The 60,948-nt window shown below is 41.6% G+C and overlaps 5 protein-coding genes and 1 long non-coding RNA gene across 7 annotated transcripts; 2 read left to right on the top strand and 4 right to left on the bottom strand.

Moving 5' to 3' along the window:
• Positions 1-2,673: 2,673 nt before the first annotated feature.
• Positions 2,674-4,038, bottom strand: LOC109408009 (proline-rich protein PRCC). The gene has a single exon (XM_019681222.3). It carries the CDS (start codon positions 3,939-3,941, stop codon positions 2,706-2,708), a length of 1,236 nt encoding a protein of 411 aa, XP_019536767.2. The 5' UTR covers positions 3,942-4,038; the 3' UTR covers positions 2,674-2,705.
• A 13,910-nt stretch (positions 4,039-17,948) lies between these two features.
• Positions 17,949-21,456, bottom strand: LOC134288429 (uncharacterized). Its single transcript, XR_009997950.1, has 3 exons — positions 20,686-21,456; positions 20,531-20,628; positions 17,949-20,260 (listed from the first exon to the last, which is right to left on the bottom strand). It is a non-coding gene; the product is annotated as an uncharacterized LOC134288429 (long non-coding RNA).
• On the top strand, positions 21,454-27,637 carry LOC109405153 (uncharacterized). The gene is made up of 4 exons (XM_029879357.2): positions 21,454-21,582; positions 26,444-26,553; positions 26,614-26,708; positions 26,784-27,637. The coding sequence occupies exons 2-4, from the start codon at positions 26,507-26,509 to the stop codon at positions 27,614-27,616; spliced, it is 975 nt and encodes a 324-aa protein (XP_029735217.1). The 5' UTR covers positions 21,454-21,582; positions 26,444-26,506; the 3' UTR covers positions 27,617-27,637.
• On the bottom strand, positions 21,508-25,574 carry LOC134286835 (uncharacterized protein K02A2.6-like). The gene is made up of 3 exons (XM_062848521.1): positions 25,236-25,574; positions 21,575-25,162; positions 21,508-21,516 (listed from the first exon to the last, which is right to left on the bottom strand). Exons 1-3 carry the CDS (start codon positions 25,572-25,574, stop codon positions 21,508-21,510), a joined length of 3,936 nt encoding a protein of 1,311 aa, XP_062704505.1.
• On the bottom strand, positions 27,626-28,665 carry LOC109408011 (copper chaperone for superoxide dismutase). The gene is made up of 3 exons (XM_019681225.3): positions 28,491-28,665; positions 28,245-28,434; positions 27,626-28,182 (listed from the first exon to the last, which is right to left on the bottom strand). Exons 1-3 carry the CDS (start codon positions 28,557-28,559, stop codon positions 27,707-27,709), a joined length of 735 nt encoding a protein of 244 aa, XP_019536770.3. The 5' UTR covers positions 28,560-28,665; the 3' UTR covers positions 27,626-27,706.
• A 12,648-nt stretch (positions 28,666-41,313) lies between these two features.
• Positions 41,314-59,335, top strand: LOC109408012 (DDB1- and CUL4-associated factor 8). Of its 2 annotated transcripts, none has more exons than XM_029879355.2 (8): positions 41,314-41,954; positions 48,383-48,923; positions 49,028-49,278; positions 49,420-49,807; positions 49,873-50,199; positions 57,960-58,105; positions 58,165-58,408; positions 58,473-59,335. In XM_029879355.2, the coding sequence occupies exons 1-8, from the start codon at positions 41,752-41,754 to the stop codon at positions 58,788-58,790; spliced, it is 2,418 nt and encodes an 805-aa protein (XP_029735215.2). In that variant the 5' UTR covers positions 41,314-41,751; the 3' UTR covers positions 58,791-59,335. The 2 variants fall into 2 exon arrangements, with proteins under 2 accessions (XP_029735215.2, XP_062709269.1); XM_062853285.1 differs by having other exon boundaries at positions 41,315-41,954; positions 48,383-48,929.
• Positions 59,336-60,948: the final 1,613 nt, after the last annotated feature.

Genomic DNA, 60,948 nt, shown 5'->3' with positions numbered 1-60,948 from the left:
AAACCAAGTTTCTGGGCTTGATCATTGATTCCAATATTAAATGGACGTCTCATATAATCAATGTAGAAAACAAACTCAAAACTATGACTTTTGCATTGAAAAAACTGCGACCTTTAGTAACAGAAGATACTGCCTGGAAAGTATATTTCGCATTTGTACATCCACACATAATGTACATGAATTGCATTTGGGGCAGTACTAGTAACGTGCATTTGCTCAAGCTATCTCGTCTTCAAAATGGCATAATAAAAATAATTAAAAAATTACCCAGGTTGACTAGATCCTCTGATTTGTATAATGAAAAAGTTTTGGCTTTAAATAATTTAAATAAGTTTGAGATCATGATTTATTTGTATAAAGTACAACACAGTTTGATAAAATGTAATATTCCACTCATTAGGGTATCCACAGTACATACACAACGTACAAGGCAGCAAAACAATATTTACCAAGTGTTATCACGAACTTCTATGGCACAAAACAGTGTTTTTCAAAGAGGAATTACGCTTTTTAACAATCTTCCAATTGAGATAAAACTGGCAAGATCACTTTCAAGCTTTAAAAATCGTCTACGTTCACACCTATCACAATTAGCACATAATCAGCAATAATTCACTAATTACGATTGTGAAACCACACTGTACGTAGCTGGTGTGACTAGCGTCGGATTACTTGAATTATTGCTTTTGGACTAAAACAAACCTTAAGCTCACAGTGCTGGCTCCCTACGATAATCAAAAGTAACGCGACTGTAGGCGCGGGATCCGCTTCCAGGATCATTAACCTACTTGTATGGGCTCGTAGGGTTGGGAAGTTCCTGGTGTACAGTCAGTACAGTTGGGGAAATGGCTTCCTTTCCGGCACTATAAAGATGTCCATCAAAATTAGTTTCCATACTTTGAATCAACTTCAGCAGGTACACTAGTATTTACACAAGATTCACAAACACACACACACACACACATACACTGAATGAATTACACTTTTGAAGTAGCTGTGCACAGTTTTCATTAACTTTTACAGTGGCAAATAAAATTAAATAAATAAATAAATAAATAAATTAGCCTATAGGGCACTGCACTCCAGTTAGTCTAGTGGTTAAGGCTATGGATCGCCAATCCGGAGACGGCGGGTTCGATTCCCGTTCCGGTCGGGAGAATTTTCTCGATTCCCTGGGCATAGTGTATCATTGTGCTTGCCTCACAAGGTACAAAATTCATGCAATGGCAGGCAAAGAAAGCCCTCCAATTAATAACTGTGGAAGTGCTCAAAGAACACTAAGTTTGGAGAGAGGCAGGCCAAGTTCCAGTAAGAACGTAGAGCCATACAGAAGAAGAAGAAGAAGAATGCACTGCACTGTTTTGAATTCGTATGGGGGTTTGACGTTTCTTGGCCTTGTTGTTTACAAAATGTCTGTAAGAGTAAAAGAGATTAAGTGAATTTCATGCAGTGCCCTGTGTATATTTGGTATGCTGCCGTAATTCTGCAAAGTGACGTAAGCGCCATTCAAAATGTCGATATTTTTTGGTAGGGTATCGCGCCACTTGGGCGGTGGCTTCTATATTCGTCTGTTTTCCACTATAACTCAGTCAATTTTGAATCAATTGACTTGAAATGTTGTACACGGGTAGATACTATACCTATCTCACCACATTCCAAAAGTTGTGCCAATTGGTTCAAATTTGACTGAGTTATACTGGAAAACAGACGAATATAGAAGCCACCGCCCAAGTGGCGCGATTCCCTATATTATATATATTTAATATCTGGTGTAAAAATAACACAGTGGTCTGTCTGCTGTATAACAATGCAAGATCAAGTCGTAATCTATCATCTATGGAAAGAAACTTAGAGGATGAGCAAGTGTTTTATGCATAATAACCAAAGAATGGGCCGAAACTATCAATGTCGCTTACGTCACTTTGCAGAATTACGGCAGTATGGGGAAGATGTCTGGAGTTCAAAAATGGCGACCAAAATATCCAGAATGGCGACATAAAATCCAAGATGATGACTGCAAATTCAAGATGGTGCATATTTAATGGAGTTTTAGGCTAAAAAATCATTCAAAATGGGTATATTTGGTATACGGAGAACTTTTGGAGTCCAAAAATAGCAACCAGAATAACCAAGATGGCGGTCCAATATCCAATATGGCGGCTGCCTAATGGAGTTTTAGGCTCTAAACCCTTTCAGATACATATTTTATTATTCTTCGTTTCTAGCGATAATCCCAAGACTACTTAGATGTATAATAGTATCACAAATATGGTTATACCTGGTAGGTATGGAGATGAAGTCTGAAGTCTAAAAATCGAAAATCTATTAAAAAGCATGTTAGTTCACTACACAGAAATCTTGGGAACTAAAATCCACAATAGCGGCTCAAAATTCAAGATTGTGGCTTTTTTTAGAATTTACAGCTCAAACATCAAAAGCCAGATAAACGATATGATGTCTAGTGCCATGAAATGGAATTTTGTTAAACGTATGAAAGTGCGATATTTATCAACATGTCACTTGAGTTTCCGAAGGCACGAGAAAGGTGCCATCACTGCTAGGTGGATCAATAAGGTTTTTTTTTTTGGATTTTTCTTTACGACAGGCTAAGACAAAATTGTTGGTCCATCAGCTCGCCCAGGCCATTTCTTTCCACGAAAGACATCACAGAGCTTACATCATTCATTTTATTATCCAACATACCTTCAGAAACCGTACTTGCTTTGCGTTTGCCTCCGTGACTGCCGATTTGCAGACCACATGGCTTCCAACTCCTGGGCGTTGTCCTGCGCCTTTGACGCCAAATAAGTGATGTGCGACTTCCGTTTGCTCGTGCACGTCCAATCCCCGGTGAGGTGTCCCGTCGGAACGTATCCCGTCTCGTCCTGCAACTTCCGGCGCATAAAGTCCTCCTTCGAGGGCACGACGTCCGCCGAGCTGATGTCGATTATGTTCACTTCTTCCACCCGGGCCCGCTTGGCCTTGTTGCCACCGATGAGGGAGGAGAGCGCGCGCTCATTGGCGAGATCGTTCGGATCGACGAACGAATGTTGAGGTATTTGATGCATTGCGCTGGTTCCGGGTTCCGGCTCGGGAACGACTTCCGGTTCGTCGAACTTCTTCACGGCATCGGCCATTTTGGCAGCCCGTTTGGCCACCATGGCGTTGATCTCGTTGGCGCTAATTTCCGGCAGTTTTTCGTCCATGTTGAGCGAGAAGAAGTCCAGCTTTTCGTCTTCGTCGCTGGATTCGCCGTCTTTTTCTGTTGATTTGGCGGGGATGTTTTGCTTCTTGGCCAGTGGTTTTTTGGACGCCTTCGGATCAGGCTGAACGTTTCTCGGTCGGTTTGCAACCGAATCCGGTATGAGACGGTTCACGATCGGTTTGGCGGCAGCTGCCGCAGGACCATTCTGAGCGAATGTCGGCGCACTGAAAGCTGCTTCCGATTTGGGTTTAGGTAGCATGCTCAGTAGACTGGTGGCCCTTTGAGGAAGCTCTGCACCTACTATGGGCTTGGACTTCGGTTTCAAATCATCGTCGTCCTTGAATTCTTTCAAAGACGGAATTGTGATTTGTACTTTGCCATTTTTCATGTTCGACCTAGCTCTGGCCAGAGATGGCGGAGGTGGTGGGAGAAGAGATTTCACTTCCGGTATTGCCTTTTTCCTTAGAAATTCATCATCCTCTTCTTCAACATTCAAGTCGTTGGTGGTGACCTTCTTGGGCGCTGGCAGCGGTAAGTGAATGGCAGGTTCCTCTTCGTCCTCTATGGGATCGTCCGTCGGTATGCTAGCTGCGGAAATTTCTGGGATCGTGGCGACATTCGCCTGTGAAACTTTACTGGGTCCATTCAACGCTGCTGCAACAGGTGCTGGCGATTCCTCGACTTCGTCCTGATCTGAACCTTCGTCACTACTGTAATCATACGCAACTAACGACATTTTCACCAAAAATTCAATGAATTTCACACAAAATTAATCAAGGATTGAACTAGCAGAATCGCGAAAACAGAACAACCATCAAAACACAAACACCATCTTGACAGTTACAAGAGTAAACAGGTATCTGACAAGCATTACACCGTTAACGAATTCATCAAAGTGCGATGAATGTGATTAATGTCATTAATACTAGCTCAGTTCAACAAGTTTTACCCACCAAAAGTGAGATGTTGAAGTGGTTGAAGTTGAAGTCGTTTGTAGTTTTATTTAGATTTTACGGTAAACGGCTATCAAATGATGTCGTACCAAAAACTAAGAAACATATTAGAGGTAAGAATAACTTACTAGAGTTGGAGAATTTGCCTAATAATCCCTGATCAGATACCTTTTCCATCATTCGAAATCGGCGCTAACGAGCACTGTTTTGGTCGTTCCTTGTTAGTGTCATTTGGACGAGCTACTTACAGTTGAGCTCCGCATAGCGCGGAACAAAATTTGGCGCCGAATAATCTCATATTTTTTCTTTTATAGGACACTAACCGGAGGATTGAGAAATTGCACGTGCCTTACGAAAATGAATTCCGAATGCAAATTCAGTGTCTTCACGCCAGAGAAAAGGTAAGTTTTCTGTACAAGTTTTGCATGTAGATAACCCCACCATGGACACCGTCCTCGAATTCAGGGTGCCTACAATATGAGGGAAGGTTTCTAACACTAGTTGGCAGTAAAGAGAATAATTCAGTAACAAATTTTGAAAACGACGTATAATCAATGCTACACCATTGATTATACGTCGTTTTCAAAATTTGTTACTGAATTCAAGCATAACTTTTCAACCCGAAGTAACTCGAGAATGGAATCAAATCTGGGCTAACTGCTGCATCATAAAGCAAATTGAAGAATCCACATCACTGTTTGATGATTTATTGCTTAATTTGTTTAACTAAGCATATTTTTCGAAACGACGTATCTGACTATTTTGATGTTTACAACTTTACTGATAGATACACCGTTTTGATATATGAAAAAACCAAACGACGTATCTAGCCAAAATCAAAAGTAACAGATACACCAAACTGGCACCATGCAAAAGCGACGTATCTAGCTTGACGTATCTCTAACCAACCCGGTGTATGTGTATTTTTGTCAAAATTCATTGTGAAAATGATATGGAATGAGTAGGTTTTGTTTCTTACCTAGTGCGTGCTATACCCTGGTGATGTTAAGCACGAAAAAAAAATATAAAAGGGGGATTCACTTAACAGCGTAAACTGCTTATTGAAGTTTATTCTGATTAAACGTCGCGATCCCCAAGGCAATCTTTGATTATTTCATTCGCAATTTCATGAAACATTTCAAATAACAGGAAATCATGGCTTACGCAGCCATTTAAACTGTTTAGTGAATCCCCTTAAAGTCTTTTTATAAAAAACTATTTTAGTGAAAATGGTCGTCAACATTGACCATCAATTTACTCCCCGCATAATCACTAACTGTAAACGCAACGTTTCTTATACTGTAAAAAATCATTAGCAATTGGCTTCTTTAGCGGTGTTGAGATAATTCCATATTCTGAATCTGCATGCAAAACTGAGTCGAAATCCAAATTTTCATGAATTTTGGGGCCCGGGAACCTATTTAAAAATCAGTTTGAAGTTTGTATGGGAACGATTTGTCGAATCACCCCTCGTCGCATTTTGTACTGGGTGGAGCTGTCAAGCAGTTGGCCAGCTGTCAAAAGGTGATTTCTAAAAATCTCTTCGAAATCGATTTTAGGTACCAAAACGAAGTTCTAAAAATCTGAAAAAAATCATAGTAGTTCAGAAAAATGTGCTCTTTCGTATAAAACCAAAAAATCAATACATTTTTCTTAATTTAAAAACCCAATTGTCATTGAACCATTTCTCAGACTGTGCGAGATAACAGTAAGATAACCATACCATGTACAGATTTGCTAGTTCAGTCGACAGCTAACGTTTGTTGGAATCGGTTGTGCTTTTCTACGCTCTTCAACGGTCACTAGATTTCATTTGTTAACGGGCGCGCGGTTGAGAAATCAACGTCGAAATGGAAAAAGAAATTGTGATAAAAAACACACTAGCCTTTCAATTTCCTGGAAATGCTGCCCAGCCAACTATCGTGGACATGGCACGTTTTGTGAAGACCCTCGAAAGTGATCGGTCAAAGATGGATACTGCCTATAAAATATCCGATGAAAAAGCAGTCTTCATTCGCTTTAATTGCAAAGACGCAATGAGGTTTGTTCTGGAGAACAATAGCTGCGAGCTGCCGTTCTACTACACGAATGGTGAAAGAGTGATGGTGCAAATGTCGGTGGCGGCAGGTAATACTCGCTACATTCGGGTTTTCGATCTTCCACCGGAGGTAACCGATGCCGAGTTGTCTGCTGTGTTGGGAGTGTATGGCACGGTGAAACGTGTTGTGCGTGAGCGCTTTCCAGCGGACAGTGGCCTAAACATGTTTTCTGGCGTCCGGGGCTTGTACGTGGACATCAAGAAAGAGATCCCAGAAGCGCTCATCTTCGGCGGTCGAAAAGGGCGAATATATTTCGATGGTATGAAACCGAAATGTTACTTGTGCAAATCTGAAACCCATCTTAAAAAGGCCTGCCCGAATAAACGGGCACAACAAAGTGAAGTAGTACACAAGCGGCGGGGGGAACAACAACCAGCACCAGCAACAAAAATCAAATCAATCAATGATGGAGATGCAGGAATGGACGGGGCAGTAACCACCGGCGCAGCGAATGTTGGTACCCGCAAACGGCAAAACAAAGGGGAAAAAATTGTGAAGAGGACGGATAAACGACAATTGTCTACCCATTCCTCTGATTCTAATAACCAGTCACAGGAGAAAAGGAAAACGGAGACGGTAAATGAAGGCGACGACGACGGCGATAGTATTATCACCGTTGATGATGACATCTACATTGGGGAACCGGAGGCAGAACAGGACAGCGAAAGCGAGAGCGACCTGGAGGTGCTTGATTTCCAGGTTGCAACTACAGAGGCGATCAAAGCGTGGAACGATAAACGAGAACGGATGTCCCGAAGACAGGCAAAAAAAATTGAACGATTATTAAGTAAGCACAAATAGACTCCACAATATGTTATTTGTTTTGACTCAAATTCCGGAGACGAACCAGCCTCGGGCTGAAAGTCTCGATAATAAAGATAAAAAAAAAAAAAAATTTGCTAGTTTGACAAATGGTAATCCGCCAATTTACAGTATGTGGAATAGGCGGTTAAGATTGGTTACCATAAAAAATCGCTCGTTTTCTCGAACAAATTTTTCGCAATACAGTAAAGGATATGGTCAATATACTATCCAGTTTTTCAGACAATTCACTGCATAGCAAATGGTTAGAGAACAGTTTAACCATAAATATGGAAGAAAACGAATACTGTATGTCAAACTATTGATTTATAGTTATTCATAGTAGATGCATGCTTTTTTTTTGTTCCTACGAAAAAAGTTACTTGAATGCACGTAACTACAGCGCATTTGGCCCCTCAGCTCCAATGGCGTACACGCTTGTTATGCATTACAGCCAACGTGCACGACTTTGCAGCTGGGGGGCAAATGGGTTCTAGTTACGCGCATGATTACTTGATAACATCAAATGGCTTCAAAAAATAAAGGAAAAGGATAATGAAATGCGTATATTTATAAAACAAATACTGTGGCACTTAGAACGAGATTTACAACGATGTTTGTCAGTAGTTAAATCATAAATTTGACCCAACTTTTTGTTTTTGTTCTTACAGTTTGTAGTATCTAAAATCAATAAGTACCTGCATCGCAATAACTACGCTTTTGAATTGAAAATTACTGTAGTAGCAATAGCGGAACCCTGCCGGGGACATCTGGTTTGAATTGAATTTTAGCGATACCGTTGCGACTACGACGAGATGATCCATTTATGGTTCGAAGTGGTCAATGGTACCACATCCCCCACAATATTCCTTTGCCTTCCGATTGGTGCTTTCTTCCGGTGGTATAATGATCCTGCCATCCCATGCTTGCTTGATGCAATAATTGCACTGAGAGCCTCCAGTCCTTCTGTACAGTCAGGTCTTTTTTTACGCGGTTTTCATTTACGCGGCCGCGTAAATGAAAACTCCATACAAAAAAAAATTTCATCGTCTTATTTTTGCATGATTCGTCGAGAAATGGTGAGACTTTTTTTACGCGGTTTTTTGAATTTTGAACTGAGTTTTATTTTTACGCGGTACGTATCCCCCGCGTAAAAAAAAAACCTGACTGTATACTCAAATACCCAAGGAGAAGACGGATATAGTTCGCCGGATCCTTTGGACGAATCGGTAGATAATAGCGCTACCGAATCCTTGATGAGCACCTGGGAGTGGGTTGAGATTTTTGCCTAGAATGAATGGAAGCAGAACGGTTCGTTAGGCAAACATTTTGGGATGTTTCTACGGGAAGAACACTCTGGATAGTTTAAGATATGAATGACTTACCTTTTCCGGACGCTGGGGTTCAGGGCGTAGCGGAAGTAGTGGGTGTTCTTATACTTGCAACTTTTAATAACTTCGGCCTGCAGATAGCCGAATATTTTCAAACAAAATTAGAAACACGATAAAAAACTAGAAACATGAACCGCTTTGTATTTTTTTATTTACTTTGACAGCGAGTGCAGGGCGAAGGTATGGTGAATATTGTTCACCAATATAAATGAGCTCAACTATTTGACAAATTGTCGAGCACTTGTATTTTGTGTTGAAATGCACATGTGTTCGTGTGTTGCGCCAATAGAAGCACATACCATTTGACATACAGTGATCGCATGTTAGTACCATGTCTTACTAGTTTTCAACTCCATATTGTGCGACAAAGGAAAGACACTATAACATACTGTTACTAATTGGCATGCATTGCTGAAAATATTCTTTATAGTGTAAAGCGTTGGGTTTCATATTGTTCAACATAAAAACAACTATCTGTGATAAGTTAACAGTAACGGATAGGAGAAATTTACTGTTTGGAATGTAAGACAAACTGTATTTTTCTATGCGGGTCAGATCAGTGAAAAAGTTAGATACGTCGATTTGAAAAATTATGCTTGAATTGTCAGACAAAAGAGGCACAAAATAAAGCAACAAAGAAGGCGCGACGATTACTCTTTTTCCCTACTGGAAACAGATAATGACATGATCTCGAAATTTTTTGTTGCAGACAAAACGGAAGCTGAATTTGTTGCGTACTTTTCAACTTGTGAATAATCAATTATTCGACAATGATTTTTCTTAAGGGCCTAACTGACTTGATCGATTTCTCTTCGTCGACTCTCTCTTTCGCTAATAACTTGATCAAAACAAACAAAATCATTATTCTGTTTCTAGAGCAAGATGTAGTCGTCGTCTTCGCATTTCAACCAATAATTCTGTGGAAAACTTAATACACTTTCCGTAATAACACAAAGAGAGGATCGATGAAGAGAAATGGAAAATGTCAGTTAGGCCCCAATGAAGAATCAGTGTCGAATTATTACTGACCCAAAGTCGAAACTTTTTGATAATAGATCTTCAACAGAGTTGCAGTGTTTACCGACTCGAAGTTACCGTTCGAAAATCGCAATGCAAGGCTTAAAAATCTCAAAACTCGTGGTGTACGATGTTTATCCTATTATTTTCAAGTTGGGACAAACTTATGTTGCATTGGGTGGATTTTCGCAACAAATACAGGTTGCGACATTGTCATTATTGTTGCGCGATGGTTGAATCACAGAGAAACAGACGTAACACTTAGAACAAATTTCATTAAAAACATTGTCACGAAATTGTAATCGCCCAATGCTAATCATGCCGTGATTGGACAAGCCACCACTAGATGGCGGTAGTGAGCAAACGTCAAACAGGAGCAAAAACGATGCCAGCGCCGCGACTGGTCGATTGACCAACTACCGAATATTTGAATCAATCGTTAAAAAAGTAATCGATGGGAAGCGAGTAGAGTGTGACGTCTGTTTCTCTGTGGTTGAATTTTGATTCACTGCTAGTTGGAATAAAGTTTTTTGATAGCGACAGCACCAAGGAAGTGGCATCCCTAACGCACCAATGAAATGTTTTCGTAGCCATAACTGCAGCTTAAGCGTGCGGCTCAAGCTGACAACCTATCTTCCAACACAGCAGCATATTTTTAATGCTGGGCTAGAAAACAAGATAACCATAACAGTCCCATGGACAGCACAGACCCCTCGCGGTGCTGGCCGTTTTTAATCCTTTGACGTTTGCTCACTACCGCCATCTAGTGATATGGCCCGGTTAACCACAGTACGTTTAGCATTGGGCGGTTGATTTTTGCAAACCAAGGTGCAAATAAAAAACAATCTTTCAAAGGATTACTATAGATTTCCTTGGAGGATTTTCTGCGGCAGGCCATGGAGAATATTCTGTAGGATCTCCTGAGGAAAATTGTGCAGGAATCCTTTGAGGATGCATGTGTACATCCGTGTAGCATTATCTGAAGGAAACCGTTGAGAATTCCCTGAAGGAATCTTTGCAACACATATTGAAGAAATCTTTGGAGAAACTCGTGAGTACTTGGAGAAAAATATTAAATCCTTACAGAAATATCTGGAAGGATTCTTGTGAATTGTGAAAGAGGATTTGAAAAAATCGCCTAAGGATTTTTTGAACTATTTCCTACAGCATCTATTGGAGATATACAGGGTGTTAGGTTCCTGAGTGCAAACTTTTTAAAGGGTGATAGAGGACCATAAATGGTGAAAAAAATTGTTTTACGCATATGGTCAAATCTCAACCGTTAGGTAGTTATTGAACTTCCCATGTTTTTGACTCTTATTGCCTTAACCGGCAATAACTTGAAAATGGTCAAACTTATCGAAGTTTTTTTACCCTTATTCGAAAAATGATTGAATTTTCTATCAAATGGCATCTTTGAATCGATTGGTTTAGTTAAATAACAAAGTTTTCTAGAGCAAAATAGCTAAGAATAGTGTACTTTTATTGGTTTTTGTCAATTATCTTTGAAACATGCGTAATAAATTAAAATTCTTTCTTTGGCAAAGTTGTGGCCCCTGTTACACTCTACAATTTGTTCTTTGACACCAAACTTCTAACTCTTATCGTTTTCTTGTAATTTTGATTTAAACGTGCGGCACAATGCGCAAAAAAGTGCTTTCCGTGACAGTTGCAAATTTATGATCTGAAATGCGTTGTGAAAATCGAAATTGCAACAAAACGATAAGAGATAGAAGTTTGATGTCAAATAACGGATTGTGGAGTGGAACAGGGGCCACAACTTTGCCCAAGAAAGAATTTTAAATTATTACGCATTTTTCATAGATAATTGACAAAAATAAACTAAAACACACTACTTCTGAGCTATTTGCTTTAGAAAACTTAGTTATTTAACTAAACCAATCGATTAAAAAATGCCATTTGATAGAAAATTCAATAATCTTTTGAATAAGGATCAAAAACCTTCGATAAGTTTAACCATTTCCATGCTATAGCCAGTTAAGGCAATAAGAGTCAAAAACATGGGAAGTTCAATAACTACGTAACGGTTGAGATTTGACCATATGCGTAGAACAATTTTTTTATCCATTTATGGTCCTCTAACACCCTTTAAAATGCTTGCGCTCAGGAACCTAACACCCTGTATGTAAACTCTGCATCTAAATCCCTGCAAGTATATCTAAACAAATGCCTAAGAAATCCTTGTAAGGACTTTTAGAAAAATCGTTTGAAGAAATTAAAAAAAACCTTGAATGATTTTTTAAAGGATTCCTAAAGGATAATTGACGAAGGATTCATATGAAATAGTCCAAAACGAATCGTTTTTGGAAATCTTTAATATTTTTTCATGGATTTCTTGGAATATAATTGTAGAATCCCTTAGAACGAGTTCCAGTAAATTTATTGGAGGAATTTCTGTGAGAATCCTTGAAAGAATTCTTACACTTGTTAGTTGAATTTCTGAAATAATCATTGGAGGAATTCCTAAATATTTGATATGATTATTGTAAGATTTTCTTGTAGTGTCTACCTTATGGTTGTGTACATAGGATATCTACCTATATCCTATCTACCTATATCGACTTGTCGGCGCTGCCTGTCATTTAGTTCTTGGGGCTTTGTGCTCTCGAGGTTCGGGGCGTTGCTTCGTTGTATCTCCAATACTTACACGCACACATGCACCTACAACTAGCTGTAAAAGACCAGTGGGCGGGACAATGGTGTCTACCCATCAGTTGTAGGTGGGGTCACAGAGAAACAGACGTAACACTTAGAACAAATTTCATTAAAAACATTGTCACGAAATTGTAATCGCCCAATGCTAATCATGCCGTGATTGGACAAGCCACCACTAGATGGCGGTAGTGAGCAAACGTCAAACAGGAGCAAAAACGATGCCAGCTGGTCAATTGACCAACTACCGAATATTTGAATCAATCGTTAAAAAGGTAATCGATGGGAAGCGAGTAGAGTGTGACGTCTGTTTCTCTGTGGTGGGGTGTTTGGCTTAGCTACATGACTTGGTCCGGCAAGCCCATAAACATCAATTGGTAGACGTATTGCCTAGCGAAAAGACAACGCAGATGGGCAAATGCCAGGGGATGCGTTGATAATAGCAGAATAGCAGAATTTCTAAACACATCTTTGAAAGAATTCCATCAGAATTTCGAATAAAACCGTAGAATTTCCAAGGCAATCCCTAAAAAAAACAAAAAGTGTTGCATACTAGCAAAACGCGTAACATATCTACGAATTACAAACGAACATGCTAAAACGATTTATTTACACTATTCATATTTACAGATTAAAATTGTACATACAATGAAATATAAACATTCACGACACGAACTGGACGAACTGTGCAAGTGGCCATATTGCATGTTGACAACTGGCTTGATTGTTGTCAACATCTATTGCGTCACTACAGTGACACTCCGGTTGTCACTGGTGAGCCCACAGTTGACTTGACGTAGACTGATGTAAACTGTGGAGCGGAGCAGTGTTGCCAGGATGTTTTCCCATTGATCTCAACAAAAATAATCCTCGGTAGTTTAGTGTTTAGGGTTGTTTAGTGAATAAAATATTGCTATTTTCTATAGCCTAATGGAAAGATCTCATTTTGCTGAGTATAACGTAATTTTATTGGATTCCAATAATTTTGTTTTGATGGTTAAATTAACAAAACAGTTTTAGTTTTCGTGGATAGAATGACAGTTCAATCGATAAAATGACAGTTCGACCCGAACAAAAAATTTTCCCCATGCAAACTTCAAATGCATTTTAAAAATAGTTCCCGGACTCCAAAAAATATGAAATTTTGGATTTCGACTAATTTTTGGGTGGAGAATCTGTTTATGAATTAATCGGGATACCCCTAAAGAACCCAATTCCTGGAGAAATTTCTAAATAAATTAAACAAGAAATGCTTGGATGAATGATTGATGAAACCTTCGTTTCTAAGGAGATCTTTGAAGAAATTCAGAAAGAATCTAGGTTTTTTTTTGTAATAAATACTTAAGAAATCCTTGGAAAAAATTCCGAAGGAATCCTTGAACTGATTCCTGAAGAATTTCCAATGGATATCCTCTATAAAATCTTAGCCTTGCGTTAATCATTTAAAGGGTGCGTCTAGTTATTCCTGGAGACTTCCTAAAAAAGTAGCTAAACATCCAATTTCTGAAGGCATTTTTGGAAAAAAAAACTTCTGAGGAAATTATTATATTTTTTTATGATGCCGGAAATACTCAGACATTTTTTAACCGCTTTTTTTATGGAATTTGATTCCTTTAAGGAATTCTTGACTGAGATGCTTGATGAAAACATAGAAGGATTAAAAAAATGTTAAGAAGAGTTCTTAGAAGAATGCTATTGACAAAAAGCGAGATTTTTGTTGGATGAACAGTGAGCGCCCCTTATAAACTGGCAGCACTGCCACGATGAGCATTGCTGAAGTGCATGTTATTTGTTTTTATGTTATACCTTTTAGTCAATAAGTGAACGTTTCAAGAGAAACATCAAATACACGATAGCTCGTAACAACATTCCGCGTAGTCTTTTCTTTTGCGATTGTGTAATCGTTCTTCATTTCGGTGGTCGGCCAACAGGTAATGGGTCCAGTTGCGCGGCGCGAGTGAGAAGAAATTGCAGCGAATCGAAAAGAAACTGGAGAATATTTGTGTTGATTGTTGTTGGTATTATCGTTCGACGGCGGAATGGCAGAGGCGATGATCCAGTTCGAGCGGCTCAATAATTTCAACTGGGCGAGTTGGAAGTTCCGTATGGAGCTGCTGCTGCTGCAGAGTGATTTATTAGAAATCGTGAAGGAGCAAAAACCGACCGTCGTTCCTGTGGGATGGCTGGCGAAGGACGGCAAGGCAAGAGCGGCTATCGGTTTGGCGTTGGACAACGACCAGTTGTGCCATGTTATGGGCGCAACCACCGCGTACGAAATGTGGGAGGCATTGAAGAGCTACCACGAGCGGGGCTCTTTGACCAACAAAATTTATGTGTTCCGTAAACTGTGTTCGCTAAAGTTGGAGGAAGGCGGTAACATGGCGAATCATTTGATGGAAGTTGCTGAACTAGTGCATCGTCTAATTGCTCTTGGTGAGGGACTGCAGGAGCACTGGATTGTAGCTATCATTTTGTCAAGCCTACCGTCCAGCTATGATGCAGTCATAACTGCTTTGGAGAGTCGTCCAGTGGAAGAGCTGAAACAGGACTACGTCAAGGGTAAGCTGCTCGACGAGTGGAAGCGGAAGAACGAAGGTATGGAATCCGACAAAGCGATGAAGGTTTCAACTCGTAGCCGGGAGTCTCGTGTGAAAAATGGGAGCGGCGACAACAGTGATAGAAGAAAGAAGAAGTGTTATTGTTGCCAGCAGTTGGGCCATTTCTGGCGGGATTGCCCTAAATTGCATGTGAGTGATGACGACGATGAAGAAGAAGCGAAAGTATCCACGGTGCACACGAAGAAGCGACAATCGACCCACGATGAACGTAGAAACATTTGTTTTGCTGCTACTGGTGGAAAAGAACATCAAGCGAAGGATGCGAATAATGGTGATTGGTGTTTGGACTCCGGTAGCTTGATGCACTTGACTGGAAACGTAGAGCTTCTGGATGGATTAGTGACCTGTAAAAGAAAAGTCGTTCTGGCAGATGGTAGGCAGATTTTTTCAAGAGCAATGGGTACGGCAAAAATTGACATTTAGCAGTGAAATCGGCAAACGAGTGATTCCGGTTGAAAATGTACTTTTTGTTCCTGGATTAGCCGGTAGTTTGTTATCTGTTAGTAAAATCGCCGAAAGAGGTTTTAATGTGAGTTTTCAATCCAGAAAGTGCCTGATTGTGAAAGAAGGAGAGGTGATAGCTTTAGGCAAAAGGAAGAAGAATGGATTGTATGTCGTTAATTAGAAAGTATTTGTAGAAAGTGTAGGAAAAAGAGAGATGAGATAGAGAACATGCAGGAGGAGCCACAATGAACATTAAGAAGATGTGTAATAAAATGATTGTATTTGTTGACGATAGCAATGGAAGTCAATATAAGGTTATGACGGGGCTTACACTGAGGAGGAGTGTTGGATGAACAGTGAGCGCCCCTTATAAACTGGCAGCACTGCCACGATGAGCATTGCTGAAGTGCATGTTATTTGTTTTTATGTTATACCTTTTAGGGCCGATTTCTTCACCTACCCGGCTTAACGACGTAAGCCTGGTTTATCTTAAACCACACTTAAAGTTAAGCCAAATTCTTAAGCCAGGTTTAAATATTTGCATTTCTTCACACTGGCTTAGCAAATGAAGGCGATGGCTTACGCTAAGCCAAGCTTAACGAAATTTCCCATGTCATTCCAGTGACTTTCCAATGGAAACGTCATTTTAAGCCGCCGATATTTTGAAATGCCCGTTATATGCAGTATGGAGTAACAATAACAAAGCATCCGCTGCAATATTAGCTGGAAAGCGGAATCGCGGGGTAAATTTTTCGGATGCAGGAGGAAATTGAAAATGATGAACTACCTAGATTGTTATTTTACCCAACGCTAGTATCCAAGATCTTCGATTTGGTACCTACTCCATATGATCGTTCCACACCATTTCAAGCATAATTTTTCAAATCGACGTATCTAACTTTTTCACTGATCTGAGTAAATTCATGGTCAATGTTGACGATCATTTCACTAAAATAGTTTTTTATAAAAAGACTTTTCATAAGTTTTTTCATGCTTAACATCACCAGGGATATTGCACGCACTAGGTAAGGAACAAAACCTACTCATTCCATATCATTTTCACAATGAATTTTGACAAAAATACACATACACCGGGTTGGTTCGAGATACGTCATGCCAGATACGTCGCTTTTGTATGGTGCCAGTTTGGTGTATCTGTTACTTTTGATTTTGGCTAGATACGTCGTTTGGTTTTCTCATATATCAAAACGGTGTATCTATCAGTAAAGTTGTAAACATCAAAATAGTTAGATACGTCGTTTCGAAAAATATGTTTAGTTAAACAAATTAAGCAATAAATCATCAAACAGTGATGTGGATTCTTCAATTTGCTTTATGAATCATGCATGCAGCAGTAAACCCGGATTTGTTTACATTCTCGAGTTACGTCGGATTGAAAAGTTATGCTTGATTTGATGGTGTTCGAATGTGTCTTTCATTGTACAAAGTTGGAGTGCCACATTGCAGAAAAGGCGTTGATTTAATGTTTGTATATCCAGAATCGCCTTCAAATAAATAATCGCCCTGTTAGAGTTGCATTTCGATAGTGAGTTTTTGAAAATGTGTTGGTCGTGAGATGCTCCACAGTCCAGACCATTTTTCGAATACATATGTTTAAAATTTTGAACTGTGTACATTCAATGAAAGCTACAGCAATGTTCAAGTTCAACTAGAAACTGAAATCTCCTAATAGAAACAGTTTATTCGACTTTTATTCCATTCGTTGGTGTTTTTAATACAATATTTTAAAAATGTTTAGGTGCCGTTCACAAATTACGTAACGCTCTAAAGGAAAGGAAAATATGATTTTAATATAAAAATGCGTTAATACGATGCACGCTGTCTTGTACTAAAATATAAAACGGAACGTTTTTTTTGCAGTGCTGAAAATGTAATTGCGACCTACTAGATTCAATGTCATCGAATATCTTTGAAAAGGGCAATTAACATTCATCATGAAAAATGGGATTACATGTGCCCTGTAAAAATCGAGTTTTGCAACGAGTTGCAAAACATTTTTGCAATAAAAAACAAGCTGTACTATAACCGCGACAATTTGGCATTATGATTCATAATACAACCGAAGTCACGATAATTACACTAGTTTACAGCATTTTTGAACTCGGTAAGCTGATGATCATTTTTGGTGTAGAAACATGCCCTGAGTTCGAAAACGTGAAGGAAAAAAATTACAGTAGAGCTGAAATTTTTTCGACTTTCCATTCAAGGTTGATGATTTGAAATCGAATTTTGTTCTATTTTTAAGCAAAGTCGCTCACTTCACACATCTCATTCTCCGTAATCAATGCTCCGATTGAGCTGAATGTTTTACTGTAACCCGCCTACATATGATATGTCAAATTAACGTTGAGAAAGAATTTTTAGATTGTTTTCTTCTTATTAAAAAAATAATAATTTCTTCATATATTTTTGGAAATTTTGCTAAAATTTAAGGAGATCGTCCCTAAAACTCGCCAATATCTTGAATTTCATCAATCTGACGCAAAACCTGCATTCGGGTGATCGAATGGTATTGTATTCAGCTTTTAATTTATGGAAAAAAGATTTGAAATTGATTGAACAAAACGCAAGATATTTGAATTTTAGTAAATTCCACATTTTAAAAAATTGTAAAACTCAATATTGAGCTAAATCTCAAAAACTGCTACTTAAAATTTTTTGAAGCGCGGTTTCGAAATCAGCATTAAATTTTACTTCAAAAATTTTGGTTGTTGACCAGAAGTTCACGACTTTCGTTTTATTTTGTAAACTAGTGTTATGAATCATATTGCAATTGTTTGGTAAAGTACGAAAAACTAGTCCGTCGTGATACGGCAAGTGTAAATCAAATTTCATAGTGCCGAATTGCAAAAAGATATTTAAAATCCACTTGCGTCATTTTTAGATAGGCGATCCACGTATCCACGGAACTTACGTATTTTCGGCAGTTTTGTTCTCTTTGTCATGGGAGGTTTTTTGAAGCCTATTGAACTCGAAGTTGGCCTGAAATCCTTCCAAAGTAAGCTGAATGATATTGGCATGTTTCAGGCATTTTGGCCGACAAAAACCCCCCACGACAAAAATAACAAACCTGCCGATAATATCCAACGTCACCTTATATGGTATTCCAAATAAAACATGTTTAGAAGTACACCACGAATAATACTTTTTATATTTAGAATTGAGTCAAAATGTTGAATATTCGAAGGCCTAAACGTGGTTAGAACTAAGTTTTTGTATGAAATCAGTGTATAAAAACTTATTAGAAGATTTTTTTAGTGTCATCCTAATTTGGTTTGTAAAAAAACATCTCTTGAACCATAAGAGACAAATATATGTTTATTATGATGTGAAATTATGGAAGGACCGTATTAAAATAAATAGAAACTTCAATGCAAATGTACTTTCGACTTCCAAATCAGGATGACAAATTTCCAAAACTATCAACACGGAGCCTTTTTGAAGGTTGGTTGTCCAAAAAACTGATGTTGAATATTTTATATTGACGACGTGCCGACTATAGATTATCATTTTCTTTATCATCGCCTCCATCCGTATCCAAACATGTTTTATTAAAAATATTTTCTGCTGTTTCAAAAATGCATCCATGAAGCAGGTGAAGAAACCCAAACTCTGCAATTTGCGGCTTAAGCCTGGCTTAGCGCTGCTAAGCCACCTCAGAGCACCGCTTAAAATAAGCCATACTTAACGTAAACCGTAGCTTTATTAAACCGGGTTTAGTGGTTAAGCCGAGGTGAAGAAATCAAAAAAAAGTTAAGCCCGGCTTAAAATTTTGCTAAGCCTGGTTTAAAATTTAAGCCCGGGTGAAGAAATCGGCCCTTAGTCAATAAGTGAACGTTTCAAGAGAAACATCAAATACACGATAGCTCGTAACAACATTCCGCGTAGTCTTTTCTTTTGCGATTGTGTAATCGTTCTTCATTTCGGTGGTCGGCCAACAATTTTTTCATCGTGTTGTACAAAATACAACAGCGCGATCGCTCGAGAGTTAAAGGAATATTTGTAAGATCTCCGAAAAAAACCCCATGAATGAATGATTGAAGAAACTCTAGCAGAACCATTCTTCCTCTGGCGAAATTCCAATATATTTTATTGGAAGAAGTAGTTCCGAAGGAATTACCGGATTTTTTTTTTGTAGTTGTTGCGATTAACTTTTACACGTGCTTTTACAAAGCGTCTGATTTTATTGAAAGCTAATTACAAACACGCAAAAACGGCTACGCTCAAAAATGTGTTCGGCCTGCACATTTTTAGTAAACATCCATGCCGCACATGACTGTGTTGGAAACACACATTTTTTTAAAATTGCTCGTACGCTCACATGAGCATGTATTTTGCAATAATTTCGACATGGCAACCTCACTGTGTTTATAAACCACCTTCAAATAACGAAAAATATTGATATTTTGCAAAAATGTGAGCGTACGAGCAATTTAAAAAAATGTGTGTTTCCAACACAGTCCCTGTGCGGCATGGGCGCTACTCAAAAATGAGAGCTTTTATTTTAGAGAGAACTGAATCGACTGAGTGAAAATTCTAGGTTGCTACGGGATACCACAAACCACATGACTACTTGGATTAGGAATGTAATTCAAATTCAAATGTACTACACTCAGGAAAAAATCTTCATTTGATTCATGTGCCAAACTACATGGAATTTTGCAATGGGGTTTGGCTCATGAAGAGTATGTGCAGCGTCAATGAATTATCGCCAACTGTGTTTTCCATTAAACTGATGACAATCATTCATGGAATCCATAAGTAGAATTCATACTTTTCATGGATTTTTTCAGTGGGTTGTATTGATGGTATACATCGTTTTAATGTAAGGCATTTCGCTTAAAACTTTTGTTTCCTGTATTAAAAATATTTTGAACGACATTACTTTATAATTTTAAAACGAAAAAGTTTATTTCACTGAATAATGAGGTTGGATTCAAGGATTCGGAATGTATCCGATGATTGACTGTCGCCTCCGACCCCTGAGCGTTCGCATCTTCTACGGTGTCGTTCCAAAAGCGGCCAACGTATTGAATCCCTGCAAACGAAAAAAAATGAATAAACATTATTGAAAACATGAAATATTGTTCGTGCAGTTGAAAATCGGAATTTTTGACACGCGAAAATTGATTTTTCTCCTAAACCATGTGTCGGACGTACGTCGGGCACAGTGCGCTGGATAGAGGGCCAGGTCCGCTGTCCAGCGCACTACGTCCGACGTTAGGTTTCACGTATGAATTTTGAGAAAATTCGATTGTCGGGTGCGGGGAATCTTCGGGTTTCAACCGCGACGACAATAGAAACTTACCGATTCTTGGCGCCAAAGGAGGATACTCCATCGATCTTGCAAACGATTTCGCTTGCTGTTGGTCCGGACCGTAGCTGCGAACTTCCTGCTGTTCATACCTTGAAAAAAGTAACTATAATATAGTTTTGATTATCAATATAACTAAGTAGAAATACCTGCAAATACTGTTGAAACAACGTCAGGTGATCCAAGCGCGGAAACTTTTTTCGATGGCCATCTTCGTTTTTGCAATAAGATTTGTTTGTCTAGTGGGTATAAAGCCGGCTCATACTTTGAATTAGAAGTCAAATGGTACATATGCGAGTCACAAATGTGAGCCATTCGAAGTAGTATGGCGAGTATATGGTACAAATGAAATTAATGAAATTGATAAATTGACCATGGTATGTGCAAATGCACATGCATTTAATGAAGATATTTTCCTGAGTGTATAATATTTTATGGCTGGTTGTGGTATCTGCTTAATATTTATTATGGTTTGGTAACATCTCCCTCCTAAGAGAGAACGAAGTCTTGAAGATGTCGTGGAAGCCTGATAGTTCTGGTTGGTCTCGGTACCAACGGTGTAGAACTGCTGGAAGGTCCAGGTCGGCTGACGGATTCATTTCGCTCATCACACGCAAAAACGGCTACGCTCAAAAATGTGTTTGACCTGCACATTTTTAGTAAACATCCATGCCGCACATGACTGTGTTGGAAACACACATTTTTTTTAAATTGCTCGTACGCTCACATGAGCATGTATTTTGCAATAATTTCGACATGGCAGCTCACTGGGTTTATAAACCACCTTCAAATACCGAAAAATATTGATATTTTGCAAAAATGTGAGCGTACGAGCAATTTAAAAAAATGTGTGTTTCCAACACAGTCCTTGTGCGGCATGGGCGCTACTCAAAAATGAGCGTTTTTATTTTAGAGAGCAGGAAGGTCAGGTAGCTCTTGTGCTGACAAGAACGACGAATCTTCCGCAACCATCAGTGGTGCTAACGGTTCCACGGGTGGCATTGCATTTGGTGTGATTCCAAAATCGTCCAACAAAACAAATAACGGTAGCTCAATTTCCGCTTCTTCTTGTTTTCCAGAATCGTTGCTTCGGATTTGATCGATGTGCGACCGAATCAGTCGCTTCCGTCCAGAGGGTGCGTCGAGAAGTACGTTGTAGTGTACATTCCCAATCGCCTCGATCACAACTCCGGACTGCCACCTCCAGCTGGTGTTGTTCCTGTGAACCTTCGCAAGAACAGTTGCTCCAGCAGAAAATCGTCGCGTTCGGGACGATCCGGCTGCTGCCGGTGGATGTGGAATTGAAACAGAAGGCTTGAGTAGATCCAACGTAGTCCGCATTCGTCTGCCATTCAGGATCTCGGAAGGTGATTTACCCTCGAGCAGGTTGGATGGAGTTGCTCGATACACCTGCAGAAACGTTTGGAGTGCGGCAGATGCTGGTAATCCTTCTCCCTCCTGGATTTTGCGGATTGACCTCTTGAGCGTGTCGACGAACCTTTCCGCTTGCCCGTTCGACTGGGGATGGAACGGTGCCGTGCGGAGGTGGATGATGCCCAAGTTCTCGCAGAAGGAACGGAATTCGTAGCCGGTGAACTGCGTTCCGTTGTCGGACACAATCACTTTCGGTATGCCGAATCTGGCAAAAGCCTCTTGAAGGAAACCAATCGTTGTAGAAGCAGTTGTCGATTTCGTCAGGAAAATCTCCGGCCACTTGGAAAACGAGTCGACCACAACCAGATAACTGAACCCGTTTGTCGGTCCAGCGTAGTCGACATGAATGCGCTCCCAAGGTCCTTCAGCGCTCTGCCACGGATGTGGCTCTGCTTGTGGTGGAGATTTCTGCGCATTTGCACAGCTGGAACAGTTGCGAACGTACTCACCGATGTCGTCGTCAATGTTCGGCCAGTAGATACTACCCCGAGCGATGGCCTTGACTCGCTCGATGCCGGGATGACCTCGGTGTAGTTGCTTCAGCAGCTTTTTCCGAAAGCACTCCGGAATTACCAGTCGTTCCATCATCATCACGCAGCCTTGAACTACTGACAATGACTCCCGCCGGTGGAAGAACGATTGTAGCGCCGAATCGTGAATAGATTTTCCGCTTTTCGGCCACCCAGTTTTGATGAACCGGACGAGCTGCTGCATCGATGGGTCCTCCGACGTGGCTTGCTTGACCATTTGGAACGTGATTGGCAACTGCTCGAGGTTACTGTCCAGAAGGCATTGAAGATCAGGCTCAACGTTGAGGCTTGCTACCACGAATTCTTCCTCTGGACGTTCGTGGTTACTGATGAGCCGCGATAGTACATCCGCGTACCCGAAATTGTTGGTCGATACGAACTCGATGTCGAAATCGTACCCGAGCAGTGTGAGCGCCCATCGCTTCAGCCGGTTGGCCGTGTGAATGGGAATGCCTTTCTTCGACCCGAAGACTTTCACGAGTGGCTGATGGTCAGTCTGCAGCTTGAACCTTCGTCCCAACAGCATGCGGTGGAACTTGGTGACAGCAAAGACCAGAGCGAGCGCCTCTTTTTCAATTTGCCCGTAGTTTTGCTCTGCCGACGACAGCGTCTTGGAAGCATGAGCAATTGCCTTGATTCGTCCATCTGGGAAACGATGCATGATGACCGCCCCTATGCCGGTTTTGGATGCATCACCCGCCACGATAATCTCGAGCGAAGGGTCGTAGTGGGTGAGGAGCAGGTCCGACTGCAGAATGCGCTTGATGTCGGTGAAAGCTTGCTGGCATTCGGCGCTCCAAACAAACTTTGCGTCCTTCTTCAAAAGTTGGTCTAGTGGCCTTCGAAGTTGGTGCATTTCACGGATGAATTTTCCGTAAAAGTTGACCGCCCCCAGGAATGATCGCAGAGTGGAAACATCAGTGGGACGCGGCATCGAAGATATGGCTGCTGTCTTCTCAGGATCTGGACGTAGTCCTTTCTCGTCCACTATGTGCCCCAGGTACTTGATTTCGTCCTGGTAGAAATGGCACTTTTCCAGCTTCAAGCAGAAACCGTACTCCTGTAGACGGTTAAATAGAGTGCACAGCGTCTCATAGTGCTGCTCCTTGGTCTTGCTGAACAGGATGAAATCGTCCAGGAACACTTCGACGCCTTCAATCCCAGCGATCATGGTGTGCATCAGCTGCTGGAATGCACCGGGTGCTGACTTGACACCAGGAGCCAGCCTGTTGAAATGGAAGAGGCCCCGGTGTGTGTTGATGGTGAGCAGCCGCTTTGATGCTTCATCGACTTCTACCTGAAGGTAGGCATCCGACAGGTCGATGATGCTGAACACCTTGCTTCCGGCCAACTTCGAGAAGATGTCGTCCGGTGTTGGGAGAGGAAAGTTGTGTGCTTCCAGCATTGCGTTCAGCCCGGTCGAATAGTCGGCGCAAATTCGAATTTTACCACCAGGCTTCCGAACCGCAACGATCGGTGCTGCCCAGTCGGAGTATTCTACTGGCGAGATGATACCCAACTGCTGCAGACGTTCGAGCTCCGCATCGACCAAAGGAATGGCATTGTACGGTACCGGGCGTTTGGGTCGGAAAACCGGCCTGGCATCTGGTTTCAGGTGGAGGCTGACTTGAGCTTTCTGGCAGTGCCCAAGAGTGTCCTGAAAAACTTCGGGGAACCGCATGAGGAAGTGCTTTCCAGAAAAGGAGTTAGAATTGGAATGATTCACCTGATTGACGAACGATGACAATGGCTTCGTCCACATGTCGAAGAGGTCCATCCACTCCGAGCCGAACAGGTTGAGTCCCTTGACCGACGTGACTCGGCACAGCCCAGGCTTGATGACGTCGTTGACACCTACGAGGCAGGTGAATTCCCCCAGCAGAGGAAGAGGGTCTCTGGATGCGGAGAGTGCTTCGCAGGTCGATGGCTTGAGTGATGGCGATCCAACCTTTCTCCAGGTCTCTTCACTGATGATGGTGATTGGCGACCCGCTGTCAAGCTGCAGTGTGGCTTGACGACCGTTGAGCGTAGTCGTGACGAACCGGGTGAATGTACCGGTGTGGCTTACCGTGTGGACGATGTTGGCTTGATACTTGGTCTTCTTCTGGTGCTTCTTACCCTTCTTCTGGTTGGAATTGTCACCAGCGGTCGGGCTTGATGGCTTGGAGAAACAACCGCAGTACCCTTCCTTATGTCCCACGCGGTTGCATGATTTGCAGAGGTGGCTGCTGTATGTGCACTCCTTGACGAAATGCATCTGTCCGCATTGCCAGCAGGGCGTCTTCGGGGATTTGGCTTCCGGCTTGAACGAGGGCCTCGGAGCGTCGCTCGGTCTCTTCTTCTTGCTGACGGCGTGAACTGCTGCTTTCGAGCTGGCTGGATGCTCAATCAAGCTGGTGTCCGCCTTCAGATTAACGAGCTGCTGGAACTCGTCGATGAGAGTTTGAAGAGTCACTGGTGCGTCCGGTCTCTCATGCTCCATCCGGGTGAGCAATCGCGCTCGAATGTCCGCGTGCTTGGATGCCTTCAGTCCGGTGACGAAAACCAGACATTTAAACTGATCGATGGTCAGGTTCGCAAAATCGAAGTCTTCGCACGCTCGATTGACTCGTCCGCCGTACGTGATGATGTCGTCACCCTCACTTTTTGATAGTTGAAGGCACTGGAACCGCCGGCGAAAAAGTGAGGTTTGCTCACCGAAAATTTTTTTCAGCGTGCTCACCGTGTCGTCGAACGTGACATCCCTCGGCAGCCGCGGAAGGATGTAGTAGATACCGGCTGTGAGAGGTGGTATCCAACTTTCGCAGCAGCAGACGAACTTTGGCTGCGTCGTCCAAATGGCATGCGTCGCTTTCGAAAAGGTCCGTGTAGCGTGCGAACCACTTCTCGAATGTGACGCCATTTTCTGGGTCGAAAACGAACTCGCTGATGTTCGAGGAGAGCGCTTCCAGCGTGTGTTCCGGATTCTGCTGATTCGGAGCTGCAATCCGCTGCAGAAGCTGGGTGATGTGGAAAATCGCCGTTTGGATGTCCTCGATCGGCTGTCCAGCTGGTTCTCCTCCTGCGCAAGCCATTTTGGATGATTCGGTGCTGCTGTGGGCTTCGATTTTCGTCTTTTTACTTAAAACCTCGCCGCCAAAAACTGTTGCGATTAACTTTTACACGTGCTTTTACAAAGCGTCTGATTTTATTGAAAGCTAATTACAAACTGAATCGACTGAGTGAAAATTCTAGGTTGCTACGGGATACCACAAACCACATGACTACTTGGATTAGGAATGTAATTCAAATTCAAATGTACTATAATATTTTATGGCTGGTTGTGGTATCTGCTTAATATTTATTATGGTTTGGTAACAGTAGTAATTCTTTCTGGAATTTCTTAAGAATTCTTTGGATGATTTTCTACAGGAATCCTCAGTGATATCATTAAGACAATCCTTGTTGGACTTCCTGAACAAATAATTCGAGAAATACCTACTTGATGAAGCCGTTGCAAGAATCTATTGAAATACTCTGAAGTACTTTTGAAAACATTCTCGGAGGCAACACAGTAAGAATTCCTGAACGAGTGCTTTAAAAAATACTGAGTGCCATTCTTGCATTCATCACTTAAAAGATTCTTAAAGGCAAATTATTCTTCAAGAATGATTTCTTGAAGAAAATGCAAAATCAATCTTTAGAGAAATTCCTAAAGAATTACTTGCCGAAAGAATTTTTCGACACAATTCTTAGAAAAAAAATCTTATGCTCATTGATGAACTCCGAGATGCATCCTTGCTGAAATCTCATTAATAAAGGAATACTTGGAAAAAATCCTGATGAAATGCTGATGTTCATTTTTAAATATACCTAAACGAAATCAGAATATCTGAATTTATAACACAGTCAAAAATATCGTGCAAAAGTTGTCCTATTATAGAGCAATCTTGCCACATTTCAGGACATCCTTCGCCAATTCATTTTCGACCACGAATGGAACCTGGGAAGCTCGAAAGTGCTATCCATGTTCCAGCAAGCCGGAATCGTGACTGCCACCGAATACATGCTCCGGTAAGTATTTAACCGCCAATTTGATATTTATAATCTTCTAACGATCAAATTTCCTTCCAGGTTGCGTTCCAGCGCAGCGATTCAACAGGTGATGAACGACCTTCTAGAGGTGGAGCATCGTCTGCTGGCCGATGTTGTCAGCAACGCCTATCTGGGTACGTACCTATTACTTTAATAGCAATATTTTTTCCTGTGATAATTCCCGAATTTCAATCCTACACTTTCCACAGACACACCCTACTCGACGAGCCTCCGTGAAATCCTGCAGGAAAGCTTCTCTTCAGCACTGGACGATCTTATCGGTGATCCCAATGTCATCCCTTGCAACTATCTAGAACAGCTGAAGTCTCATCTCTCGGATCCGGACATGACTCGGTTACGAACTCAACACATTGAGCTGCTGCTCGGGAAGAAGAAACTCCATGCACTGTCCGAAGCCGTTGGTCTCCAAGAACAGTGGAGAGCGAACTTTGAAGAACGGCGCAGTTCTACGTTGGGGCGAATTATGCTGGAAGTGGTTCGAGATCGAGCCAATGCCGCTGAAACGCTTTTCTCCTGGGCTAAAACGAGGAGCTTATCGTGGAAATATTATCTGGCTTTGCTGCATGTGGTGGCAGTTGCTATTGATAGTGATAGGGTGGAAATTGTGCGCTTGAAGGGCATTCTGAAAGATCTGTTCACCAAGGTGGTGGAGGTCGGAGACTTTGAGACCTTTTTAATCCTGATGGTGAGCGGCAGAGAGATTTGCATATCTAATGAAAAGGTTTTGGGAAACTACTCGGCATGGTATAAGGCAACGATTGGAGAGATGAGCTACCGGATAAAGAAGGATCAGTTCGTGCATGTGGTAGAACTGATGACCAGGCTAATCGGTTTGGAGAAGGATCCGGAAGTTCTGAAAGTTCACATCAACATTTCTGTGAACACCCCTCCGAAGTGCATGGAGCTGATTGTGAACTACAAACAACTTTGTCGGGCACAACTGGCCAAGTTGTTGAATGAGAAGACTCGAGAAGATGTAAGTATGGAATGCGAAACGTCCATTGTCATCGATGATGATTAAACACAGTGGTACACTTTAGAAGCTTTGTATAATTGTTACCTTCACAGTCCTTCAGTTACCCACATATGACCTTGTTTATTTTAAATGTTTTTAGAGCTGAGCATTCTCTCGCCGTTTGCTTCCGGCCAGAGGCTTCTCCCGTTCGTCCCAAATCGTAACTCCATCGCAAGCGCATATCTTCTTATAATTCTCGAAAATCCCAGCCGACCTCGCAATGATTCCACAGGCCAGTCTCCTGTCGTCTTCCACTGCTTCGGTTATGACCACCGATCTACCGATAAGATCACACACTGCCAGTCGGTCATTGACCAACCGGATTGTCGCCCTTCCATTCTCGTCCGATTCTATATCACTGGAATCATAAACATCACCCACCGAGGCACATCCTTCCGATATGTCGCCACACTCGTGCACGTTCAGCTTGTAAGGTCGACTCTCCTCCAGGCCATCTATTACGCCATCCACTACCGCTCCCTTCTCATTGGCCCTCAGAGCACAAAATCGAACAACACCCCGTACCTTGCTCGTTTCGTTCCCGTGGTCCACCATCGCCACCGCAGACTGACCTACAATCGTAATTTAGCCCTCTCATAATCTTAATTATAATGGCCAAATAAACCGGTCTCACCTCCGAACCCGGACAGCACCGCACGCCGGCCCGTGTCCTCGATCAGTCGTTGCACCTCAATCCAGGGTAGTGCCGTCTCCACCAGAACGCTCCCCTTGGCAACGTCGATGTCCACCGAACCGATTCCATCGAGGGCGGTTCGCACTTTGTCGGCGCATTTCGGTCCGGAGATCTGCACGGCGAACTCTATCTGCAATGAAGTGGAACTTGAATGTAACTGAATTCGCCCTACCCTTTCTCACTTACCTTTATGCTTTCTCGGTCGGTCATTTTCTGCTGTTTGAATATCAGATGCTTGAGGAAGTCGAAAAACATCAAATTGAAATGGAAATTTTATTCAACAAAATCGCGACGATCGATTGCTGAATCACTCCGATTCACTGCGCCGCAGCCGTTTTATCATTTTCGGTAAACAAAAACATTGGCATTACACCGTTCTTGTGTCGTCCCGCTCCAAGGAGAATACATTTTACTAAGGTGGCGCAGATAAACATTGCAAACCACTGGTTGTCTCTTCCATTCTTCTGGTGTTCTTATGGAACTGAAATGGTGACGTCACTATTTTAGTTGCATAAGAACACCAGAAGAGTGGAAGAGACAACCAGTGGTTTGCAATGTTTATCTGCGCCACCTTAGTAAAATGTATTCTCCTTGGTCCCGCTCCACCATGCACTGCAACTTGCACCCACTGGACCATGTTGCCAGTGAATTTGAAATTTCAAACAAAACACATTTTAGTACATTTCATTGCATCAACGAAAATTTTTGACGAAGTTGAAAGCGATTCCCACTTGATTCCAACTCTTTTGTCGCACTTAAAATTTTATTTAAATTTAATATGAAAAACTCGCAAAGAGCTGTAAGAATGTGCGTGAAAAAAAGCAAAAAAATATACCGCATTTAGTTCACCACTGGACTGCGCACTCTGTCTTCATAAGCTCGAAAACGTTAATAAAAGTGCGCGAATGCATCAAATGCAGTTGATGTCTTCGGCGCACTACGAAATTAGTCTATGGCACAACTGCTTTGATTTATGCTGAATAAGTTCTCTGAACACACCGAGTTGAAAGAAAATCGGGTTATACTTATGACACATATGTGATACAAGAATCACTGTACAATTGCGCTTGAATTGAGTGCCATACTGCGTACCATTGTACAGGAATCACACTCGTATCACATGTCTGTCCGGGGTATTAAGTACATACTGTTCCTTTGAATTCCACTAAGAATTTGCATCCTTTTGACAGATACGTATTTCGACCTCAACTGTAAGGTCGTCTTCAGTGTCTTGTACTTGACTCGACTCAAGTACAAGACACTGTCAAGTACAAGACACTGAGGACGACCTTACAGTTGAGGTCGAAATACGTATATATCTGTCAAAGGATGCAAATTCTTAGTGGAATTCAAAGGAACAGTACTTACCCCGATTTTCTTTTTACTTACAGATATTCCCGAGGATATTCCCCTAACTAGCCCCAGGTTAATCATCAACACCGAGTTGATTTGTTGCAATCGCGCACTTCTATTTACATTTTCGCACTCTTGAAAACTCGTGCGATAGTCCAGTGGCTTGTTTCTCATCCATTTCTTCCAGGAACGCTTTGCAGTTTCGCTTCAAGTGCCCTTCCTGTCCGCAAAAATAGCACGTCACACCCTTCTGACGCGTGGTTCCACTTGTCCGGAGCACTTGTTCGTCGGTACTGCTTCTTTGCTTCCGCTGCTTTTCCGCTTCATCGATGAGCTTCCTTTTTACCAACTCGAGAGTCAACTCCTCCTCGTCCCGGGCCTCCAAAGCCGTGGTCAACGGATTGAACGAATCCGGCAACCCACGCAAAATCAACGCGACCTTGAGGCACTCTCTCATTTCGAAGCCAGAGTTCTCAAGCCGGACGTACATTTTTTCGATATCCGCCAGATATCGCTCCATGTCCTCACCGCACTGGTAATTCTGGTTCGTAATCTGCTTCAACAACGTTACCTTCTGGTTACCAACGATGCCTTCTGGTGATGGTCCTTCAATGCCGCCCAAGTATCCCTCGCCGTGGTTTTACCTCGAATCAACCCGTACTGGCTTTCATCCACCGTCAATTGGATCGTGGCCAGCGCTCGTTCGTCTCCTTCAAGCCACGGGTTCGTCACAGGATTCGGGGGAGTTCCGGGGTCGACATACTTCCACATTTGCTCGCGTCGTAGCAGTGCTTGCATCGAAAAGCACCACGCTTCGTAGTTCGTGTTCGTCAGCTTCACGATCCGTGCCCACTCCATCTTCAGACAGCTTCCGGAAAACAGGGAACTTCTAACCTGAGCTGTATTTTCAGGAACGGCTTCTGCTTCTCAATCCGGCGGGTCACACGTGCTGGGCCAATAACCTGTTCGAGGACTAGCAGAGTCTGAACCAGGTTCGGGAGCAAATGAAAACACGTCTTTACTACTACAAGACTGAACGCAAAGAGAGAGATTTATTTCAATGCAACATACAAGAAGTACATAAAAGCAACCAGGTTGCTGCGATCGATTTTTATGTTAATGATTAAAATTCAAACCTATGTTGCCATTAGCAACCGCATCGTCACACATGCCATCGCCACCACGTTGATGTTGCACTAGGGTGTGCCATCTCCAACAGATATGGTTTCACTTAGAAATCCTCTACATAGAGATGAGCGGAAGTTACATACGTCGATTCGGCAACGCTGTTTGTTTTGTTTACAACAGCTGCCAACACTTGCTACAAAGCTAGATGTTCAAACTTTGTGCGTGACTTCGTTGTGGTTCAAGTTGTTTTGTTTACATTTTCTAATTATGGTAGAATTTTTTTTAAAATTTTGTTGAAATAGCGAAGCTATCGAAGAAATCTGAAATTCAATGCAAAAGTGTTACCAGCGGCGTCATGGTCGCAATTTTTTCCGCAGTCAAGTTCGCAGATCGTGAACAATCCTCGGTACTCACTTTACGTAATTTATGTTTAGTCCCTTACTGTCAGAGCTGTCAGATCAGTGTAACACGCTAAATAAAATTTACACAAAAGGCAATTTACACGGAAAAAAATACACGGTTATGAATATTTATTGGGTACCGGACTGGTCACCGAAAATTTGATCGTTTTTTTGGTACATCGAGGTCTTGAAATTAGTCTATGGTGTTACGCTAATCATATCGGCAGAAGTGAAGCAAGAAGCAGCAATGGAAGTTTTTTCGACAAGTGCAGCAACAAAAGTGTCGTCATAAGTGTCGGATCTCAGAATAAAACCTAAACGCAAGAAACGCACTTTTATACAAATCACTTTTATTTCCCGTTCTCTAACAGCGAGTCTAACAGTACTCCATCTTCTAATCCTCTACCGTTCTCACTGTCCTCCGACGGCGACGCTGGCGGCGTTCACGTTGGATTCTCTCTGATAGGGGTGATCAGTGTTGCTGCTCTTTCGCAAAGGGCGAATCCGATCCTGACATCCCCCCTCTACTTTAAACGTCGAAAACTGCGTCAGTATGGTAATCCTTGAGGTATGCTGGTTTGCGCGACATCCGCATTGATCGGCTTGTGCTCTGGTCCGCTTGTGTTTCCTGCGGTCCCGCTTCCTCTGATTCATTCGTGATGTCCATGTCCCGGAGTGGCAGCATGGCTGATTGATCCTTGAATGGAGGGTTTTCTGTCGTACTCATCGATGCTGGTAGGATTTTCAGATGTGCAACATTTCTGTTTAATACTCGACCCGAAAAATTCGATTGAACCGTTGCATCTGACCCCACAAGCTTGATTACTGTGTATTCCTCAGGCGCGAAAGTTGTCGACAGTTTATTGTCTTTAACTGTTCGTTTAACTACAACAGTATCTCCCTCTCTTATTTCTGTTACCTTAGCGTGTCGCCTGCAGTTGGCATAATCCGCATACTTATCCTTTCTCGCTCTATCTCTATCCATTACTTCCTCCTCTTCCTTGGATGAAGCCTGCTCGCCAAAACATGGCAGCTTGTCTCTCAACAGACGCTTGAACATCAAAATAGAAGGAGCCACCCCAGTTGTGGCATGTGGAGTGGAATTGTACATAAGCAGAAACGACCTAAGATCCCACATCCAGTCTGCGCTCGACGATTGCTGGCTTATTTTCAGATGTTTCAAAATCGTCTTGTTCGCTCGCTCGACTTCGCCGTTTGCTTGCGGCCAATACGGTGTTGTTTTCCGTAGAATAATACCGTATTCATCACAATATGCTCGCATTTCCTCACTTACAAACTGAGGTCCATTATCAGACCTGATAGATTCAGGAATCCCAAACCTACTAAACGTTTCGTGAAGTGCCTGAACTGTACGCCTTGCCGTTATTTGCTTCATGACAATAGCCTCAGTAAATCTACTGAAGTAGTCCACCATCACAAAAAGCGTGTGTCCCGTGGGTAGCGGACCCATGAAGTCAACCGCTATGTCGGTCCATGGCTTATCAGGCATCGTTGTACTTCTCACTGGCTCCGGTGGACCCAAGGAAGATACTAGGATGCAGTCCTTACATTTCTTCACATTCATCTCAACCTGTTTGTCCATCGCTGGCCACCAGACCTTCGTGCGAAGACGACGCTTCATTGCGGCCATTCCCGGATGCGCTTCGTGTGCCACCGCCAGCACTCGTTCACGTAACTTCGTAGGAACTACCAGTCGATTGCCTCTTAACAGAACCCCTTCTGCACTGCAAAGTTCGTCCACATAAGGTTTGTACTCCTTGAACATGCAATCCATTATACCGGACCGAAGACATTCCATTATCTGCGTAAGTTCTTCATCTTTTGTCGTTTCTTCCTTGATTTCCTGCAACGTGATCGCTTTTGGAATAGACTGTGCTACAATGCTTTGAATGCATTTTTCTCCCTTTTCATCAAAAGGTTCTGGTGGTAATTCGCAAAGCCGCGAGAAGACGTCTGCTAGATTAGCAGATCCTGGAATATACTCAACATCGTATGTGTAGTTCTGCAGCTTGAGAACCCACCTCTCGATCCGAGCGCAAGGGCGAGACTTGGGGTTGAACAGGAATTTCAGCGCTTTGCAGTCGGTTAACAACGTGAATTTTATTCCAAGCAGATATAAGCGAAACTTTTCTACGCCCCAAACAAGCGACAAAGCTTCACGCTCTGTTTGGAAGTACTTCTTTTCCAGATCCGTGAGTGCTTTGCTGGCGTAAGCAATCACACGACTTCTTCCCTGTGAATCTTCCTGTAGGAGTACAGCACCCAACCCCGTTGGACTTGCATCTGTCATTAACTTGGTTCGATCCTTGGGGTTGAAGAATCCGAGATGATGTATTTTGAAAATATCCGACTTGATGGACTGGAATACGGAGCTTTCTGTCGTAGTCCATCTGAATTGTACCCCTGATCGAAGTAAATGTCTGAGTGGTTCAGTTTTAGACGCGAGGTTTGGAATGAACTTGCCAACATAACAAATCAATCCGAGGAAACTTCGAAGTTCTGAAACATTTTGCGGCTCCCGAAATTTCTGGATGACGGACAGTCTGCTCTCAGTTGGGCGAACTCCTGCGGATGAAAGCTGATGACCCAGGAATTCCAGGCTTTCAACTCCATAGATGCACTTTTTTTCGTTAAGTAGAATATCGTATTCCGAAAAACGCTTCAGCAACGCTGCGAGTCTTCTATCATGCTCGGTCTTATTTGAGCCAAACACAATAGCGTCATCGAGGTATACAATAACTCCATCGAGACCAGCTGTTATAGTTTCCATTGTTTTCTGAAATAGCTCAGGTGCACAGCTGACCCCGAACATTAGACGTTTGTACCTACACATTTTAAGAGAAACAATTCAATAAGGTCTTATCTTTGGAAATTCAAGTTTATTCAACAAAACAAAAGAAAATCAATATGTTCTCATCTACCTGTAGAGACCATACTTGGTGATGAAAGTCGTTATGGGTCTTGATCTTTCGGACAACTCGACCTGATGGTACGCTTCCTTAATGTCCAGTTTCGAAAAGAGCACTGCGCCGGAGACCGATGACAAGAGCTCATCCACTAACGGTAAGGGATGAGTTTCACGGAGCACCGCTTGATTGGCCCGACGCATGTCAATGCACAGTCGGACTTCTCCAGAATCCTTGAGGACGGGTACTACTGGCGACACCCACGGTGACGGACCTGGAGCCCGCTCGATAATATCCAGCTCAAGAAGTGATCGCAACTTCTCTTCGATCTTTTCTTCCATCGCAATCGGTGGTCGTCTATACGCTTGTTGTACTGGTTGCACTTCTTGGTTGATAGGTATTTCAACCTTCACTCCCCGAATCTTCGGAAAGGGAATACGGCGCTTGGTTTCGATCGCTTCAATGTCATATCCAACCTTGAGAACCTGCAGATCCTTGGCGGTGCGATCACCCAACAAGCAGCGTTGACCGTTTTCGACGACATAAAACTTTGCTTCGACTTTGTTGTTTACTGCCTTAATCTCTGCTTGGAACATTCCCGCAATCTTCAATGGTTCTCCGGCTCCATACGCGATCAGCGACCTGTCAATTTTAGTTGTGGCATTCATCACCTTTACTCCAGCCTCCTTCATTTGGTCCCAGACATTCCTTGTTATAATGTTGGCATCCGCGCCAGAATCAATCGTCATCGGTATGTCAACTCCTCCAACCTTGAACGTGAAAACGTTCCGACCCATCGCGTAGAATACGAAATCTGTGCTTTGACCTTCCTCGGTTTCTTCCTGAATCGCCCGGATACGTTTGACCTTTGGTTCTGAAATACTGTCGATGGGGCGGCGTTTGAATCCCTGCCTTGCACCATAACATCTCTTCGCCCAGTGTCCTTGTTTCCCACAAGCCGCACATTTTGTTTCTTTCGCCGGGCAATCGTTGCTTCCCTGCACGTGTCCACGGCGTCCACATCCGTAGCAAGTGAAGCGATTATTCGGCTGTTGACCAAGCTGTGTACGATTCTGGTTTCCTGGAGAAATGTATGCCCTACGTTTCTGGAAAGGACGAAACGGTGGTTTTGCAACAGCGTTCACTTCGAATTCCGGCCTGCTTTGGATGTTGGGTTTCGACAATTTTTCCGATTGGTCCTGCGATTCGGCCAAACTTGTACCCAACGCGATAATCTCTTCAAGCGACCGGTCTTTCTGCAGAAGTCTTGTTCTTAACTCCTGTGACTTGCAGCCTTGTGTGATGCGGTCGGCAATCAACTCATCTGTTACACATGCGTCGTAATTGCATCTAGCAATCTGCTTCCGCAACCGCAAAACAAAATCCGCAAATCTTTCTTCCGGTTGTTGAACAATCTGATGGAAGATATGCCGCTCATACGTCTTACGGCGAAATGGCTCAAAATAGTCATCCAGGCATTTGATGGCCACATCATAGTACGGTGGGTCGACAGCCACATGAGGTACTTGATTTGTCCCAGGCAAATGCCGTAGCAGTTCTTGAAGGGCCGGACCGCCAAGGTAGGCCAACTGGGCCCGTTTGTCCCGCTGTGCCTCGATATTATGTGCCAGGAAAAAACACTCCAAGTCACTTTTCCACGTTTCCCACAAAGCTGGAAGACTGCTAGCTTCCGCTGTAACGTCAAATGGTTTAATACGACTATATGACGACATCCTGTGAAACAAATTTGATTTATCCAAAAGAATGTTTGCTTAATAACTTTTTTCTATACCTTGTGAGTTTATTTTATCCCAATGTTTTTCATGCAATATAACTAAGAAATAGCGGCTATATTATAATGCTCAAACGTAAATATACATATATATTTATAAAGAAATAAAACACCTCTTATTATGTTTAGTATCATTTATTTTTTCTTCTCAGTACCCCAATTTGTTCAGTTCATGTGTTACTATTAATATCCAATCAAAAAAACATTTAAAAATCACCAATAACGGTCTGCTCTGCTCATACGCATACACTATCAACATCCCAAGGTACTCAACCATTTTCTCTTATGATACACAACCAATTGCTCATATAGCACATAGCCAATATTCGTCGAGGTGCACAACTAAGAGCTTGTATCTCTCGTGGTACACAACCAATTGCTTTTATGGTACACAACCAGTATATCTCATGGAACATAATCGTCAATTCTTATGGTACACAACCAATAGTTCTTCTGGTACACAACCAATCTCTCATGGTACAAAACCAATTACTTTTATCACAGACAAATAGACGTCTTACTCTACTCACATTCCATCGTTTACCTTTTTAACAGATTATTCAAATATTCCGTAGTTCGCAAATCGCTCGCTCATGGCGTGACGATGAATTTTATCGTATTTTGTTTCAAGTGATACGTCTGTTTGTCTGTGCTTTTATGGTACACAACCAATATCTCTGATAGAACTCAATTACCAGCTATTATGGTACATAACCAGTATCTCGGATGGAACTCGATGAACTCTTATGGTACAAAACCAACACTCTCGTGGTTCATAACCAATTGTTTTTATAGTACACACCCAGTCTTTTGCATGGAACACAATCATTATCCTTTATAGATCACAACCCATATGAATACAATAGGATACATAGCCCAACACACAACTTTAACAAGCAATAATCCACAAAAACCCACATTCAACCATTGACGCCTTTATTTGTCAGTCATAGAAATTTTAATACTTGGCCAGGCGAAGTCTCGTTGAGTTAATAAACTTCATACGAATTCTGCCCAGCAATCAACCAATTCCATGACAGGATATTTTTTTCCACACATATACAGTCAGTGGAACATCATCAGCAATAAAATGTCAAGCAAAATGTACTCACACTACCAATGAATAACTCATTAATTTTTTTTCTGTGACTGGTACTTGAACACAATAATGAAAGAATAGCTGAAGTTAATTACTAACCTGTCGTTTTTCTCTGACTGGAATCGCTGCACAACACCAATATGGTATCACAAAAACTGTCGCAAAATAGATGAAATTCATATTAACTGCATTGGAGATCCCCCTCCACACTTTTTTTTTTATTGATATAAAACCATATTCCCCCATTAGACTCAACATGAAAAACATTGGGAACCACTCACTGTTTTCTTTTCGCTCTGTTTCACTTTTTCTTTTCTCTTCGTACTTACATTTCTTTCACGGCTGACCTAACCTCTCGTACTGCTGCGGGTCTCCGCCCTGCCAATCGGCACGCGTCTTTTTTTTCCCACTTGCCGCCGATTTCCCAAACCGATTTTACTGTCCGCAAATTCACTTTCACAATCGTCACTGCACTTGTTATTTGATCCTCGTCGCCAAGTTTGTCGGATCTCAGAATAAAACCTAAACGCAAGAAACGCACTTTTATACAAATCACTTTTATTTCCCGTTCTCTAACAGCGAGTCTAACAGTACTCCATCTTCTAATCCTCTACCGTTCTCACTGTCCTCCGACGGCGACGCTGGCGGCGTTCACGTTGGATTCTCTCTGATAGGGGTGATCAGTGTTGCTGCTCTTTCGCAAAGGGCGAATCCGATCCTGACAATAAGCATGAGCTTTTGAAAGCAGAATTACATGCAGAATTAATAAATTTTTATCTTTTTACTAAACATACATATGCCGGCAATATCTCGATATTAAAAATAAATAATTTTAATTTATTTCGTTCCGATTGCAATACCGTTCGAACGACGCCTTCCTACGAACGATAAGCATGCTCATTTGGCTCACACTTTGACAGTTCTCTCTGCACGATTGGCTCACAATGGCCGCCTCCGCAGATCTCTATAATGTAGGATTACTAGTTTCACTCTTTGCGGGACTGTGTTATAAACAGACTGTAGTTTTCAAGAGTGCAAAAACGCAAATAAAAGTGCGCGATTGCATCTAATCGACTCGGTGTCTCCAGAGCACTTATTCAGCATACATCGAAAAATTAGTGCGCCGAAGACATCAATTTGATTTGATGCAACCGCGCAGTTTTATTTACGTTTTCGCACTTATGAAGACTCAGTGCGCAGTCCAGTGGTGGACTAAATGCGGTATATTAACTTTCGCCTTCATTCAAACCCAATCTATTCACGACTACAAAGTTGTCGAATGTGTGTGAAGGCTTAATTGCCCCACACAATGCATGCGTTTGCGTGTGCGTGACAGTAGTTCAACACATTTCCCATGGGAAAACTGTCAAAAAAACGCAAACCTCGACGGAACGGACGCTATGTGTTCCAGGCTTTACGTGAGAAAAAACGAGGGAAGGGAAGGTTCATTTATTATGCCCATCCAAGCGTCCATCGTTTTTCGGGATTTCTAGACCCCCTCCCCCCTCTGTCACGCTATTTCCCTATACCTTATACACGTACTGTCACACTTTCCTAGACTCCCCCCCCCCTCCACCAAATGATGGACTTGATTTATGAACGTTCCCGAAATATACCGCATATAGTTCACCACTGGACTTGATGAGAAAAAGAAAAGTGAGGTTAAAACAGTGCGCGAAAACGAACACCAGTCGTTCACGTTTATGGTTAGGAACGGTGCGGGTGACGCGGACACGTGGGTGATTGATTCCGGCGCGTCGTCGCACATAGCGAAAAACCGTAAAGCGTTTTCGAAGTTGGACACAAGTGTTTGCCCGGTGATTTCGACCGCGAGTGGGAAAAAGGTCCGCACCGGTGGCATCGGTGATTGTACGATTGAGTGCGTAGACGGTCAAAATCAGAAAGTTTTGGTTACATTGACGGATGTTCTTTATGCTCCTACTCTAAAGGAAAATTTGATTTCGATTTCAAAACTTTCGAAGAAAAATGTTAGAACAGAATTTGATGCGTACCAGTGTCGGTTGATTTTCGGTGGTGATGTTATCGCGAGCGCTGATAATGTTGGCGGGTTGTATGTTATGAATGTGGTGAAAGAGCGTGCAATGTTGATGAAAGCCGAGGGTCTGGCTGCTCAGAAACGCCGCCGTAAGCAGCGTCGAAGAAAGATTCACAGCCAAGGGATCATCAGCAGCGAGGAGGTGACAGAAAACGCGATGATGAAGCATTCGATTTCTGGTGGTCAGAATGATGACGAATCGGAGGACATCTTTTATGATTGTGATCCAACTACGGAGACAGTTGATGTTGAGGAGGAGTGTTGGAGGTGGCACACCCTAGTGCAACATCAACGTGGTGGCGATGATGGCATGCGTGACGATGCGGTTGCTAATGGCAACATAGGTTTGAATTTTAATCGTTAACATAAAAATCGATCGCAGCAACCTGGTTGCTTTTATGTACTTCTTGTATGTTGCATTGAAATAAATCTCTCTCTTTGCGTTCAGTCTTGTAGTAGTAAAGACGTGTTTTCATTTGCTCCCGAACCTGGTTCAGACTCTGCTAGTCCTCGAACAAAATCTACCTATCGAACTGTCAAATCGGCTACCTATCGAGCACGCCAGCAAAATTATGAAAACAAAGTCTGGCGTAGAAGAAGAACAACAATTAAAATAAGTCGTCTTTGCATGTCTCTACAGTCTCTATTGAAAACTACACACTGTTCAGCACTTTTTTGACGAAAATAGAACAGCAGAACTATTTCGGTAGCTTCGGTAATCGATTTTACTGAGCCTTAGTACACCAACTGTCAAAACCGGGTGCAAAAGGTAAACAATACAGTATAGCTGTATTCAGCTGTTCTATTTTCGTCAAAAAATTACCGAACACGGTATTCTAAATTAAGTGTGTAGTGCGATAGTCCAGTGGTGAACTAAATGCGCTATAAATATACTCAATACTGTTTTTACACTACTTTTTTACGCGATTTTATTGCGCATTGCGCGGTTATAAGTGCGACGATGAAGTGCGGAGTCTCAAATAAAAGTGCGATTTTGTGTCAGATCGTTCCGGTGTCTTCACCGCACTTATTCATTAGCTCGTGATGAATAAGTGCGGTGAAGACACTGGCACGATTTGATGCAATATCGCACTTTTATTTGAGATTCCGCACTTTGTCGCAGTCCAGTTAGCAATGCAATAAACTATATTTTGCACGATTTTTTACGCGAATTTCTCAAAGTCACTTGATTTTTTATGCGATTTTAGCCATGTGCGGAGAGCTAGACCCTTGGTCCACATCGGTACGGACTAAACCGCGGTGTACTAAAACTAATCTGACACCCGAACGCATCTCTAATCTGGTGTCTCTTTAACTTTTGTTTTTGTTTTTATCTTGTTTGGCATCTTGCATCAATGGGTGTGAGTGAAAAAGGCTACCGAAACGCATTTGCGCGAAAGAAACGGAATATACAACTCGCACGTCCTGCTGCAAGGAGAATACATTTTACTAAGGTGGCGCAGATAAACATTGCAAACCACTGGTTGTCTCTTCCACTCTTCTGGTGTTCTTATGCAACTAAAATAGTGACGTCACCATTTCAGTTCCATAAGAACACCAGAAGAATGGAAGAGACAACCAGTGGTTTGCAATGTTTATCTGCGCCACCTTAGTAAAATGTATTCTCCTTGGTCCTGCTGCTGCTCGCAGTGCAAGGAGAATACATTTTACTAAGGTGGCGCAGATAAACATTGCAAACCACTGGTTGTCTCTTCCATTCTTCTGGTGTTCTTATGGAACTGAAATGGTGACGTCACTATTTTAGTTGCATAAGAACACCAGAAGAGTGGAAGAGACAACCAGTGGTTTGCAATGTTTATCTGCGCCACCTTAGTAAAATGTATTCTCCTTGGTCCTGCTGCTGCTCGCAGTGCAAGGAGAATACATTTTACTAAGGTGGCGCAGATAAACATTGCAAACCACTGGTTGTCTCTTCCATTCTTCTGGTGTTCTTATGGAACTGAAATGGTGACGTCACTATTTTAGTTGCATAAGAACACCAGAAGAGTGGAAGAGACAACCAGTGGTTTGCAATGTTTATCTGCGCCACCTTATGTCGAATTCGTTTTTGATTCAGTTCCAACCTGGGTTGGAACTGGATGAGATCACAGTTTCAACCCCAACCCGACTTCGGTTTCGCTTGTACTAAAGTTTGTTTGAGTTTGTTTGACGTTTCTTTGTTTACACATTTTCCGCCAATCCAGTTCCAACCCAGGTTCAAAAACGAATTCGACATTAGTAAAATGTATTCTCCTTGCTCGCAGTGCTCGTGGCTGATCGACGTAGATTTTCGAGTGTTTTCAGTGTGATGGACCCCGAGAGAATGCGATCAAAATAAGAGTGAAAAGACTAAAAATTAATTGGAATTTTCGACGCAAATATCGTTAAATCCGGTTCTACCGGTACCATTTTGTGTTCAAACCCAGGAAATAGTTGGATTGAAGTGTACAAGTGCGGTGAAAAAGTGGATTCGTGCATGAAAAGTTCGCCACAGCAAAGTGGATTTGAACGAACACTGATTTTGGGGCACTTCCCGAGAGTGGCACAGTGTGAGCCCCATTTTTATTTTTCTCAACGCAAAAGAGGTGTTAAAATGGAATAAGCTGACGGAGCAAAATTGTGAATGGTTGGTGAAGGGTACGGAGGTTGAATTTTTACGGCCAGTGTCGGAACGAACGAACGTGCGGAACCATGGATGATGATAGTGCGACCAGCGGCGATGGTAACCATTCCCAGGCCAAGAAGACAAAACTTTCCGATGACCACAATACATTGGAACTGCTGTCCACGACGGCAGTAGCAGGAACTGTGGCAAATGTTGCGAAACAGTCTGACATCACACAGCCACAGCATCCATCTTCGTCGGGGACGGAGCCCATAGGACAAGACGACGGGTATGTGTCTTAAATTGTTATACGTTTTGTATTTCGCTAAGTAGGTATTTTGCTTTGCTTATTGATTTTGTTCAGTCATTAAATCTGAGGACGAGGGTGAATTAAAATGTCGTAGCAAACAACATAAATGATTCTCACTGATAAGCGTACATGGTATAATTTGTAATTTGTTGCCTTTTTGAACACGTTAAGATTACCCATATGTTCAAACATAATAAATGAATACGAATCCCTATCCTAATGACAACAATTTTTAGATTAGTTATTGGGGATGTAATAAAAATCCCATTGCCGGCTAAAATACCCGCCCCGGGCCAGAGTACGTTCACTACCCTAGAACCCTATTAAATTTGAATATGATTGGATATTTGATTACCGAGATCTCTTTCGAAGAGTACTTGGGAGTTATGCGTTATGCAACTAATGTTTTTTGAGATTTTTGACAAAGCGCATCATAATAACGGTGAAGGCTGGGTATGCTGCGCAATTCAGATCCCATTGTGATCCACTAGCCTCTGCCCAGCAACTCGTATCCCTACCTCCGGCCGGTACCAGGAAACTATGAGTAACCTTATCGGATAAATGTCCGAGTGCCAGGGAAGGACTCTCAGTTCAACTGTGCACTATGGTCCTCCGGAAAGTAGGGGGTTGGTGCCAGGCCCTATGATTCAGCCGTAAAAAACCATTGTAACGAAAAATCATCAACAGAATAATACGAACCGAGACCAACGGCAACGACCCCAGCAAACAAAAAGGACTTGCGATTGGAAACTCGGTACGTGGAACTGCCCATCTCTCAACTTCATTGGGAGCACCCGCATACTCGCCGATCTACTGAAGGACCGCGGGTTCGGCATCGTAGCGCTGCAGGAGGTGTGTTGGACAGGATCCATGGTGCGAACGTTTAGAGGTAATCATACCATCTACCAGAGCTGCGGCAACGCACTCGAGCTGGGAACAGCTTTTATCGTGGTGGGTGATATGCAGAGGCGCTAGATCGGTTGGTAACCGATCGACAAAATAATTTGTAGGTTGAGGATCAAGGGCCGAATCTTCAACTTCAGCATAACAAACGTGCACAGCCCACACTCCGGAAGCACTGATGATGACAAGGACGCATTTTACGCGCAGCTCGAACGCGAGTAGGACCGCTGCCCAAGCCACGACGTCCTGGTAGGCCAGGAGGAGGAATTCAGATCGACGATTGGAAAGTTCAGCACTCACCAACAGACGAACGAAAACGGCCTACGACTCATTGATTTCGCCGCCTCCAAAATCATGGCCACACGTAGCACCTTTTTCCAACACAGCCTCCCTTGTCGTTACTCCTGGAGATCACCACAGCAGACGGAATCTCAAATCGACCACGTTCTGATTGACGGACGGCACTTCTCCGACTCTTAAAGGGCCCATATAGCCGAGGCGGTAAACGCACGGGTATTCAGCATGACCATGCTGAGGGTGACGGGTTCGATTCCCGGTCGGTCCAGGATCTTTTCGTAAAGGAAATTTCCTTGACTTCCTTGGGCATAGAGTATCTTCTTGCCTGCCACACGATATACGCATGCAAAATGGTCATTGGCAGAGGCCCAACTAACAATTGCAAGTCACAAACAAGCAAGCTAGCTGAATTGTTGCTTAATAATGGTAATGATAGCTGAACTAAAATTATGCTCAACACATAACTGTTTAAATGATTTTTCAATTGAGAAAATAGTCAATGTTCGACTTTCCTCATCGGTATCAACAATGATAAATTAAAACACTTTTCAAAAGTTCAACAAGAAATTTATTCAACAAGCATTGATTTTTTAACAAAAGAGTTTAACAAAACATTTCTCTGCATCTTATTAAGCTGATGTATCGATAAGCATATGCTCCTGAACAATGTGCTTTTCACTTGTCAAATAAATGCCTTCAGCCCGTCATTGTTTAACTCGGAACTTTGTTCGGATTATGGGATAAATCATGGCTAAAACTGTTTAGACAACCAAGTTGTTAAAGAACCAAAATTTTAAACGAATCACATAAAATAAAAGAGAATAGAATTATGAAGTTTAACATTGAGTGCTAAGAGATGTAATCAACGTAAAAATGAGGCATTTATTTATTATTATTAGTCTGTAACAAGCTATCTTTGTACCTTGCTGGAGGTATATTCTATCATATACACAATGATAATAACAAATTTTCAATGTACACATGGTGCACACTTATAATGTAAACTTGCAAAATAAAATCACGCACTGGTGTTAAATTATGAGCACACATGAAATGAGTGATTGCAAGAGAGTTTAACGTCAAATCATGTTGGTGTCTTCAGCACATATATTTTTTGCATTCCAACGAAAAATATTGCAGAAGACAGCTAGATGATCTGACGCTTTATTTTTTTTTGTAAACTTTGATTTTGAGAATAGTTGTTTTGAAGCGACAGTGGAATTTGATGTTAAAAGTTAACATTATGATTGAACACCCGTGTGTACCACTCACAATACATTGAAATTTTGTAATTATCAAAGTGTATATGATAGTATATACCTCCAACAAGCTACAGTACAAGCAGATGGAGTCGATAATTGCGATACACAAACGTGAGAGTGTTTTGAGTGATCAAATTATATCAAATAATCCTTAATAATCTTCACAACATGTGCATCTTTTTGCATTAGTCGACCAAAACTCATAAAAATTGTTCAAAAAAGTACATTTCTGTATGTCTGCAAGCTGAATTATTGTTGTATTGTAGATGATTAGCGTTCATTCTTGTTAACATATAGTTTCTGGAGTTTAGGGAAAATTGTACCTATTATATTAACCATGAAAATTATCTCGCCCCATATCACCCTAAAATTGATAAAACTCATGTCAAAACAAATATTATATGTCGAAAACATCACAATAACATACACCAAGAAGCAAAACGTTTAAAAATTTGGTGAAATTTTGAAGTTTCACAATTAATTGCTAAGTGGATCTTTTTTTCTGTCATACCCATTTTTTAAACAATTTTCTCAATCTTATCAGAATTCACTTTTTTTCCTCACAAATCAAATATATTTTAACACAGATTACTAAAACAATGTAAAATGGATATAGTGCATTCATTGAAATCTTTATATTTTATCATTTTTGCATGTAGTTTTCATTAGAAACTGAAACCACTATATGGTGGATCTTTTTTTGTGCCGGTCACTGTAGTAGCGCCACTTTCGACTTTAAACGTACTTTAATGGTACCTATATGACAAAACAACGTTAAATCGCATGTCAGATAATATACTATAAAGCGAAATTCATGCTCCATTTACAGCCTCATGGTTACTTGGGTAGCGAGCCATGTGAACGGTTGTGTAGAAGAAATTTTAAGTTAGACTAAATAAACGTAGTTTGTAGTTTTGTGTGTTTTAAATAAAGTCTTTTGGAGTATGTGATTGTTGTGAATAAACCAGTGTATTTTGAGCCACACTGAACGACCCGATTCTGGAGTGAATTATATCCAACGGAATTCCAATACCAAGACGGTCCAAGAATTGGATCTCAGGCATTCCAGGATCGACCAACCAGGACAAATTTCGGTACTGATTCCCAAGCTATCGATCACATACGTTTACATTGAGCGAGAATTACTTGTTAGATTTACCGTCAAGGCACCATTCACCGTGGATCTAAGTGGATTCGGGGCAAATAAGGGCTCTCATTTGACACCAGTCTTATAAACATTGTTGGTGTCGCTTTTAATTGCCTTCATTATAGGTTAAAATTAAAGCAATATCCACAGAAGTAGAAAATTTTTCACAAAATTTAGTGATATAGTACAACTAGTAAGGGTAGTAGGGTCGCCTAATTCCGTGGTAGGTCACCATTCACCGTGGTAGTAGGGACCCATTCACCGTGTATGAGAAACTTTATTCTACTTTGTTTAAAAATGATCAAAACCACCCAGCCAAGGGAATTTTCTTCGTTTAAATTCATTTCAAGTAATAACTTGCAAGATTGTATTAGAAAAACGAATGTTCAAATTTTCGATTTTTTCTAGATATATGGGACAATATGGGGCACGGTGAATGGAGACCATTGATTTTTAGGGGACCCATTCACCGTGCCTTTTTGTTTCAATTAAAAAGTACGAGTAATCGTACTCTCTTGTTAATTTTACTTCGGTAATGAAAAATACATACCTGATATGTGAATTTAATTGCTTCTTGGTGGAATAAAAACGTTACTACATTTAGTTTATCGTTTAAAACACCTTAGCGCAGTTTTCGTTTTTTCACTATGAATGCAGTGAACGAGCAGAAATCCGCTTCATGTAAACACACTTTAGTGTCAAAATGATACTTTTAAATGTTTCTAATGAGAGTTTTGACATGGTAACAATACATTAGCGTTGTATTGGTGAAATTGAAGGAAAATTGTCATATCATTCAATCATAATATGGAAATAATGAAAAAATTTTCGAAGGCACACGGTGAATGGAGCCCCCACGGTGAATGGCGCCTTGACGGTATAATAAAATTTTCAGAAACTGTTCAACATTTGGGTAGTGTTCAACAATTGGTAAATTACCCTACCTACTGTAATTTGTTTTTAGCATATACATTAGTGTGTACCGTGTGTACATTCCCAGTGGATCTTGGCTTGCATTTCTTAAACTAAGTTTTTTAAGCACTTCCACTGGTATTTATTGAAGGGCTTTCCTTGCCTGTTATTGCATGCATTTGTAATTGTGTGGCAAGCATACACTATTATTATGCCCAGGAGATTGAGATTTATTTTCGACTGTACGGGAATCGAACCCGCCATCTCCAGACTGCCAATCCAAGGTCTTATCACGTATCTACTAGCGTGGGACACAAAAAGACATTTTACTCTTGTACACTTTTTGAGTTCCATTTTGGTCCCATATCAACTGTGCAAAATTTCAAATCGATCGGAGAAACTATATTTTAGCGCCAGCCATTTTAAATTTTCGTACGATTTAATATGGGGAAAATCACTTTTTCAAAGAAAAATAGCCACAGGTTGCCCCTTAACCCCTAAAAATAAATCGATGAATGATTTCTGTTGGAAATTTTACAAGGGACCCACCCTCCAAAGACCGCAAAGCGATCTAAGGAATGTGGAAAAAGTTATTGACTGAAAACTTAATGACATGCAAACGCTGTTTAACATGTAAGGAATAACAATAGATAATAAAATCTCGTTTTATCGATCGGGTGAGGCCTAATAACTTTTTCCACGAACGTCGCATCGGTTTGCTGTATTCGCAGGTCTGATTCCTAGTGAAGTTTTCTACAGAACGACTTATTTTTAGGGAACTAGGGGTGACTCCTAGCGATTTTTTATTGCAGGAGTAAAATTTCCCCATAGTAAATCGTATGAAAAACTAATAATGGCGGGCGCTAAAATATAGTTTTTCCGATCGATCTTAAATTTTGCACAGTTGATATGGGACCAAAGTGGAACTCAAAAAGTATACAGGAGCTTGAGTTTCTCCATTTTTTGTATTTTCCCATATAAACCGTGTACCAGGCTAGTATCTAGTCGGCTAACCGGAGTTTCATTCATAGAAATATGAATATTATGATATTGAGTAGCAGCCAGCATTTTTTGAGTTATTTTTATACGAATTGCTCGTGATTTGACAAAAGCATTGATATGATATCGATTCAAGAACAATTCCATCACGAACAGTTTTTGATTGACCGGAAATTAAACAGAGTTAACCGCAGCATGGACTTGGTATACCCAACACACTCAAAACAGATTTGCGGGCTCGGCAAAAACGCGCACAGCCGTCTGCTCAGTAAAACTATCAGCTGATATCCCAGCAAAAAGTGACATTTGTTAGCTGACTCTCAGCAAAACGATTGCCGAAGCTCAGCAATGAACTGTCAAAAATGCTGAGATCTCAGCAAAATTGTTGTTTGCTGATTACTCGGCTGTGCAAATCTCGGCAAAAGAATGGAAAAATGCTGATATCCCGGCAATCTGGATTAAGTGTGAAGGTTTTTATATATTGTAAGGTTGAGCATGACGTTTGGTATACCTGCGTGTTTACCGTTTCGGCAATATCGGTCATACCTACATCAATACATGTTGAATTGGTCCGTAAATTATAGATCTTTACATAGGGTATCGCGCCACTTGGGCGGTGGCTTCTATATTCGTCTGTTTGCCACTATAACTCAGCCAAATTTGAACCAATTGACTTGAAATGTTGTACACGGGTAGATACTATACCTATCTCACCACATTTTAAAAGTTGTGTCAATTGGTTCAAATTTGACTGAGTTATAGTGGAAAACAGACGAATATAGAAGCCACCGCCCAAGTAGCGCGATTCCCTATTATTTGAGACAATTTTATTAAGAAGTCAATTGAAAACAAGTAAACAGCTTACTGTTTGTTCCAAACCATTCTAGCGATACCAAGATGTCGGAGACCGACGACGTGGTTGCGAAGGATACCGACGAGAAATCCAATCCACCACTAAACTCTCCTGAAGGAACCGAACCATCGAAAATGAGCGTAGAAGATGAGACTGTATCATCGTCGCCGCTGCCGACAGAAGAAGAGAGCAAAAGCGTAACCGAGACCACCAAGGAAAGCTCTGCAACAGGCGAAGACTCCAAGGCTGTTGAAGACACGACAGAACCCAAAGCAACGACCTCAGGGGTATCTGATGGCGCAGTGGCAACAGTAGGGGAAGAGGAAGGCGCCGTTGCGGCTAACAGCGCTGTTGATGGCGCTCCGGAGCTAGCTGCTGATGTGCCCGCTGCAGCTGCAGCTGGAAGAGAAGGACGTCGCAATCGTCTCAACAGACCGAGGTATCGGTTCCGCGGTCGAAACTATCGGCTGCGATCGAACTCGTCCGGTTCGGAGAGAGGCGCCCAGGATGACGCCAACGAAGATCCGGACGTGGAGGCAATCATCAGACGGTTAGTCGATGAGATCAATCAGGAAGTAAGTGTAAGTGTCTGTGCCTGTGGGTTATCCTAATTTAAATTCTGAAAGTTTAAGAGATCACCGTTGTTTTCATTTTTCTGATGACCGATTTGATATTGCAGGATGCCAATGCTAGTCACGATGACGATGACACTGGCAACAATGATGACGATGACGACGAAGACAATGATGCCGATGGCAACAGTGATACATCGTCCGCCGATTCGGATGATTCGGATTCGTCACCGGCGGTTTCGGGCGTTGACGACGATGACGATAGTGATGATAGTGACAACGAAGGAGGAGCGGAAAACAATGCCAACGAGCAGATCGACGTCGAGAATCTCCCGTTCATGCAGATTGGCAGTGTAAAGTGAGTTTTAATATTTTATTTCAAAACCTTAACTTATCAGCGCTGCCGACATCATGTTTTCAAGCATCACAAAGTTCAAAAACTTGATCTCGGCAACCATTTTGGAACTTCTGCTGACCGCACCTATTTCCCGTTATCCAGAAACGGCTGGAACTATTTCCGCGACATACAACTCCGTCCGGCAGGGCTGACGTTCCGTGGCAAATCCTCCGTCGGTGGGTTGGGCTACAGCCCGCTCGGGTTTCAGTCACGTGCCTATGGGTCCAAACACCTGGTGGAGCGGCTGGACCTATCCCATCGCCTATGCGAGCACGACGGTTGTGTCAACAGTTTGAATTTCAATTCGGCCGGAACGCTGCTGGCCAGCGGTTCCGATGATTTGAAGATCAATGTGTGGCACTGGCAGACAAACAAGCTGATGCAATCGATCAGCAGCGGACACCGTGCGAACGTGTTCCAGACCAAGTTTGTCGACGCCAGCGGGTATCGTGGCGAGATTGAAATTATTTCAACGGGAAGAGATGGACAGGTAAGCAAACTTCTTTCCCATGATCAATTCTCAATTTTCTAACATTGAACACTTTGCTCGAACAGGTTCGTCAAACCCGAGTTGGGCCGGCCGGGGAGGTCACCCGTAACGTGCTGTTCAAGCAAAGTCAGGCTATCCACAAGATTGCCATTCCGGCGCGGTGTCCGTACGAGTTCATGACGGCTTGCGAAGACGGTGTGATCAAGAGCTACGATCTACGGGACAACGTGGGCAAGCGGGTCACCAATGCCAAAAAGCGGCTCTACAGCATCTCGACACATCCGCTGGACAACGAGTTTTGCGTGTCGGGTAACGACGAATCCGTCCGGGTGTACGATCGACGAAACCCGTCGAAACCGATGAAGTTCCATTATGCGGCCCACATGAAAACCGTAAGTAGCTACATAATACATATCTAAGTAGTAAATAGTTCAACCTTCTTCGTGCATTAGTTGACGCGCACCAGGATGATTCCTAAGACCAAGTAGAGGTGTAAACGATTTTTTTCTTAAAATTTCTTTCAACTGTAGAAGACAACTGCCTAACTAGTAGATGCACTACTAATTAGGGATACCATAATATGTATTTCTAAAATAATTAGAGAATCTAATCGACATCTCTACAGAGCTTCTTTTTTGTAGTGTTTTGCTATAACTCAGTCAATTTCAATCCAATTGAGTTGAATTTTTGTACACGGCTAGATACCTAATATATCCCGTACGGTATTGTACGAAAAAACAAGTCAATTGATTCTAAATTGTCTGAGTCATACCGGCAAAATGTCCAAAATAACGCCATGTCGAGATGGTTCCACTTTCCTATTCGCAGTGACAATAGGTACCGTGCGAGCACCATATTATAGACAGCTCCATATTCTGAACAGTCGGCTAACACAAAATAGATTTTCCTTTTATGAAGCATATATTGAATCGAGAGTTGAGGTGTTAATTTTAATCAGCCCCTCTATTATCCAATCGTTACAAAACATATCGTTTTTGACTGAACTGTGAACGTAGAGAATGTGTTTGTACATAGTAAGTAATAGGTACTATGTGTTCAGAATTAGGACCACGGCTTCTTATGGTGTCCATAATTAGGAACACGTCGACCACAAACAAAAATATGTCTAGATCGGAGACTGGAAGTTATTATGAGATTTTTTTTATACATTTAGCTAGACAACAAACACATTTGATGGTAATGTCACAGACAAACAGACGTAACACTTCGAACAATTTACGATTCAAATCATAGTCACGGAAACATATTCGCCCAATGCTAAAAGGACTATGTTTGGCCGACCACCAACTAGGTGGCGGTGGTGAGCAAACGTCAAACTCGAACAAAAACTATGCGAGCGCCACGGTTGGGCAGTTGGCCAACTATCAAATTTTGAAGAAGATCGTTAAATCGGTGAACGATGGGAACTATCAGAGTGTTACGTCTGTTTGTCTGTGGTAATGTGAAGCATTATCTCTAGCAACAAGAACATTAATTTATTTTAGTGTTTGTTGTGAGATTCCCTAAACCGTTCAGAATATGGGTACCGCACGGTAGATTATCTATATATATAAAAATGCAGTGGCATACGTGGGACCGCGCATAACTTGCGAACGGAAGGTCCGATTTTGGTCGTCTTAGTTTTGTTCTCTTAGTTTTCACCCAAGGAAGGTTTATGAGGCAAAAAACATGGAAAAATTCAGAGTTTTTGAATATCGATCTTCCTCACATTTTGACCGGGGATTTGGTCTTGCCTAGAAACTTGAAACGTCAAAAAACGCAGTAGGCAAGACAAAGTTTGCCGGGTACAGCTAGTTTTTCTAATAAAACACAAAATTTTCTAAAACTTCAACATCGTTTCAAAATTCAAGATGCTAATTATTAGACTGGGTCAACAAGGTCGATTTTCTGGAACAAAGCTTTTTTTTTTATTCCTTTTAGCGCCTAAAATAACTGTGCACAATTTGGAAGCGATTGGTTGCGTCCCCGTATTCCGCATTGCAATTAAAATTTGTATGGAATTTCGTGCCGTGTACCCCCGTTGGTTTGAACGACACCTCATGCAAATCAACGGGGTTCATTTTTAATTTGAACTTCTCGTAACCCTGTGGGCAGAGCTGCGAAATATCAGTCATGTCAGTTGACTACTGATTTTGCACCACCGTTACTATCACTGTAGGCCGATCAATATCAAAACGATAGTGATCGGCAATGACTTGATACTGACCCGCACTCCAGAGCACTATCATAACAACAGAATTGATATTTTGACGATTTTAGCTAAAACTCAAAATATTAAATGACCAACATACAAAACTTGTTATTCTGTACCACATATTCAAATTCCATCACTCTAAATGTTTATTTTGATTTTTGAACGACATTCAAAGATGGCCTATCAGTGATATCTACCCGCCATCGCAATCAGTCCAGTTGTGATTGGAAAAAAAGTGACGGTGACACGGTGACTCAACAGAGCACACGCTAACTTGGATCGCAGTGAGCCTATCAAAATCGGCGGTTTGCCTACCCTTGATAGTGACAGAGAGCAACTCTGCCTGTGGGTGTCGAAAAGCACACTGCTGGTAACCTGATTTGCTGTTTTGTTTTGATTCTGCGTTCCGTTTCACCCCGTTCCATGAGCAGAATGACGTTTGAACCATTTTTAGTTTGAACGATGTGCATATTAGCGGGGGTCAAACTAAAAAGTGTTCAAATTAGATGCGGTCAAACCAACGGGGGTAGACGGTATGGGAAAACGTCCTTTTTTGCATTTTTCTCATAAGTTGATGAAATTTGTCTTAGAACATATAACTTATGGCTTTAAAGTATAGCCCAGTATATGGCGAAAAACTTTGCTGAAGACCACACATTTATCCAAAGCTTGTGAAAAAAGTTAAACGCTTGGCAATATAGGTCGAAAATTGAGATTCCTTTAAATGTCAAGCACCATTGGACAATCTGTACGTTATAACTTTTGTTACAAGTTTCGAATCACTTTGCGGCCTTCGACAAAGTTTTTCGGTACATCAAAGGCTGCATCTCGACGTCAACGAATGTATAGTTGCAGACAAAATTAAGCCCCTGATGAGAAAAATTCAGAAAAGTGAGTTTTACCATGGGTGATTCTCGCTGAAACCAGGTCGCCATTTACATACAGTCGTGCTGTTCGTGCGATAACGGGATCGGTGGAATCGCATGCATGCGCATGGCGTCTGCAGCAAAATGTATGGGAGTAGGGGTAGGCGGGGCAATATGGACACCCTAAGGTTTTTGCCAACTTTATATGGCAAGATGTCAAAAAAGTTTAGTTTTTTGATACATGTATCCTTTTAAAGTCTATTTAGCATCTATTGCATAAGAATGCTCACGAAGAAAAATGATTTATCCACTTCAAAACATATTATGAAAAAAGTTAGTTTTTCATGACCGTCTTCAAGCATACGGGGCAATATGAACACCATGAGACTTTTACGAATTTCGTACATTATTTACACCTATAAAGTCATTTCATTACAAAACAACTATTATGGATGAATAATACGCCGAAGTAGTTCATTTTTGTTCAGTTAATTTAAATTCAGGCTGTTTTGGATAAAGCTTCGTTTTTGTCGGCATGTACAGCTGTGCCTAGAACAACTATTTTCCACTGCTGTCGTTTTTGACCAATTTGTTTCACCCTATGTCTACACTGAGGATACTGCAACTCCGAAAATCATACGAATCAACTATGATTTTTTGCTACAAGAATATCTTGCGAAAATCATAGTTATGAACTATGATTTTGGATTCAAAGCGCCAACTATTATTGTCATACTGTTACTGTATAAATTTCATAACACTCACGTATGAAAACCATACCGATAACGTATAAAATCTGAAATTATTTCGTATGAATATCATACATACTTTAATGAAACATTTTGCACAAATTAAAAAAATCGCAACCTGGAATCGAACCAGGAACGTCAAGGTTGGTGAGTGCGTGCTTTACTCATACGCCCATCGACGCTTCGGAAGTGGAAGTGGTTAGAAGCCAATAAAAGGTTTTGTTGTTTTTTAGCAATGGTGTTTCATAACACATATTATGCTTTTCATACGATGCTTCTTATGAGATTTTTCATACGACAAGTCTTATGGATTTCGCTTTTCAATGTATGAAAAGCATACGAAAACTATGAAATGATGAAAAAAATAAAAATTACTGATTCATAAGATGCAAACTATGAAAAGCATACGAACAGTATCCTCAGTGTACTATAGTGAACATTTGACCGAAAATATACTGAAATCGAAGAATTTGATTGGTTTGTGATTTAGGTTTTATATTTTTCCCTTGCCGCTTCTTTCAAAAAAAGTGAGTGTCCATTTTGCCCCGGCAGCGGCAGATATTTCCAAACTTGATTTTTGATATAATAAAGAAGAAAATATAAACATGTTAAGCATGTAGATACAGCAAAACTACTTGCATGTGTTCTAGAAATATCAGATTTAATCGACCTGCAATAAATTAATCACTAAACCTTATTTTAGATGGTGTGAAAATTATAATTTCCATGCACAAAAAACGGAGGACGCAACTTTTTCGTGTAAAATCAAGTATAATTTTAATTTCGAATGTTTCTTTCCTGAAACTACGTTTTAGACAAATGGACTATATTCTCCATTCATTAAAAGTTAAAAAAAGTTCGCATATTTCAAAATATTGAGGGTGTCTATTCTGCCCCGGGTGTCCATAATGCCCCGCCTACCCCTACGCCTAATCATAAAATTTACGCTGGGCATTTTAAAACAATGATATTGTACAGTACGCCTAACCATAAAATTCACATCAAGTTTTTTTAATAGAAAATTGACTAAATGTGACTTTTTTCTACGACGGATGGTCAACGTAAGTTATATTTACCGTATAACATCCACTTTTTGATAATCACTTTGATAAATTTTAGTATTTTTAGCGAAACATCTTTCATGATTTTTGGCCCAATGTCACCACGACTGGCGGTACTGTTAATATCAAGAGCTGAACTTCAGGATAGTTTGGACGGCTCTCAATGTCCCAAAGGTTCATATATAATAATATATAGCAGACTTCAGGTTGGTCCAGTCACCGCGATTGATTATGAAACGTTACTCAGTATATCAGATATAACACGAATGTTGTTGTTTTTCGGATAACCAACCAAAATGGTATGTTAGACATACGTAATGCCTGAAGTTCATAGGCACAATATGTGTTGAAAAATGGACAAATTTAGTGGAAAAATTGCGAAAAAAATCCAGGTAGTTCTAGTGGTGCTTGAACCCACGTCTCCCCAAGTTCGCTAGACAGGGCGCGTTAACCAACTCCCACAGAACAAGTAACAACTCTGTGAAGTAGAAAGCCAACCTGAATCTAACGCCCACCTCACCCCACGTTCTTTCCTCGCAATTCACCATCTCCTTCGGTCCTTAAATGTCCACTTCCAACAGTCTCTGAGCGTGCCTACGAACAACAGTGAGAGCATATTATTTTTAGTGTCGACACTGTTTGCCTATCCACAACACGTGCTCATCCACAACTTGCGAATGAGACCATCAGTGTGTGTCGGGCCCGGGCTTTCGACTCGGTTGCATGTCCCTCGCACGACCGCTATTGTTTTCGGATGTTACGAGTGTAGACCTGAAGTTCTGAACTCCAAGATAGTTTGGCTCTCCTGGAACATTCCCATAGTGTCTCTAAACGACATTTGAAATTTTAAGAGCTTCGCGAATCTCAGCAGATTATGCTATGCTATCATTCAGTCTTCAAAGATCATCATTGCGAGCGCGAGTTTTAAAAAGCAAGCTTTGAAAAACATCATTTCGTTACGATCAATTCAAATTTTTGCATTTTATTGCTCCTGTGCTCACTTGATTGAAAATAATGCATCAATGATTCAAATCATTTGAGTTTAATTGAACGCGTAGGTAGTTGTAACCAAACATCCCAAAGAACAACCCTACCCGCTTGGGAATAGGTCACTATAGGCCAAAATGAAGCCCTTGACATAGACCGCAGCTCCATCGGTAATCTGGCCTCACGGCATTTGCCCACCGAAATCCACCGTATGAAAATCACGATCCGAAAAAGCAGAAGCGAAGCATGATGTCTAGGTTCCTCAAATGGTGAAATCTCCCCTTGCTACTCTGCTATGCCCTGGTAGCCGGGAGACAAAATACGGGTTTGTGTGTCCACCCCGGAAACGGCCGTGGCTAAGACGAGCTGCTTGAGCTTATCTGGAACGTCTAGTTTTTTTTTCGGGGTCCAACAGTACTTTCTAACGTATGCGTTGGCGTGTTGCTCTTCGAACAATTGTGAACAAATTTAATTGTTTTCCAATAATCAAATGACAGAAAAAGGACGTCTAGCAATGTACTAGTAGTGTATTTACTGTAACTGTAACTGTTTAACTGTAGTGATTTACTGGGCTTAGATTATGTTCCGCAAAAGATAAATTTGGGATTTGACCCAACCAAATAGATCAATGTGAATACGTTTGGTGTTGGAAGTCGTAAGATAAAACCTTATGTCTGATAGAAATGCACTGCAAAATGATCGGAAATTCTTGAAATTCTTCATGAGATAAGACAATAAGTGTGTTTTCGATACTGGTTGTTATGAAACGCAGGTTTATCCGGAAGCGTTCCGGCCATCGTTTTTGTATCTTTTTAAGGTTTATGCTTCACTCGAACACACAGTCGCAGGGCAATAAAAACGATTTATTGTAAAAATGAGTGAAACGAGACAGATGCGGATGCTGTTAAAACTAGGCCGAATCAGGAAATGAGCACTGTCAATGAAAGCCATCTAGAATTGCACGGATTCTGACATCACACACTAGGTAACTACTATCTCCGTGATATCTCTCCAAACCTTATTGCTCCAATGTTCAGTCACTCGCTGTAAACTACAAAATCTGAAAATGAAAAGAAATTTAAGGCATCTTTACAACACTTATGCATTGAACCCAAAATTCAACTACGACCGTTACTTCTGAGCCTTCTGACAGACAGACAGTCATTCATAGACGGTAAACATCTTCAGTCGAGGCAACCCTTTGTGAGTTCGCTAAGGAATATGAACCGTTACTAGGCCTACCATGTGTGATTGTTAGCTTTTGAGACGAGCCCTCCCAGTAGGAATGATTTAGATCAATGATGCAGTATTTTCACGAAATGATAGGCGCAATTCAAAGCATTGTTGATTTGAAAAATTGGGAGCATGCATTCTCCTGCTCCTAGTTTTTCGAATCAAAGCAACGCAATGCAAATGAAATTTTGAAGACTGCTATCATTTATGGTGAAAACACATAAAGTTTTTCTTGTAGATTTAAAGGACTTCATTATAGAACAGTTTGGACGAATTTGAATGTCCCAAAGGTTTATAATAAACGAGTACCTAGATTTCAGATTGGTCCAATAACCACAGATAAATATGCAACGTTACTCAGTATAGCAGATACGACTGTTGTTACGAGTGTAGATCTGAAGTCCTGAACTCCAAGGTAGTTTGGCCTGGAATATCTCTGTAGTGCCTATAAATGATATTTGAGATTTCAAGAGCTTCGCGGATCCCAGCAGATTATGTATTACAATTATTTATGGCGAAAACACATAAAGTGATTCTTGTAGACTTAAAGGACTTCATTCTTCTTTTTCTTCTTTATGGCTCTACGTCCCCACAGGAACTTGGCCTGCTTCCCTTCAACTTTGTGTTCTTTGAGCATTTCCACAGTTATTAATTGAAAGGCTATCTATGCCTGGTATTGTATGAATTTTTACATTGTGAGGCAAGGGCAATGATACACTATGCCCAGGGAGTCGAGGAAATTTTCCTGACCGGAACGGGAATCGAACCCGCCGTCTCCGGATTGGCGATCCATAGCCTTAACTACTATGCTAACTGGAGACCCGAGTGGATTATGAGTGGCTATGGCTAGGCATATTGATGGTTTAACTTTAACCCTAGTAAGATGTTGGGATCAGTATGACCCCACTATGCCATAATAGTGCCTAGCTAAACATCTTAGGAGGGTTGATAGGTATTTTAATAGTTAATTCATGGAACGGGTAGAAACGTATCACGTATTAACAAACTCATATTGAATTTACCTTTCTACCTTCATTCCAGAAAAAGGACCATTACACTGTGACTTGCGCCGTGTACAACAGCACCGGTACGGAAATTCTGGCCAGCTGCAGCGACGAAGACGTCTTCCTGTTCGACAACGTGAACCACGAAGATGGAAAGTTCCTCCACCGCTACAGTGGACACTGGTATGGTGGGTTGTGCTCGATCCTGGTGTACATTAATGAGACCCTTTTCTTCTGCACAGTAATATGAAGACTATCAAAGGTGTTAACTTCTTCGGTCCCAATTCGGAGTTCGTGGTCAGTGGAAGCGACTGCGGAAATATCTTCTTCTGGGATAAGGAGACCGAGGTCATCGTCAACTGGCTGCACGGGGACGATTCCGGGGTTGTGAACTGCCTGGAGCCCCATCCGGAGTTCCCCATAATGGCCACGTCCGGACTGGATGATGATGCCAAGATTTGGATCCCAAAGGGAGCTGATGATCAGGTATGTCTTCTGGTACCCCTTGTTCGAAATACGATTCTTACAATACAAATCATCCCCATTTCAGCACGAATCGCCCGCCTTCACGCGCGAAAGCTTGGAACGGTGCGTGAGGCGAAACTTGCGGAACCGCCAGGCCAATCGCTGTGCGTCGTCTAGCGAAGATCGCATTCTGGATTTTCTCATGTTCAGCCGGCAGGGAATTGGTGGTCGCTTACGCCGCCCCTTTTCCTCGGACAGCGAAGATCAAGCGGATGGCGATGGTAATGGCGGAGGTGCCGGCACGGGAAACAGACGAAGCAGGGGCGGCGGACGACGAGGTCGCCGAGGCGGGGGCAGCGGCGAGGACGACGACCGGATGATCCTGCAGTGCAGCCAGTCGTAGTGTGGGGGAGGGGGAATGCCCTCGGAAGGAGTTAACGTCTCAGTGCGTGTAAGTATGATGGTGATTGAGACACATTGTGATTTTAGCGAAAGTTTTCTAAGGCGGTTATCGTTCGTTGCCGGTGGCGATCCTTTCGTGCACATTTTGTGCTGAAAAAGTGAATAAAATGTACTGAGAGGGCAGTCTCGTTTGTTGTTAATTTAAAAATTTTGTTTAAGACTGTCAAGTTTTTAAGTTGCTGTTTCTATGTTATAGTCAAATTTTCATCTTAATACCGTAATGGGGTTTGAAGTGCATAACGGTACTAAATTTTCTCAAGAGCAGATTGGAAGATCTATGAATACATTGCATTTTTTGTACCTTGGCAAAAATGCTACAGCTGCTGTAGTACAGCAGATAGCAACAGAAGCAGTTAACTTGTAGCAATAGTTTTTGCTTTTCATTTCCCTCATTTTTTCTGAACTTTTTGCCCAAACAGTTGAAGGGTAACTTGTAAATGCAGTTTTAAGAGAAAAATAAAATACATTTATTGCTTAAACCATTTATTCCATATGTTGAACAGTGTTTTCAATCCGAAAGCCGCAGCTATCCAACTATCTACACACACACAAGATAGGAAAAGTTTTTCAATCAATAACGACTACAAAGAGGGGAGTATTCGTTTTTCGGTTACCTTTAATTTGGTTATCTTGTGCCAGCCGCCTCCAAGAATATGATCATTGGTAAGATTTTCTTTCAATACAGCTTCCATTGTTACTTAAGAAAGGTGCCTGTACCAGTTAATTTCACACTCACTGCCTAAGGAAAACTATTTCTATAAAAATAACAAAATGGCCGATGAGTGTCGTCGTTATGTCAACTGGTTGATTTGTTTTCATACTTTACAGGAAAAATATAGAAACGGAGCCGAAACTACTTTTAGTATTTATTACGGCGTGTGCCTATGATAAGAACCTTGTACCAGTTATGGACACATTTTTCAATTTCGGTTCCACTTCGCACTATTTTCATGCATTCGTTATATAGGGTGCAAGGTTGCGCGAAACTTTAAGAAAATTATTCTATCATAATTTGAGCAAAGTGTGAAGTTTGAATGAGTGAAATCCGCTTTTGTGAACGTGATCTTTTGTAATGGGGTTCTCAAGACGGGCTTGGTGGTCTAGTGGCTTTCACTTCTGATTCGTCTGCAGAAGGTCATGGGTTCAATTCCTGGACCGTCCCTTTCATCCTACTTTGTATCTTTCTATTCACTTTCTCATTTTCTAAGAGTTTCTAAGAGCTTCTAAGAGCTAAGCGGTAGTGCAGCCTGGGCACTGTTGTCCTTCTGACTTCAGATTGAGGAGGTACGTCCCGAGCGTCTGTTCACCAAGGAGGTGCGGCTCAAACAGCGTCTGTTCTGGCATCCAGCGGCTGAATATGAAACGCTGTATCGCATCAGCTATACCTAAGGTGGCAGCCCCACCAACGCGATGTAGGCAGCGCGACCCCGGTAAGGTAGCCTGTCGAAGCCTTTTAACACTACGAAAAATGAAGTAAGAAATAGAATATGCGAACGATACTCTCGGAAACCGACCCGGCAACGAAATAAAGACTATGATTGGAAACTCGGTACCTGGAACGTCAGGACCTTAACCCGTTAACGCCCAAGGTGTCTCACAATTTAAATCTTTAAATAAATTTGTTATCAAAGGTCGAGTTCCAATGAAATAAACATGATTTGACGAAAAAAATGGAAGTCTATGGTGTAGTTCCAAAAAAATTCTTCATTGTAGGTCCTCAATATCTGATAATTTTCTCGAGTTCTATTTCAGCACAAATTCTACGCTATCGTTATATTCTGATCCGTATAGATACAATACAGCTCTAAACAAGTGAGAGAGATGATAACCACTCAAAAAGAATAGAAAAAGGACTTTTAAATTGGGGCAGTAATATAACCGATAAACGCCCAAAAGTATGCAATGCATGGTTCTTGTAATTTCATGTATGTAATTTCGACTGCAGTGTTCAACATTTCTCGTTTTTTTTTACAAATCAAATAAAGAGAGCTCACTGTGTATAGCATAACCAAACGTTAAAATGCTGTAGAAGTTAGATTTTACACAGATAATCATTTCCAATAAAGTAATTGAGTTTTTCCTTCAGCACCCCACAAACT

Source organism: Aedes albopictus, chromosome 2 (genome assembly GCF_035046485.1).
Source record: "Aedes albopictus strain Foshan chromosome 2, AalbF5, whole genome shotgun sequence".
NCBI classification, from domain to species: domain Eukaryota; kingdom Metazoa; phylum Arthropoda; class Insecta; order Diptera; family Culicidae; genus Aedes; species Aedes albopictus.
Note: the sequence above shows the minus strand (reverse complement) of the source record. Positions and strands in the feature narration are given on the sequence as shown.

Bases quoted from the DNA above. Each gene is read 5' to 3' on its own strand.
- LOC109408009 (XM_019681222.3), bottom strand. From the start codon at position 3,941: ATGTCGTTAGTTGCGTATGATTACAGTAGTGACGAAGGTTCAGATCAG.
- LOC134286835 (XM_062848521.1), bottom strand. From the start codon at position 25,574: ATGGCTTGCGCAGGAGGAGAACCAGCTGGACAGCCGATCGAGGACATC. The intron at 25,163-25,235 runs GTTCGACGACAC...CGGCGGTTCCAG, and splicing joins CGGCTGCCGAGGGATGTCAC to TGCCTTCAACTATCAAAAAG.
- LOC109405153 (XM_029879357.2), top strand. From the start codon at position 26,507: ATGTTCCAGCAAGCCGGAATCGTGACTGCCACCGAATACATGCTCCG. The intron at 26,554-26,613 runs GTAAGTATTTAA...ATTTCCTTCCAG, and splicing joins GCCACCGAATACATGCTCCG to GTTGCGTTCCAGCGCAGCGA. The intron at 26,709-26,783 runs GTACGTACCTAT...CACTTTCCACAG, and splicing joins TGTCAGCAACGCCTATCTGG to ACACACCCTACTCGACGAGC.
- LOC109408011 (XM_019681225.3), bottom strand. From the start codon at position 28,559: ATGTTTTTCGACTTCCTCAAGCATCTGATATTCAAACAGCAGAAAATG. The intron at 28,435-28,490 runs GTAAGTGAGAAA...ACTTCATTGCAG, and splicing joins CCGACCGAGAAAGCATAAAG to ATAGAGTTCGCCGTGCAGAT. The intron at 28,183-28,244 runs GTGAGACCGGTT...TTACGATTGTAG, and splicing joins GGTGCTGTCCGGGTTCGGAG to GTCAGTCTGCGGTGGCGATG.
- LOC109408012 (XM_062853285.1), top strand. From the start codon at position 41,752: ATGGATGATGATAGTGCGACCAGCGGCGATGGTAACCATTCCCAGGCC. The intron at 41,955-48,382 runs GTATGTGTCTTA...AAACCATTCTAG, and splicing joins CCCATAGGACAAGACGACGG to CGATACCAAGATGTCGGAGA. The intron at 58,106-58,164 runs GTATGGTGGGTT...TCTTCTGCACAG, and splicing joins CACCGCTACAGTGGACACTG to TAATATGAAGACTATCAAAG.